The 71,788-nt window shown below is 42.3% G+C and overlaps 2 protein-coding genes and 3 pseudogenes across 2 annotated transcripts in view; 3 read left to right on the top strand and 2 right to left on the bottom strand.

Annotated features, from left to right (window-relative positions):
* LOC115848029 (zinc finger protein 154-like) overlaps window positions 1–1,677 on the top strand; it is a 6,306-nt gene extending 4,629 nt beyond the window's left edge. Inside the window, exons 3-4 of the mRNA XM_030848310.2 lie at window positions 1–1,434; window positions 1,514–1,677. The exon at window positions 1–1,434 is cut by the window's left edge and continues 177 nt beyond it. Of these exons, the coding sequence (XP_030704170.2) occupies window positions 1–1,434; window positions 1,514–1,677 (1,598 nt within the window). The remainder of the gene's footprint in view (window positions 1,435–1,513) is intronic.
* A 13,815-nt stretch (window positions 1,678–15,492) lies between these two features.
* LOC115847983 (fructose-2,6-bisphosphatase TIGAR pseudogene) lies at window positions 15,493–16,359 on the bottom strand (annotated as a pseudogene).
* A 13,623-nt stretch (window positions 16,360–29,982) lies between these two features.
* On the top strand, window positions 29,983–44,878 carry LOC115847987 (zinc finger protein 256-like). The gene is made up of 3 exons (XM_030848260.2): window positions 29,983–31,184; window positions 33,402–33,528; window positions 39,997–44,878. Exons 1-3 carry the CDS (start codon window positions 31,152–31,154, stop codon window positions 41,814–41,816), a joined length of 1,980 nt encoding a protein of 659 aa, XP_030704120.1. The 5' UTR covers window positions 29,983–31,151; the 3' UTR covers window positions 41,817–44,878.
* On the bottom strand, window positions 41,817–42,880 carry LOC115848030 (U6 snRNA-associated Sm-like protein LSm3 pseudogene; annotated as a pseudogene).
* A 2,775-nt stretch (window positions 44,879–47,653) lies between the features above and the next one.
* On the top strand, window positions 47,654–65,303 carry LOC138842438 (zinc finger protein 154-like; annotated as a pseudogene).
* Window positions 65,304–71,788: the final 6,485 nt, after the last annotated feature.

Genomic DNA, 71,788 nt, shown 5'->3' with positions numbered 1-71,788 from the left:
ATTCAAAGCAGAAATTACATAGGTGTGAGACATGTGGGAAACAATTGTGTGTAAGCATAAACCTTCATCAGCATCAGAGGCAGTGCATCAGGGAGAAACCCTTCAGAAGAGATGTGGACAGAGCCTCATTTGTGAAGAACTGCAAGTACCATGTGTCAAGGAAGCCATTAGTCTTCAGGGTGGTTGGGAAGGACTCCTTGGCCAGTTCTCAGTTTCTCCAGCAATGGGCTACTCACACCTGGGAGAGGTCAAACAGCAGAGCCGAGTGTGGGATGGCCTTTCAGAGGGGAAAAACTTACCATAACTGGGAAGAATGCACAAAAGCTTTCAGTCCCAAACACACACTTGTTCAGCAGCAGAGACTCCTCACTAGAGAAAGATGTTTTATGTGTAATCAGTGTGAGAGAAGCTGTAACGTCAGTCAGCATCAGAAAGTTTACAATGGAGAAAGAACTTTTGAACCTGGGGAACATGGGATATTATTTAACAGAAAGTCCAACCTCATTGAACACCAGAGAAGTAACACTAGAGATAGGCCTTATGAATGTACAGAATGTGGGAAATCATTTACTCAGTGCTCCAACCTCTTTACACACAAGAGAGTTCACATGAAACAAAAGCCATATGAATGTGATGAATATGCAAAATCGTTTAGCCAAAGCTCTACCCTCCTTCAACATCGGAGAATTCACACTAGGGAAAGGCCTTATGAGTGCAATGAATGTGGTAGAACTTTTACACAAAACTCTATGCTCCTTCAGCATCAGAGACTTCACACTGGATCAAAGCCTTATGAATGCACTGAATGTGGAAAATCCTTTGCTGTAAACTCCAGACTCATTAAACATAGGAGAGTTCATACTGGAGAAAGGCCTTATAAATGCAGTGAATGTGGAAAAACATTTTGCCAAAGCTCTTCATTCCTCCGACATCAGAGAGTTCACACTGGAGAAAGGACTTATAAGTGTGGGGAGTGTGGAAAATCATTTAGGCAAAAGTCCAACCTTATTCAACATTGGAGAGTCCATACTAGAGAAAGACCTTATAAGTGTGGGAAATATGGGAAATTACTTAGCAACAAGTCCCATCTCATTGAACACCAGAGAGTTCACACTGGTGAAAGGCCATATGAGTGTGGGGAATGTAGGAAATTCTTTAGCAAGAAATCCTACCTCATTATACATCAGAGAGTTCACACCAGGGAAAGGCCATATAAATGCAACAAATGCGGGAAATCATTTAGCCAAAACTCTGCACTCCTTCAACATCAGAGAATTCACACTGGTTCAAGGCCTTATGAGTGCACTGAATGTGGAAAATCCTTTGCTGATAATTCAGCCTTCATTAAACACAGGAGAATTCACACTGGAGAAAGGCCTTATGAGTGCAGTGAGTGTGGGAAAGCATTTGCCCAAAGTTCTTCAGTCCTTCGACATCAGAGAGTTCACTGGAGAAAACTCATAAAAGTAAAGAAAATTTGGGAAGTTGGTTAGCCCAAGCTCTGTTTTTCAACATCAGAGAACTCACACTGGATCAAAGCCATGTAAGTGCTGTGAATGTGGGAAATCCTTTGCTAAAAACTCCAGGTTCATTAAACACAGGAGTGTCCACACTGCAGAAAGTCTGTATGTTGTAGGAAATGTTGGAAATCCTTTACCTAAAACTACAGTCTCATAAAACACCATAATGTTCACATTGGTTAATGGGCTTATGGATGTGATAACTGTGGGAAACCTTTAGCCAAACTGTAGCCTCATTTCACACTGGAGAGTTCACAGGCTTCAGTCTTATTTCATTGGACACCACAAAGTTCACTTCAGAAAAAGAGTAGTTGTGCAGGGATGGATTGTTCAGTATAACACTGGGGAGATCCCTTATGAGGGTGCTATCTGCCAATACACCCAATAAACCACTTAAATTCCAGGTTTATGGGAGCTTCAGTGCATTTCTTAACCTGCCCAGGGCCCTTACCAGGTTTACATCATTACCAGTTCCATAGCAAAAGCCATTTCACCACTACTATGTGGCAGGTTCTCATGATGTGCATCATTGAACCACCCCACCGAGTCCAGGGAAGGAGACCTTGATGTTGTCCTGTTTGTGGGAGTCTTTATAATCCTGAGCACTCATTCCTTTCTAATTTGTTTGATGGGTTACCTCACTGATCTGACCAATTTTTGGCCTAGAGGACTCTGCTGGTGACTTGCAACCAGGACTACTTTTTTCAGGGATGTTGTTGGTCTCACATGACTGCTGTGATGGGATTTTCCTGTGCTTCATGTCTCCAGTCCAAGAATAGCCTTCTTCCCATTGTACTGGTTGGTGTGAAAATGGAGGCCTTACTGTTTAAGCTCCTTTAATCTTGGGATTCTGTACACTGTGGTGATTTGAAAACAACTGAGTTGTGACAACAGGGCTGAAGAGCTTTCTTGTGGGATCCCAAATTCTGTGCGCCTCAGAGGGAACAATATGATGTAGAGTATACTTCTCTCTAGTTTTGTCCTATTTGGCATTGCTGCCCAAGGCCTCCAAGAAAAGACTGCAGGGATGTAATCCTTATCTGTAACCTGGATGCGTTGGTATTTTTTTGGTTCAGAGGTCAGTCTGTAGAGGGGCTGTTGTGATAACCTTTGGTGCTTCCTAAAGCAAGAAGAAATTGTCTTGTTCACAGGGAGTATTGCATTGTGTCCAGGTGGTAAGGGAAATCTGTTTCCCAGGTCTTGCATTGGATCCATGTACCCTCATGTCCAGAATTCCAAATAGTGGCAGCATAGGTTATATGATTTATGGGCAGGGAAATCATTTGTTACAGGAACACTGGTTTTGTAGGGAGGGGAAGAGACTGCCACAAGATTGTTGGAATGTGTCTGTTTTGAACGGACCTCCACAATGTTCCAGTCCCTATAGCTATGAAGGATGAGCAGGTGCAGAAATTCTCATGGCCTCCAGAACTGTGTATTTTGTGTAGGGAGGCTGTTGCGAGAGGAAAAATTTATAAATGTTCTGTGGATTCCTGTAGCATGTGTGCGTGTTCACCTCAAATCTCTTGCTGTGTAGGAAAATGAGGATGGTGAAGATGAGTTGTGCCCTTTGTAACCCAGCCTTCATTCCCATTGAATTTTGTGGAAATTGCCTTGTTGCTTCTGATATTTGCCACCACTAAGGCAAGGTATCCCTCCCAGACATGAGGAAAGAGTTGGTGGAATCAGTAGAGGTTTGCCAAACTAATTTTCCAGAATTGTAGGAAATCTAGCTTTCTGTTTTGAATCATATTTTCAGAGCTTTAGTAAGGTATAAGTGACATACAACAAACTGATTATATTTAAACTTAACATTTTGACAAGTTTTGACATTCATGTAAATCCATAAAAGCACCACCACAATCATAATAATGAGCCTCTCCATCATCCTCTGTTTTACTTCATGCCCTTTAATAATGTCTCCTTCTGTACTATCTCTGCTCTCCAGGCAAGCATTTGTTTACTTTCCATTATAATAGATTAGCTTCCATTTTAGAATTGTATATGATTCTACTCATAAATTGTTTACACTTTTTTTCCTTTGAGTAGCCTCATGTGGCTTACTCATTTTGATAGTCATCAATGATGCTTAAATGAGTAGTTGTTTTTTTTTTTGTATTGCTTAGAAGTATGACAGTTTGTGGGTGTACCACTATTTGTTTATTCTTTTGTCTTTTTATGCATATTTGAGTTCTTTCCAGTTTCTGATTGTTGCAAATAAACCTGCTAAGATATTTGAATCTAGTTCTTCGCATACATGTTTCATTTATCTTGTGTTAATTTGGCAGTGGGGGGTGGGGTGGAGGTGGAGGCGGGTGCAATGCCTGAGTTACAGGGTAAGTGGGTAGCTAACTTTTTAAGAAATTGCAAATTGTGATCTTTTGTATTCCTGCTAGCAGTGTATGAGACATACAGTTTTTCCATATCCTTGCCAGTAGTGGGTATGGTTAGCCATTGAAAATGTTAACCTTTTTTTTTTTTTTTTTTTTTACATCTTTATTGGAGTATAATTGCTTTACAATGGTATGTTCGTTTCAGCTTCACAACAAAATGAATCAGTTATATATATACATATGTTCCCAAATCTCTTCCCGCTTGCGTCTCCCTCCCTCCCACACTCCCTATCCCACCCCTCCAGGCGGTCACAAAGCACCGAGCTGATCTCCCTGTGCTATGCGGCTGCTTCACACTAGCTATCTACCTTACGTTTGGTAGTGTATATATGTCCATGCCTCTCTCTCGCTTTGTCACCGTTTACCCTTCCCCCTCCCCATAGCCTCAAGTCCATTCTCTAGTAAGTCTGTGTCTTTATTCCTGTTTCACCCCTAGGTTTTTCATGACATTTTTTTTCTTAAATTCCATATATATGTGTTAGCATACGGTATTTGTCTCTCTCTTTCTGACTTACTTCACTCTGTATGACAGACTCTAGGTCTATCCACCTCATTACAAATAGCTCAATTTCGTTTCTTTTTATGGCTGAGTAATATTCCATTGTATATATGTGCCACATCTTCTTTATCCATTCATCCGATGATGGACACTTAGGTTGTTTCCATCTCTGGGCTATTGTAAATAGAGCTGCAATGAACATTTTGGTACATGACTCTTTTTGAATTATGGTTTTCTCAGGGTATATGCCCAGTAGTGGGATTGCTGGGTCATATGGTAGTTCTATTTGTAGTTTTTTAAAGAACCTCCATACTGTTCTCCACAGTGGCTGTATCAATTTACATTCCCACCAACAGTGTAAGAGGGTTCCCTTTTCTCCACACCCTCTCCAGCATTTATTGTTTCTAGATTTTTTGATGATGGCCATTCTGACTGGTGTGAGATGATATCTCATTGTAGTTTTGATTTACATTTCTCTAATGATTAGTGATGTTGAGCATTCTTTCATGTGTTTGTTGGCACTCTGTATATCTTCTTTGGAGAAATGTCTATTTAGGTCTTCTCCCCATTTTTGGAATGGGTTGTTTGTTTTTTGTTATTAAGCTGCATGAGCTGCTTATAAATTTTGGAGATTAATCCTTTGTCAGTTGCTTCATTTGCAAATATTTTCTCCCATTCTGAGGGTTGTCTTTTGGTCTTCTTTATGGTTTCCTTTGCTGCGCAAAAGCTTTTAAGTTTCATTAGGTCCCATTTGTTTACTTTTGTTTTTATTTCCATTTCTCTAGGAGGTGGGTCAAAAAGGACCTTGCTGTGATTTATGTCATAGAGTGTCCTGCCTATATTTTCCTCTAAGAGTTTGATAGTTTCTGGCCTTACATTTAGGTCTTTAATCCATTTTGAGCTTATTTTTGTGTATGGTGTTAGGGAGTGATCTAATCTCATACTTTTACATGTACCTGTCCAGTTTTCCCAGCACCACTTATTGAAGAGGCTGTCTTTTCTCCACTGTACATTCCTGCCTCCTTTGTCAAAGATAAGGTGACCATATGTGCGTGGGTTTATCTCTGGGCTTTCTATCCTGTTCCATTGATCTATATTTCTGTTTCTGTGCCAGTACCATACTGTCTTGATTACTGTAGCTTTGTAGTATAGTCTGAAGTCAGGAAGCCTGATTCCTCCAGCTCCATTTTTCGTTCTCAAGATTGCTTTGGCTATTCGGGGTCTTTTGTGTTTCCATACAAATTGTGAAATTTTTTGTTCTAGTTCTCTGAAAAATGCCAGTGGTAGTTTGATAGGGATTGCATTGAATCTGTAGATTGCTTTGGGTAGTAGAGTCATTTTCACAATGTTGATTCTTCCAATCCAAGAACATGGTATATCTCTCCATCTATTTGTATCATCTTTAATTTCTTTCATCAGTGTCTTATAATTTTCTGCATACAGGTCTTTTGTCTCCTTAGGTAGGTTTATTCCTAGATATTTTATTCTTTTTGTTGCAATGGTAAATGGGAGTGTTTTCTTGATTTCACTTTCAGATTTTTCATCCTTAGTGTATAGGAATGCCAGAGATTTCTGTGCATTAATTTTGTATCCTGCTACTTTACCAAATTCATTGATTAGCTCTAGTAGTTTTCTGGTAGCATCTTTAGGATTCTCTATGTATAGTATCATGTCATCTGCAAAGAGTGACAGCTTTACTTCTTCTTTTCCGATTTGGATTCCTTTTATTTCCTTTTCTTCTCTGATTGCTGTGGCTAAAACTTCCAAAACTATGTTGAATAAGAGTGGTGAGAGTGGGCAACCTTGTCTTGCTCCTGATCTTAGTGGAAATGCTTTCAGTTTTTCACCATTGAGGACGATGTTGGCTGTGGGTTTGTCATATATGGCCTTTATTATGTTGAGGAAAGTTCCCTCTATGCCTACTTTCTGCAGGGTTTTTATCATAAATGGGTGTTGAATCTTGTCAAAAGCTTTCTCTGCATCTATTGAGATGATCATATGGTTTTTCTCCTTCAATTTGTTAATATGGTGTATCACGTTGATTGATTTGCTTATATTGAAGAATCCTTGCATTCCTGGAATAAACCCCACTTGATCATGGTGTATGATCCGTTTAATGTGCTGTTGAATTCTGTTTGCTAGTATTTTGTTGAGGATTTTTGCATCTATGTTCATCAGTGATATTGGCCTGTAGTTTTCTTTCTTTGTGACATCCTTGTCTGGTTTTGGTATCAGGGTGATGGTGGCCTCGTAGAATGAGTTGGGGAGTGTTCCTCCCTCTGCTATATTTTGGAAGAGTTTGAGAAGGATAGGTGATAGCTCTTCTCTAAATGTTTGATAGAATTCACCTGTGAAGCCATCTGGTCCTGGGCTTTTGCTTGTTGGAAGATTTTTAATCACAGTTTCAATTTCAGTGCTTGTGATTGGTCTGTTCATATTTTCTATTTCTTCCTGATTCAGTCTTGGCAGGTTGTGCCTTTCTAAGAATTTGTCCATTTCTTCCATGTTGTCCATTTTATTGGCATAGAGTTGCTTGTAGTAATCTCTCATGATCTTTTGTATTTCTGCAGTGTCAGTTGTTACTTCTCCTTTTTCATTTCTAATTCTATTGATTTGAGTCTTCTCCCTTTTTTTTTTTGATGAGTCTGGCTAATGGTTTATCAATTTTGTTTCTCCTTTCAAAGAACCAGCTTTTAGTTTTATTGATCTTTGCTATCGTTTCCTTCATTTCTTTTTCATTTATTTCTGATCTGATTTTTATGATTTCTTTCCTTCTGCTAACTTTGGGGTTTTTTTGTTCTTTCTCTAATTGCTTTAGGTGCAAGGTTAAGTTGTTTATTAGAGATGTTTCCTGTTTCTTAAGGTAGGATTGTATTGCTATAAACTTCCCTCTTAGAACTGCTTTGGCTGCATCCCAAAAATTTTGAGTCGTTGTGTCTCCATTGTCATTTGTTTCTAGGTATTTTTTGATTTCCTCTTTGATTTCTTCAGTGATCACTTCATTATTAAGTAGTGTATTGTTTAGCCTCCATGTGTTTGTATTTTTTACAGATCTTTTCCTGTAATTGATATCTAGTCTCATAGCATTGTGGTCGGAAAAGATACTTGATACAATTTCAATTTTCTTAAATTTACCAAGGCTTGATTTGTGACCCAAGATATGATCTATCCTGAAGAATGTTCCATGAGCACTTGAGAAAAATGTGTATTCTGTTGTTTTTGGATGGAATGTCCTGTAAATATCAATTAAGTCCATCTCGTTTAATGTATCATTTAAAGCTTGTGCTTCCTTATTTATTTTCATTTTGGATGATCTGTCCATTGGTGAAAGTGGGGTGTTAAAGTCCCCTACTATGAATGTGTTACTGTCGATTTCCCCTTTTATGGCTGTCAGTATTTGCCTTATGTATTGAGGTGCTCCTATGTTGGGTGCATAAATATTTACAATTGTTGTATCTTCTTCTTGGATCGATCCCTTGATCATTATGTACTGTCCTTCTTTGTCTCTTCTAATAGTCTTTGTTTTAAAGTCTATTTTGTCTGATATGAGAATTGCTACTCCAGCTTTCCTTTGGTGTCCATTTGCATGAAATACCTTTTTCCATCCCCTTACTTTCAGTCTGTATGTGTCTCTAGGTCTGAAGTGGGTCTCCTGTAGACAGCAAATATATGTATCTTGTTTTTGTATCCATTCAGCCAATCTGTGTCTTTTGGTGGGAGCATTTAGTCCATTTACATTTAAGGTAATTATCGATATGTGTGTTCCCATTCCCATTTTCTTAATTGTTTTGGGTTCGTTATTGTAGGTCTTTTCCTTCTTTTGTGTTTCTTGCCTAGAGAAATTCCTTTAGCAGTTGTTGTAGAGCTGGTTTGGTGGTGCTGAACTCTCTCAGCTTTTGCTTGTCTGTAAAGGTTTTAATTTCTCCATCAAATCTGAATGAGATCCTTGCTGGGTAGAGTAATCTTGGTTGCAGGTTTTTCTCCTTCAATGCTTTCAATATGTCCTGCCACTCCCTTCTGGCTTGCAGAGTTTCTGCTGAAAGATCAGCTGTTAACCTTATGGGGATTCCCTTGTGTGTTATTTGTTGTTTTTCCCTTGCTGCTTTTAATATGTTTTCTTTGTATTTAATTTTTGACAGTTTGATTAATATGTGTCTTGGCGTATTTCTCCTTGGATTTATCCTGTATGGGACTCTCTGTGCTTCCTGGACTTGATTAACTATTTCTTTTCCCATATTACGGAAGTTTTCAACTATAATCTCTTCAAATATTTTCTCAGTCCCTTTCTTTTTCTCTTCTTCTTCTGGAACCCCCATAATTCGAATGTTGGTGCATTTAATGTTGTCCCAGAGGTCTCTGAGACTGTCCTCAGTTCTTTTCATTCTTTTTTCTTTATTCTGCTCTGCAGTAGTTATTTCCACTGTTTTATCTTCCAGGTCACTTATCCATTCTTGTGCCTCAGTTATTCTGCTATTGATCCCATCTAGAGTATTTTTCATTTCATTTATTGTGTTGTTCATCATTGTTTGTTTCATCTTTAGTTCTTCTAGGTCCTTGTTAACTGATTCTTGCATCTTGTCTATTCTATTTCCAAGATTTTGGATCATGTTTACTATCATTATTCTGAATTCTTTTTCAGGTAGACTGCCTATTTACTCTTCATTTGTTAGGTCTGGTGGGTTTTTATCTTGCTCCTTCATCTGCTGTGTGTATTTCTGTCTTTTCATTTTGCTTATCTTACTGTGTTTGGGGTCTCCTTTTTGCAGGCTGAAGGTTCGTAGTTCCTGTTGTTTTTTGTGTCTGTCCCCAGTGGGTTGTGTAGGCTTCCTGGTGGAGGGTACTAGTGCCTGTGTTCTGGTGGATGAGGCTGGATCTTGTCTTTCTGGTGGGCGGGTCCACATCTGGTGGTGTGTTTTGGGGTGTCTGTAGACTTATTATGATTTTGGGCAGCCTCTCTGCTAATGGGTGGGGTTGTGTTCCTGTCTTACTAGTTGTTTGGCATAGGATGTCCAGCACTGTACCTTGCTGGTCGTTGAGTGAAGCTGGGTGCTGGCATTGAGACGGAGATCTCTGGGAGATTTTTGCCATTTGATATTATGTGCAGCTGGGAGGCCTCTTGTGGACCAGTGTCCTGAAGTTGGCTCTCCCACCTCAGAGGCACAGCACTAGCTCCTGGTTGCAGCACCAAGAGCCTTTCATCCACAGGCCTCCTTAATTTGGGATGATTCGTTGTCTATTCATGTATTCCACAGATGCAGGGTACATCAAGTTGATTGTGGAGCTTTAATCCGCTGCTTCTGAGGCTGCTGGGAGAGATTTCCCTTTCTCTTCTTTGTTCTTACAGCTCCCAGGGGCTCAGCTTTGGATTTGGCCCTGCCTGTGCGTGTAGGTTGCCGGAGGGCTTCTGTTCTTTGCTCAGACAGGACGGGGTTAAAGGAGCCGCTGATTCGGAGGCTCTGCCTCACTCAGGTCGGGGGGGGGGTAGGGAGGGTCACGGAGTGCGGGGCAGGCCTGCGGCGGCAGAGGCCGGCGTGACGTTGCTAGCCTGAGGCTCGCCGTGCATTCTCCCGGGGGAGTTGTTCCTGGATCTCGGGACCCTGGCAGTGGCGGGCTGCACAGGATCCCCGGAAGGGGGTGTGGATAGTGACCTGTGTTCGCACACAGGCTTCTTGGTGGCGGCAGCAGCGGCCTTAGCGTCTCATGTCTGTCTCTGGGCTCCGCACTTTTAGCCGCGGCTCGCGCCCTTTTCTGGAGCTCTCTTAAGCAGCGTTCTTAATCCCCTCTCCTCGCTCACCAGGAAATAAAGAGGGAAGAAAAAGTCTCTTGCCTCTTCGGCAGGTCCAGCCTTTTCCCCAGACTCCCTCCCGGCTAGCCGCGGTGCACTAACGCCCTGCAGGCTGTGTTCACGCCCCGGTGCTCCGACATAAGCTGGAGCCTCAGCTCCCAGCCCCGCCCGCCCCGTCGGGCGAGCAGACAAGCCTCTCGGCTGGTGAGTGCCGGTCGACCCCGATCCTCTGCGCTGGAATCTCTCCGCTTTGCCCTCCGCACCCCTGTTGCTGTGCTCTCTTCCGCGGCTCCGAAGCTCCCCCATTCCGCCACCCGCAGTCTCCGCCCGCGAAGGGGCTTCCTAGTGTGTGGACACTTTTCCTCCTTCACAACTCCCTCCCGCTGGTGCAGGACCCGTCCCTATCCTTTTGTCTCTGTTTATTTTTTTCTTTTGCCCTAACCAGGTACGTGGGGGGTTCCTTGCCTTTGGGAGGTCTGAGGTCTTCTGCCAGCGTTCAGTAGGTGCTCCGTAGGAGTTGTTCCATGCGTAGATGTATTTCTGGTGTATCTGTGGGGAGGAAGGTGATCTCCGACTCTTACTCTTCCGCCATCTTCCCGGAAGTGGGAAGCTGAAAATGTTAACCTTTTAAATAAGTCTGTAACTGTATCCCACTATGGTTTAGTTGCCTTTCCCTGATGTTGCATGATGTTGAGCATTTTTTCATTTGTTTACAGGCATACCTCAGAAATATGATGAGTTGAGTTTTAGACCACTGCAATAAAGCCAGTATCACAATAAAGCAAGTCACATGAAGTTTTTGATTTTCTAGTGCATGTAAAAGTAATGTTTATGCTATACTGTAGTCTGTTAGGTGTACAATAGCATTATGTCTAAAAAAAAATACATACCTTAATTTAAAAATACTTTATTGCTAAAAATGTTGACTGTCATCTGAGCCTTTAGCTAGTTGTAAGGTTTTTGCAGTAGTAACATCAGAGATCACAGATCACCATAAGAAATATAATAATGATGATAATGTTTGCAGTATTGCAAGAATTACCAATATGTGACACAGACATGAAGCAAGCAAATGTTGTGGAAACATGGCACCAGTAGACTTGCTCAATATAGAGTTGCCAGAAACCTTCAATTAAAAACAAACAAACATCTGCAAAGTGCAGTAAAGCGGAGTGCAATAAAACAAAGTATGCCTGTATTTGCCAGTTTTATGTTGTTTTTGGTAAAATATCTATGCATATCTATTGCTTGTTTTTTAAAACGAAATTTGGGAGAATTTCCTGGTGGTCCAGTGGTTAGGACTGCACTTTCACTGCTGAGGGCCCAGGTTAGGTCAGGGAACTAAGATCCCACAATTTGCAGCCAAAAATAAATATATAAATCAAAAGAATTAAAAACAAAAAAAAGAATTTTGCCAGTTTCTCTCTCTCTCTCTCTCTCTCTCTTTCTCTCTCTCTCTTTTTTTAAGGAGACAGGCTTATTATTTATTTTTAATTTTTTTATTTTTTTGTGGTACACGGGCCTCTCACTGCTGTGGCCTCTCCCGTTGCGGAGCACAGGCTCCGGACGTGCAGGCTCAGCGGCCATGGCTCACGGGCCCAGCCGCTCCGCGGCATGTGGGATCCTCCCAGACTGGGGCACGAACCCGTGTCCCCTGCATCAGCAGGCGGACTCTCAACCACTGCACCACCAGGGAAGCCCTTATTATTTATTTTTATTTTTTTCACCCAGTCTTAGTTGCAGCAGGTGGGCTTCTTAGTTGCAGCAAGTGGGCTCCTTTGTTGTGGCATGTGAACTCTTAGTTGCAGCATGCATGTGGGATCTAGTTCCCTGATCAGGTATTGAACCTGGGCTCCCCACATTGCGAGCACATAGTCTTATTTACTGAGACACCAGGGAAGTCCTAGCAGTTTCTCTTTTTTTCTAACAATTAAGAAGATAGTGAAACAACAAAAACTTATGTTGGAACTTTATTCATTCTTCAGTAATGTGACTTCTTTGCTATAAAAATTATTGTTTTTGAATACGGGAGTATTTCATAAATATTTTGTGTACTGTACACAACATAGTGGCCACATACAACATCTACTTTTTAAGTTTAATTGTTAACATTCTTGATCACTTCTTAGGTCTAGATATTCAGCGCTGTTAAGCCATGATTTGTAGATCTGAATAAATAGGCTTTGAGTGTTCTCATGTGGTTGGTCTTTATTTCCACAGGTCTTAGGACACATTCCACAAAATACGTGTAGTTAAAATTCTGTGTTATAAATTGATTTGAAATAGTTTTTGACTGTGATTATACAAGTATTTATTTCATACAGCATTTAGTTTGTTGTATTTCATTTTCTATTTTAGGTTATTGACATTTTAGCAACTAATGGATCCACTTAAGAAGATACCCTTGACTAACATCTTTCAAGGAGGCATTGTTATTCTAAATTGCATTTGGAAGCCTCATCACACCGTGTATAGAAAGTGGGCCATTTGTTAATCAGAATTTCCCCCCCTTCCCTCCCCTCTCCTCCTCTCCCCTCCTAGTATCACTTAAGGAGACTTGCTTCAGATAATTTATGAATAAGTTAAAACTTCCTCACTGGTCAATCTGCCTAAACCTTGCTCCTTTTCTTCTTATATCCCACCACCTTTCCTTTCTTTTCTTTTCCTCTTCAGTATTCTCCTAACCTGGCTCAAGTAGCTCAGTGTCCTTTTTTTTTTTTTTTTGCCAGGCAGCACCCTAACCAGGGATCAAACCCGAGCCCCCTGCAGTGGAAGTGCAGAGTCCTAACCACTGGACTGCCAAGGAATTCCTGCTCAATGTCCCTTGAATTTGCAATTTCCACATGGAGGAAGCCCTCCTACATGGACATTCAACTTGGTTGTGTTCTAATCTCTGGCATTGAAGACTTCCTAAATCCCAGGTTGGAAAAGAAAGTTTATTAGAACATTCATTTCTGTGTACACACAGTCCAGAGATCAGTCACTTCTTTTGACTGAGTTGAGAAAAACAGGAATATCGGTTGAAAAATCTCTTAGACGTTTCCTGAAAAGGATTTGAAGATTAATGAAACTTTATAGAGTTTAAGGATTAAAAACAATACAACCGAAAACAAAAGTTTTGAAAAAGACACTGGAAAATGTAAGAAATTATACTAACCTAGTAAAGGAAAGAAATATTAGACTTCTAATGATTTTGATGTAGTCAGCTCTTTACATTGCTAAACACAATCTTGCTCAAAGCTGTTTTCTCAAGGAAAAATTGAAAAAGTATAATTTTTAATAATGGCATTGACTTCTAGGTTACCAGGTAAGAAGAAACAGGAAACTCTCAGAGCTTTTGCATAATTTTAAGTGTCTTTAAACATTTGGTTTATGTATATAGATATTTATAAATTATATTTTTGAAAGTTTCTACAGTATCCCTACCAGGATGACTTTTTTTTTTTTTTTTTTTCTGTACGCGGGCCTCTCACTGTTGTGGCCTCTCCCGTTACGGAGCACAGGCTCCGGATGCGCAGGCTCAGCGGCCATGGCTCACGGGCCCAGCCGCTCCGCGGCATGTGGGATCTTCCCAGATCGGGGCACGAACCCGCATCCCCTGCATCGGCAGGTGGACTCTCAACAACTGCGCCACCAGGGAAGCCCCAGGATGACTTTTTTTTTTAATGTACTACATTCATTTTGTACAATACAGTGGTTACAAGTAACCAGATCTATCTATACATACCAATATAGAGCCCCAAGATATATGTAATAAGTGAAAATACAGAATACAGACAGCTTGATATTTTGTATCAAGACCAGAAACACCAGAATAATACCATTGTTTAAAAACACCAGAACCCTAATGGGTTCCCATAAGGGAACCCATTTTTCCCTCATGACAATAGGTGGCCACGTGAAGGATGGATGGGTATATAGACTCGCGGTGCTGGCTGTCTCTGTAGAGAACAGGAGGGAACAGGACAGCGACAGCTGGTTAAAGGAACTTGGCTTACATCGCAATGTGTTATTTCTTTTTTTAAAAAAGGGGGGGGAATATTACTTCTGGGTGGCAGGGATGTGGACGTTTATTATCTGTCCTTTTTGGTTACTTTCCAACTTTTCTTCTGCAGTGAACTTCCTCTGCGCTCAACCACATGCTCTGCTCCAGCACTGACACGAACACTGGCAGCTCTGGACACACTAAGGACAGCATGATCCTGAACTTGAAATATGACTACACGTGATTTTAGCCTTAACTGACAGCCTCAGTCCTACCCTCTGTGAGCTGAGACTCACAGCATTCATCAACATGATAATTTAAAAGCAAACTGCATGGAAAACACGTTCTCCATTTACATGAGGGCCTCAGAGCGACCCATCTTTTGTACCGAATTAAGGTAACCAAACTCCCTTTTCTCCAGTGCCATCTGGTGGAAAAGAGAGGAAACCTCATCTGTACCTTCCACAAAAAAAACACGGTTCTTTTCAGTGAAGCCCCTCTTTTATTCTGGGGCTACTGTGAAGCAACCGTTTACTTTCTTTAGTGCCATCTTCAAACTAAATTCCTCAGCCTACAGCTTAGATAAGAAAGATCTGCTCTTTCCTTTTCCTCCGCTCAGATTCCTTCTTTAAAAATTTTGTAATCAGATGATGCTTCTTCCTCACGAGACTATTCTGCAACCACAATCCACATTCATCTGCATCTCAAGCCCTCCAGAGTAAACAATTCCAACAGTTGATTTCTGTATTAAACATTTAGTGTCGTTTGCTTTTACATAAACTATGACGGCAAGCATTTCTCCTTTAAAGAACTTTTTGAATATAACATATTTTCACATAAATATGGAGTAGAAATTACAAATAGTTCCCTCTTCCAAGAACTGGATGAGACAGTAAAAAAGAAAACATACAGTATCTTACCAAGAGCCAATAAAATAGGCCAGATTTTTCAGACATTAAAGAAAAATACCAAAAAAACCAGGACATTAAAAAAGCAAAAAAAAAAAATAGTAACAGGATTATTAATCCCCCAGTTTGCAATACTGAGTTTCTTCATCCATTTACAATCAAGAGATGTCACTGAGCAGGGCAGTAAAATTACCCTGGAAAATTCCAACTGTACTCACAAAAAAGAAGTCAATTCTCAATGGTTTTCCATTAGTGTTTCATGTGGCTCTGATTCCATTCGAGCTTTATAACCTGCTATAATGGACAGCTTTTTAACTGTTTCCAAGTATGCATTAGCAGAGAGTGGAAATAAAGTCAAAGGCACTCCCTCAGAGGCTCACATTTGTTAGATTTCGATGCAGATTTAAATTTAGTGAATTTTGGTCACCCCGGTCAGGTGGCCCTGTAGGTTCACACACACACACTGGGTGGTTGGTTTCACTTCTCCTTTCTCAAAGTTTATGATAAAGACACTCATCCCTGTATTGGGGCTGACTGATGTGAGTTCGGACCTGCTCAGTGTCACCGGGAAGGAACACTTAAGGTCAATCAGGAAATAATCCAACAGGCTTCTCATGTAGGCGCCGTGACTCACAACTAAGACACTGGCCACTAACCCTGGAGCGCTGCTGTCCAAATTAAACTTGGAGGCACAGTTTTTCCCTAAAGGAAATATCTCTGCCAAAGAACTCTCCAAACAGTTGCTCGGGGCTTCTTGGGAAAACTGTTCATTCCGACTTGACCTGCTTCTTTCAGGATCAGCTGACAAAGAAATTCAAAGAAGTCTTTTCCACGCATTTTCACCTGGTCCAAGGTCTCTCTTCCGGGCGGTGTGAACACAGGGCACTCCTGCCCAGCTGCTTTGGCCACGGTCCTTAGCTCACTCAGCGGCCAGCCTTCTGCAACCCCGTATTTACTTTCTCGAAGTCTTGAATCATACTTTACTGTCATATCTTTGCAAAATTTACTCTTCTCCAAAATTCCATGCACGGTCTGCTTTGTCCTCATGAGGTCACTGGAGAAAATGTGAGTAAACTTCACGTTATTAAGAAATATGCCAGCAGCAGCTGCTTGTTTAAATCCAGTTTCTGAAAGAGGCTCATCTATTCCTTGTCCTTGAAGGATTTTCTCCTTGTTAAGTCTTGTTTCTCCATGCCGGACCACTGTCAGAGCAAAGCGCGTCATCCCGCCAGCGCCGGGACAGAGCGAAGCAAAGGCCGCGTGCGCCGCCCGAACGTCACCCGCACTCCGCACAAGCCACACGGCACTGCCCAGGATGACTTTTTGAACAAACAACAGTAATTTCATAATTTCAATTTTAAAACAGAACGTACATCTTCTACTACCATGGGAAAAAAATTGTCACAGTATTGTAGTTTATAGAAGACTAAAATTTAATTTCTAAAGATTTGAAATTTACAAATATATTACATTGGGTTTATGGGTCAGCTAAGTTAATATCTCCACAAATAATTGTGTCTGCTCAGTTCAGCATCTTGACACAAAGTGTCCTTCATTCTCTCTCCACCCTCTACCTCAGTTTCCTGAATGCTCACACCCCTTCCCACTACTTGTCCTTCACATGTACTTTTCCCTGTCTTTGGTATATTCTTCTCAACGCTCTACAGTTAGTAAGTCACCAAAGAATAAAAGAAATATATCTTCAGAGGATTTTCCCAGAGATTTTAGACTCGGTCAGGTGCACTGGGGTGGTGGTATGACATCAGGCAGGGCCTGACTTTTCCGTGTCTCCTTGTCCCGAGCTGTATGCAAGGGGAGCAAGGATAATGCTCATCCTCTGGAGCTGTTAAGACATGCCATGGGCCAGAGCGCATCAGATGTTTTGCACCCAGCTTGTGCTCACATGAATGGCATCTGCTGATGGTTTTGTTAGGCAGTTTTGGCGCGGACTCTTTACAAAGTATTAACTTTGGATGAGTGCCTTCAATAACCCAGACCTCCAGTTTTCTCATCATTAAAAAAGAAAAACATGAATTTGACAATAGAGGAATGCTTACCCTGGAGAATGGTGAAGATTGAAAGAGCTAATGTTTAACATGCTTAATACTAGTGTCTTATGAGTCTGTCTCTTCTGTATAGAATTGATGGTTTTCATGCAGGGAGCACCAGGGAAGTGCTCACTTCTGTCCAGGAGGCCCTTGTTAGGTCTAGAAAAGATGAGAGCCCCAGAGAGCAATTCCCAGGATGCTTTTTCATTCTGGTTTGTCACACAGGTGGAGAGGAATCCTAGTTTCTCATTACTGCTTTTATGTCAGAGATCTGCCTTTTCAGGACATGGACCTTCTCAAAGAAGGAGCCTGGAAACAGGACCGTGTTGGCTGTTGGAAATTATCAGGTTGTTTCCCAGTTGAGCTAGTGTTTTCCAAATCTTCCTGAAACACTTTCTTAGTGGATTCAAGTGTCTGCCTTGCTTGTGACAGTTTCCACCTTACATTCCTTTAGGGTCTGAATCTGCAATTCCTTTCAGTATAGTAAAGTGTGGAGGTTACTGAAGGACTTCAAAGTATTGTTCTCTCTCAATGCTCCTCTTTCTATTACAGATTTTAAAAGTTTCTTAGTTTTCGACTAGGAGCCTCTGTATAGCTTTGAGCTCCCCTCCGCAAAAAAAAAAAACACAAAAAACCCAAACCCTAAATTATTTCTTATGCCAGCCTAGGAAACAAGAGTCCGCTTCAAGAGGCAAAAAGCTTATTTGAGATCAAAGAATTGCAGTTTGGGGCACACAGGTTTAGGTAGAAACCCAATTATTGTCTCAATTACAGGAGACGGGTTTTTATGGCAAAAAGAGGAAGATGAGGTAAGTTGTGCAAGATGTAATTGAGGGACTTCCCTGGTGGTCCAATGATTAAGACTCTGCGCTCTCAATGCAGGGGCATGGGTTTGATCCCTGGTCAGGGAACTAGATCCGGCATGCTGCAACTAAAAAAGAAAAGAAAGATCCTGTATGCGGCAAAGAAGATCCCGCGTGCCATAGCTAAGACCTGGCGCAACCAAATATGTTTATTTATTTTATATTTATTTATTTATTTAAAAAATAGATGAGGTAATTGATTGGATGATGTGTTCATTGGTAAACAGATGAACTAAAGCTAGGTTTGTACTTCATTGATTATTCAGGTGAAGTGTTGACCTGAAACGAATAGGTTGCCAGATATTTCTCCAGCAAAGATGGGTTTATTTGGGATCAGCTGAGAATTGCAGAGAATCTGCAACCATCGTGAGCCACTTGAAAGCCTCTACCCAGCTAGGGAAGGAGAATGATTTTACAGTAAAGAAAAGGAAGTTGGGAGGGCTGTAGTAAACAGAGTCTGAGGCTTTTCATTGGCTGAGTCCTTGACAAGAAAGAAGAGCAGTCTTTCTTCTTCCTCTTGGGTTCTGCTATCAGTGCAGGTCATGAGAGCTCCCCCTTCTCGTCTCCCAACTCTATTTAATTGAAGTTTCTGTTTTTATTTTATTTTTTAAAATTTTGGCTGGGTTGGGTCTTCGTTGCTGCGTGCAGGCTTTCTCTAGTTGCGGCGAGCGGGGGCTACTCTTCGTTGCGGTGCGCGGGTTTCGCATTGCGGTGGCTTCTCTTGTTGCGGAGCACAGGCTCTAGGCTCAAGAGCTTCAGTAGTTGCAGCACGTGGGCTCAGTAGTTGTGGCTCTTGGGCTTTAGAGCACAGGCTCAGTAGTTGTGGCGCACGGGCTTAGTTTCTCCGCGGCATGTGGGATCTTCCCGAACCAGGGCTCGAACCCGTGTCCCCTGTATTGGCAGGTGGATTCTTAAGCACTGTGCCACCAGAGAAGTCCAAATATTCTGTTTATTAATTTTTCACATTCTCCTCCTTTCCTCCCCACCCCCGTTGCTGCGCCAGGAGGGTTGTGGGATCCTAGTTCCCAGACCAGAGACCGAACTGGGCCCTTGGGTGTGAAAGAGCCGAGTCCTAACCACTGGACTGCCAGGAAATTCCCACCTCCCATGTTGATCAGGATCTTCCTCTGAATGCATCACTGATCATGAGTCAGGTTTTCTAGTTTCAGTGGCTTTTTGTTCCTCTATGTCAGGAAAGACATTTCCTGGGTGCAGTGTCTCAAGTCCGAGGAAAAGTGCACAGATTAGAAACCTATTAAGGTCACATTCAAGTCTTAGGCACTTTTTATCTGAAGTCCATGTTATCAAGATCATAAACATTGGAGATCTTATGAAGCATTATCCTACCACCAAAGTGTTGGTGGCAAACTTCTAACAGGCCTGGTCCAGATATCTTGGGAAAGCTGTGTCATCAGATGTCCTCTGCTTCAATTCTGGGAAATCTTTCCTCTCAGGTCACCAATGATGTGCAGACCCAGTCAGGGTTCAGCACTTTCTTTAGGTGTCATACGAATCCAAGAGTCTGTTCCTTGTAGTTTGGTGACACAAGGGCTGGGTAGCAGTACTTGATAGGGGCCTTCCCAGCCAGATTGAAGAGAGTTCTTCTGGAGGTGTCTTTTCCAATAGATGAAATTTCCAGGTTGCAAAATGTGATGCTTAAGATATTTGTCTCCTGAGGGCACACTGTGAAAAGATTGCTCGACCAAAACATGGTTATTTTTAATAGAAGCAATCAGGCCTTTGCTAAATTGGAGTATCTCTTATCAGTTGTGGGTCAAAAGAAGCAGGAGCCAAGTGAATTGTGCATCCTGTGACTATCTCAGAGGGTGAGAGTTTACGAGTCCCAAAGTGGGGGATCTGAGATTTAGAAGGACCAATGGCAATGCTTTTGGCCACGATGTTTGCAGGCCTCTACAAATCTTGCCAACTAAGTTTTAATAAAGTTGTTAGAACATTTGACTAAATCAGAGGATTGAGAGCAGTAAGCACAGTGAAATTATTGTAAAACTGACCAAACAGCACAGACATGTTGAAACACCTGACCAGTAAAATTGTTCCTCAATCACTATGAAGTTCGAGAGGAGTTCCCCAGGTAGGGATAATCTTTTCCAAAAAGACATTAGCCACAGAAGAGGCAGTAGCCTGTCTGCAAGGGAAGGATTCAATCCAGTGTAAAAACATACAGATCATAACTAAAACATACTAGTATCTGTTAGATGGAGGAAGTTGTATGAAATTGTTTTTTTTTTTTTTTTTTTCCCCCAGTTGACAGTGTGAAGGAGTTGTTACATTTTGTGGATCAGCATCATCAGCTTCCTGAGGAACCTTTGCTAAAATGGATTATGAGAGTAAATAATTTGGGGGCTATGTGTTTGGTTTCAAGTGTTGCAGAGTGGAAGAGCGTGTTTGGGTTACAGCAGGACTCACAGGTCACTATGAAATAATCACAGATGTCTATATGTGATCCAGACACACAGGAGGTTGTTGCTGAGGGAACAGCCAGCCTGGTGGAAGGATAGAAGCCACTGTAAAGTCTGTTTAGCCTGAGAAGGGGGAAGGTCCATCTCCCCCAGTGTATGCCAGGTGGAGCATCCCAGGCGAAGCAGATGATATGCTTTGTATGCAAGCAGTGTGGAACTGGCTTTATGATGATGGGGATACTCACCGGCTGAATATGCCCATTACCCAGGTCGTGGTAAATGCCGTAGTTCAAGGAGCTCCTTTCGCATGGGCACCCCATATGACCTTGTTGAGAAAACCGAAAACAGTTCAGGGAAACCTTATGGAAATGATTGCTGTCTCAGTTTCCCTTCGTGGGTATTACAAATGCTGATAAAAACATTATATTAGGGCTTCCCTGGTGGAGCAGTGGTTGAGAGTCCGCCTGCCGATGCAGGGGACACGGGTTTGTGCCCCAGTCCGGGAGGATCCCACATGCTGCGGAGCGGCTGGGCCCGTGAGCCATGGCCGCTGAGCCTGCGCGTCCGGAGCCTGTGCTCCGCAACAGGAGAGGCCACAGCAGTGAGAGGCCCGTGTACAGCAAACAAACAAACAAACAAACAAACGAAAAATACATTATATTAATTAATAAGAGATTGAGAAAAGTCCCTTGACTCTCCCCTAGGACTCTCTCCAGTCTCTTATTAATTAACAATGTTTTTTATCAGCATCAAGGGACTCTTGCCAAGAAGGTGAAAATTTTTTTAAAGTTTTTAAGAAATGAGGTGAATAAAGGAAATACTAATATGAGCGAAACAAAGAGGAAATGTAAAGGAACGAGTAATATGACTTGTCCTAGTAGTTTGGAAATCTTTAAATAGGATTTACTTTTTTAAAAAATTAATTATTTATTTATTTTGGGCTGTGTTGGGTCTTCATTTCTGTGCAAGGGCTTTCTCTAGTTGTGGCAAGCGGGGGTCACTCTTAATCACGGTGCGCGGACCTCTCACTATCGCGGCCTCTCGTTGCGGCACACAGGCTCCAGACGCGCAGACTCAGTAGTTGTGGCTCACGGACCTTGTTGCTCCGTGGCATGTGGGATCTTTCCAGACCAGGGCTCGAACCCGTGTCCCCTGCATTAGCAGGCAGATTCTCAACCACTGCGCCACCAGGGAAACCCTGTTTGGAAATCTTTAGTTGCTATTAAGAAATGGGATGAATCTAGGGAATTCCCTGGCGGTCCAGTGGTTAGGACTCCGTGCTCTCACTGCCAAGGTCCCAGGTTCAAACACTGGTCAGGGAACTAAGATCCCACAAGCCAAGCGGCGCGGCCAAAAAGAAATGGGTTGAATCTAGCAGATATTGATGGGGTTGAGACAAAAGTTTTAATCCAGCACTACCAAATATTGAGTGGGCCAAATGGACCCCCTTCTGGGACTCAACATTAAATGGCCCCAAACAAGTCTGCTCTATTTACCCCAGTTTGGAGACATTAAAAAAACCCTGAAAGCCAAGATTACTATAAGTACCCTGACCAGCAGTCACTTGGGGCAGTGGTTAGGCAGATTATTCAAGGTAAAGGTCAGGGTCCCTTGGCTTCACCCTTTACTGTGGACCCGAAGCCTTTTGCATAAGAGCGGGTAAGATGGTCAGAGTGGAAAAGATGAAACAGTAGGGAAGGGGGTAGGGCACAATTTTAAACGAATAACATAACCATTGAGAATATGATAAAAACTTGTTAGAACTGACTAGGTCCAAGATGGTGGAAGACTCCACTTCCAGTAGACCTTGAACCTCATTATACACTCGTTGTAATACATTGCCATGCTAAATCACATACCCACAGGCACCGGGACCGTTCTGAAGCTGACCATAAAAGTCCAAAAGGTGGGTGGTGGCCCAATTCCTGGGAATCCTCCCCTTCCTCAAAATAGTTCAAATAATCCTCCCACTCATTAGCCTATGAAATTACCAAGCCCATGAAAACTAACCACCCCGTATTTTGGGGCCACTCTCAAGACTTTTGAGACGGACCATATTCTGTCTATGGAATATGTATCTCTCTAAATAAATCCGCTTCTTACATATCACTTCGTCTCTCACTAAATTCTTTATGCGATGAGACATAAAGAACCTGAGCTTCATTAAGTCCTGAAACAAAGTGTGCGATTTCAATTAAAAGACAGTGGGTTCGGGCTTCTCTCGTGACGCAGTGGTTGAGAGTCTGCCTGCAGATGCAGGGGACACGGGTTCGTGCCCCGGTCTGGGAAGATCCCACATGCTGCGGAGCAGCTGGGCCCATGAGCCATGGCCGCTGAGCCTGTGCATCCGGAGCCTGTGCTCCGCAACGGGAGAGGCCACAGCAGTGAGAGGCCCGCGTACCGGAAAAAAAAAAAAAAAGACAGTGGGTTCAAGTCCCATCTGGGTTGTGCAGTTTCAAAGAGAAGTTTCTAGGATATAAAGTTTTGTCAACTTTACCTCAGTGTTTAATGGAAATGGATATTATGTCTGGCTGGGAAATACTTCCCTTACCTAGAATTGTAAAAACAAAATCTGGATGAAGTCCTCATAGAGACTACGGTTTGTGAAAGGAAAATCAAAACGGAGTTTCTGTTGCTAAGAGACCTCTCTAAAATGGAGCCAGGAGGCCATTAAGGACTTATGACTTATGCATGTCTCAGCCTGGATGGAATCTGACCTTTTGATCACTCATTGCCCTAATGAAGGCATCCAGAATATTTGCCAGAAACTCAAGTTACTTATCGGACCCTTACCCCAAAACAACTCATGATTCTTGCAGGACAGGTATCTCCTGACTCGGGTCAGAGTCCGACACAATTCTCACCAGGCAACTTTTAACAATCTCATGGCTTTTTGTCTTTATAAGCCCCTGACTCCTTCTATTCCCTACTCTTTTTCTCTTGTTGCTGAATGCAAGTTCCTGTACGCAACGCACAATGAGGCCAAGCAAACCAAAACATTGGAGTTTGGAGCAGAGAAAGGTTTATTGCAGGGCCAAGCAAAGAGAATGGGTGGCTTGAGCTCAAAAACCCCCAAATCCCTGATGTTTTTGGAGGAGAAGTTTTTTCTTTTAAACTTTTTATTTTATATTGGAGTATAGCCGATTAACAATGTGATAAATTCAGGTGCACAGCAAAGGGACTGAGCCATACATATACACGCATCCATTCTCCCCCAAAATCCCCTCCCATGCAGCCTGCCACATAACATTGAGCAGAATTCCCTGTGCTATACAGTAGGTCCTTGTTGGTTATCCATTTTAAATATAGCAGTGTGTACATGTCTATCCCAAACTCCCGGGGGAGAAGTTTTTATAGGCAAAATTGGGGGTGAGAGCTGCAGGGTGTGTGACTTTCTTCTGACTGGTTGGTAGTGAGGTAACAGGGTGGGAATCTCTGCTCAACCTGAAGTTGCCATCTTCCACCTGGGTGAGGGCCTTAGTTGCTGCAGAAGAACTCAAAGATACTGAGTTCTGCAGCATTATGCAGGATTATGTATATCCCTTGAGCAGCAACCAGGACCTTGCTGCATTGCCGCACTCTTGTTTCTTGACTGCTCTTCCTTTGTTTCTGCATCCCCTCACTTCCATGATTAGCAACAGTTTGAATCTGTTCTTTGGAACTCAGGGAATGTCTAGGAGGCTGAAGGAAGCCTATCTCCTACAAATAAGAAACAGGGGGCACAGAGGGTCCTGCTTGGTTTCAGTACCTTGCCCTATGCATTTCTTCCATTTGGCTGTTCATTGATATCCTTTAACCTATCCTTCAGTAAAGTGGTAAACATAAGTAATGTTTCCCTGTGTTCTGTGAGCCGCTCTAGCAAATAATTTGATCCAAATGGGAGGAGGTCATGGGAACCTCCAATTTGTAGCCAGGTTGGAGAGAAGTTGTGGGTAACTTGGGGACCTACTACTTGAGATTGGTATCTGAAGTGAGCTGCAGTCTCTGGACTGATGTGGTCATAGACTTCTTTCATAAAGAATGTCAAAGGCCAGATTCTGCTCACAGAGATTTATACATGGATGTGACTTGCAGTAGTATGAGAACCTGTTGTTTCTAATTTTCTGCCACTCTGAATTGCCAGGGAACCTCCTAGGTAAATGCCCGAATTTCTGGTCCATGTTCCCAAGGAAACAGGCAGCTCCACTTTGCTATTTCTGAAGCTTATCTTCCCATTTCAACAATATCTTTCAATTTTCCCTCTAATCCTTCTTGTGATGGCCTCTCCTCCCAGAGGACTATAGTTTTTCATAGCAGTAATGCAGATGTGACCATCTTACTGGAAGAAGGGAAAGAGGCTTAGATGCTGGTAGAAAAACCTGTCGAAAGGTATGTTTCTGGGTAAGTTGTGGTGAATTAGCCCAAGTAAGTCTTTGTAGAAAAGATCCTTGTAGGAAGCATGAAGACGTTTTAGGATATTGTAGGGATACACTATTCTAGGATCCCAGATGAAAAGGAAGTTGAGGGATCTTCAGCATAGGCTCCAAAAGGACCATTCTTCTATCTCCATTTATTATCTGTCTATATCTGTTATGGTGTCACCAGAAGGGGGACCCCTTTCAGGGTCTGAGAGTGCAGTCTTGTCTAACACCCAGAAATGAATTGTCTGAGGAGACACACGTACTGACAAAGCAAAAGACTTTATTGGGGAGGGGCGCCCGGGAGGAGAGCAGCAGGGTAAGGGATCCCAGGAGAACCGCTCTGCCATGTGGCTCCCAGTCTCAGGTTTTATGGTGATGGGGTTAGCTTTCCAGATTGTCTGTGGCCAGTCATCTTGCTCGTGCCCATATTTGGTCTGGCTCAGGGTCCTTCCTGGTGGGACGTGCATCTCTCAGCCAAGATGGATTCCTGCGTGAGGGTTTCTGTGAAATTGGCAGGACATATGGACTGGCATCTCCTCCCTCCTTTAGGCCCCTTCTGAATTCTTCTGTTTAGTTTTTTTTTTTAACATCTTTATTGGAGTATAATTGCTTTACAATGGTGTGTTAGTTTCTGGTGTATAACAAAGTGAATCAGCTATAGTATATATATATCCCCATATCTCCTCCCCTTTGCATCTCCCTCCCACCCACCCTATCCCACCCCTCTAGGTGGTCAAAGGTTAGTTTTACAAGACATATTCTGGGCTGGCCTCTCCTCTCTCTCCCTCTTTCTTTTTTTTTTTTTTTAAGATCCCATGTATCTTACTTCCCCACCCGAGCCCCCTGCATTGGAAGTGCAGAGTCTCAACCACTGGACCGTCAGGGAAGTCCCCTCTTCCCTCCTTCTGACCTCTCCTGAATTCTCCTGATTTTTGGCAGCAGCACCATGTTCCTTATCAGGACCTCCTGCCGTGAGACAACTCCTGCAAGTAGTTATTATCTATCATGCCTGGCCAAGGCAGGCAGTTTCGGTCAACAGTTCCCTAGCAATGGCATCTTCTCTAAAGTGGAGGTGTTTACCATCATAACAATGTACATAGGTACTTTATTTATTTTGGCGGTATGTGGGCCTCTCTCTGTTGTGGCCTCTCCCGTTGCGGAGCACAGGCTCCGGACGCACAGGCTCAGCGGCCATGGCTCTCCGGCCCAGCCTCTCCGCGGCATGTGGGATCTTCCCAGACCGGGGCACGAACCCGCGTCCCCTGCATCGGCAGGCGGACTCTCATCCACTGCGCCACCAGGGAAGCCCGGTACTTTATTTTTTTAATGGCAAATTATTCTTCTTAAGTTCACTGAAGGTAAATATACTACTGAGTTTTGGCTAAGAAATGCTGTCAATTAGGTTGAAAAACACTTTTCCTCTAAAGCTGGGCTTTAGAGACCACATATGACCATCTGTGTTAGAGGAAATGAAGAGCACACACAGTGGTTTGCGGGGACAGCACTGCCAGTGCTCCATAAATGACTGAATGTATTCACAGACCCTGCATAAAAGCCGATGTCTAAATCTTTGTTTTCCCTAGGGGTATTTACATTATTTTGTTAGCATTCCTATTGTTTTTCCTTAATGCAGCACTATAAATTGCCCATCTTAAGCCGATTAAAATGACAGTAAATTCATGGTAGTTGTAGTTTGGAGAACCAAGGCAGTTAGACAAAGTGTGACCTTTTCACATGAATATAGGCTCAAAATTGTGGCTCTGAATCTAGAATGCCTTCCGCTCTTTCTGAGTCTACCATTTTTCACATTTAACATATTCCCTTATCACTGTCTGTTTATGCCTCTGTGTTTGGACTCTATTCTCTCTGGTGTGTTTAGATATCATTGAAATATCTGAGTGGAAGGGGGCTTTATTTTTGTCCCATTCTCTATCTTCCAGCATAGAAGTTTATTTTCAAGAAATATAGGGGAAAGGGCAATGATTTGCTTTATTGATATATTTCAGGTTGGAGTTCAAGATGGAAAAATCAATGAATATCAGCACAGGAGGGTATTTATCCAAACAATTCATCCCAAAGTTTAGTAACAGAATAAAAATCATAAAGTAGTATCTCAAATGCTCCAAGTGTGACAAGGACTGTGAGTATCTGGTGCAGTTGGATGGGCAGTATGGAAAACAGGTAGAACACTTCTGACCAGTGATCGTCACCTTTGCAGAAAACCCCACTGGGGCTTTATACAGCATGTTTGTAAGCAGCTTCTCTTTAAAATTAATTTATGAATGTGTGAAAATATTTGACCATCCTGATCCATTCCTAGGATGAGACAACTTCTCCAGGAAGTGTGTATGGGCAGCTGAAATACAGTCAACACCATTTAGAGGCCATTCATTATATATCTGAGAGTATTTTATGTTTGTTATATTTTTCCCATTCTCAACAACAAGAGCGTTTTAAAATGTTGATCATAGAGAGAATGAAGTTACCAGAGGCAGGAAATAAGTGAAGCAGTGAGTTCCCTGAGAAAAAATGAAGGTGACATTTAGGTTCAGATGCAGATAATGGCTTCAGCCAGAGTCAGGACCATTTCTGCAGAGGTGAGAAAGGAAGAAGAAAGGAGGATACAGCTCTACATGAGTGTGTAAGGGTTACGGAGCAAAGACAAAAGTACAGACTCCTCATTTTGAACATGAAGTAGGTTATATGAGGAGTGAGCAGCTGTGTGGGAGGTGGTGGCGGTCTGGAGCAAGGTCTGTGTGGATTTGGGAGCTGGTGTAGGAGTCCGAGCTGAACAGTGCACAGCGCAAATGTGGGGAAATCACACTCAGGCAAGATACGATACCTTGGAATAGGATAGTAGTGTCGGAGCTCATTGAGTTTGTTGGCGTGGTGAATCCAGGGGGTGAAAATAATGTCAGATGGACAAGACATGTGGATGGCTATGGCTGCATTTTGGGTTGCATAGAAGAAGGACTGAGGGATCTGAGTTTGTTTCCAGCCTTCTCAACCTCTTGGAAGTCAGGGACCACTAAAATTGGGGAATTTGGAGGACTGGGAAAGATTATGGACCCTTTTTAGGAATAAAGAGTCTGTTAGCTTGTCATATTAAAGTGGAGACATGGTACTGAGGAGAGGGGTGAAGATTGGGAACAGACTTTGAGGAACAGTGGAGAATCTGGCCAGCTGGAGAAGCTACCAGAGGAAAGAGACCATGACTCTGCGTGATAGCTATCAATATGCCGCATGGCTCCAGCTGCCTGCATCAGCCCAGGTATGAAAGAAGAGCAAGTTACCTCTTTATGTTTTACAGGACAGTGAGAACAGGAAGACATGGAGGAAAAGACTTTTTCAGTGTCTCACTAATAAAGAGAAGGATCAACATATACAGTGAAGGTATAGGTGCGGGATGAAGAGTATTCATGGGTGTATACACACACACACACACACACACACATATATATTTTTTTTTGCTGTACGCAGGCCTCTCACTGTTGTGGTCTCTCCCATTGTGAAGCACAGGCTCCGGACGCGCAGGCTCAGTGGCCATGGCTCACGGGCCCAGCCGCTCCGCGGCATGTGGGATCTTCCCGGACCGGGGCACGAACCCGTGTCCCCTGCATCGGCAGGCGGACTCTCAACCACTGAGCCACCAGGGAAGCCCTATTTTATTTATTTTTTGTGTGGGATCTTTAGTTGAGGCATGCGGAATTTTTAGTTGTGGCATGTGGGATCTAGTTCCCTGACCAAGGATCGAATCTGGGCCCCCTGCTTTGGAAGTGCAGAGTCTTAACCACTGAAACCACCAGGGAAGTCCCTTATGGATATAATTAACTAGGAAGTGTGACTTTTCAAGTGAGTCTGCAAATAAATTTGAGCTATTAATATTATTCATTATGACTATCATTGTTACATAACAAATATTAATAAGTAACTTTTGTTGAGCCACACACTGTGACCAAGGTCTTATGTGGATCATTTCCTGCGTTATCTGCTTACACGGCATAGAATCTATTACGGCTGTCATTTTTCAAGAGTATGCGGAGTGCAGCCAACTGCATGTATGTTCACCAGACTCATTTGGTCTTCTCTTGGGCACACAGCTCAACCTCATTTTCCTGCCCATGCACACAGGGGTGGCCAAAAAGACTAGTTCTTGTCAACAGAATGTGATTGGAAGTCAGGTATGTGATAGTGGGTGTGACTTCTCCCTTTCCTCTTGTTTCCTCTTGGTCAGCTGGATGGTGCCAGGAAAGCCTTAAAGCCACATGTTTACAATAGAAAGCATCTTGGTCCCTGAATCACTTTGTGGTGCTGAGTTCACTGCCTATACATAGGAACATATCTATAAATGAGCAAAACTCATCCTGTGCTAAGCCAAGATGAGTTTTGTACATCTGTGAAATCAGCTATATTGAACCTAGGCTAACTTTTATCTTGAGGTACAAAGACATTATACAACTCTTCCAGGGTCCAGAGCTGGTGGGGACAAACCCATATGATAAGCTTCAGCAGTTGGAAAGCAGAGCTGACTCTTACCTGATGCAAACCTTTCCTTCTGCAGTAGTGGCAAAGAGTGGGTGGGGGCAGAAGGATAAATGGACTACAGGCCTCAGAGCTCCATATCCTCTTGGGTCCCTAGGGAGGTTACAACAAATTTCCACTGACTGGTAGATGCAGTGGGCCCATCACAGTCTACAGGCTGCAGTGCCTTCCACCTACTTGGCTCTAGTGTGCCCACACTGAGTGGGTACATATAGGTTAATAGACTAACAAGGCACAATAATTGGCTAAATATATATTTTGTTTCCAGATTGCAATAAATCCTCCCTAAATAACGAATACTACAACAAGAAAATTCAGTACTAACATATTTATAATTTTAAAATATTTATTTATTTATTTGGCTGTACCCGTTCTTAGTTGCTGCACATGGGATCTTTGTTGTGTTATGCTGACTCTTAGTTGCGTCATGCTGACTCTTATTTGCGGCATGCGGACATTTAGTTGCAGCATGCATGTGGGATCTAGTTCCCTGACCAGGGATGGATCCCGTGCCCCCTGCATTGGGAGCGCAAAGTTAACCACTGGACCACCAGGGAAGTCCCTATAATTTTAAATATTATGGTTTTATGTGCTAAATTTATTGGATTTATGAAAGAACCCTTACATTTTAAAAACACATTCTGTAGAGTTTATACATTAAAATACAAGCTTTCTAGGATTACAGGTGAAATAATATACTAAGGTGCATGGGGTAGATGAAACAAGACCAACCACGAAATGATAAATAACGATGGAATACGGCAAAACACTGCAGCCATTGTCCCATGCCAAAATAGCATTTGTTTTGTTTTTCTCTTTTTGAGACTGACCTCAGATTCAGAAAGGAATTGAATACATGTAAGGATATGGAGTAAGATATATTAAGTTGATGAAAGTGTTGCTCAACGAAGTGGACACAGCATTTAACTGTACAGGCAGGAGACATGTTCTCTGTGGGAATCACCGTCAAAGACCCGTCTTTGTACTCCTTCCTCAAGGTGGCGCAACATCCTTCTATCTTTCTTATCGCTACACTTTCTGGGGTGTTTATTTTGTCTTTACCAAACATACTCAGACGGAGAGTACACTATTGTTTATTAGCTTCAGTTTCCATTGGCTCCATTATTTGTCTAAATGACTCTGCAATCGTATGTACATTTGGATTAATGGATTTGAGAGCATCTCGAAAGATACTCTTCGACTCTGGGAACACGCTGAGCTTCACAGAGCCTGAAATAACGTCTCCAAACACTTGGGTGATCAGCTACAGATAGTATTCCTCAAACATCTGAGTGCACTCTCTTTAAGAAGAGGCAATGCCCGTCCTCCGTCTCTGGACTTTGGTTGGTTTTCCTAGCGGTAAGTCCTCGCGATGTAGATTTGGCTTTTCTCCAAGATGTCAGAGTTGTAACATTCTGGACCTACGCTTGTGGATCTGTGGGAAATGCATTACCCAGACGGATGTGCGATGGATGGCTGCGAAGATGAGCCAATTAAGGCAAGAGAAGCCAGGTTTTCCTGGGACGCATTAGCGTCAGGGCGGGACTTCCGGCCGCCTCGTTGTGGACGTCATTTTGAATGTGCTTGAGCGTTTTCACAATTCGAAATCTTCGGTTACCGGTGCTGGGAAGAGGTGACGAGACTGAGAAGGTACCCGCTGCACAGAGGCGGGTCTGAGGCTCGGCGACGCCACCTGGGGGCCCTGCACCAGACCCGGGAGAGTGACCGCCGTGCCAGCGTCTCGTTTCCTCTCCCGCAGCTCCGGTCCCGCTCCGCCCACAGAGTCCGATGGCGGCGGCAGCGCCGAGGGACCCGCGTCAGGTAAACACTCGTCCTCCGGCCACTCACCGCCCTCACCCCACCAGACACTAAAGCCCCCAGTGCGGGGCCCCTGTTCACGTGCCTGCAGCCCAGGCCCCGGTGTCCAGGACGGTGAGGCGGCCGTGGGTGGGGCCTTGTTTCTTCTGACAGTGTGCTGGCACGTGGCAGAGGGTCACAGGCGGAGGGACCGGGACCGTCACGAGCAGAGGTTTGGAGGTCTGACTGACCAGGGACTGAGGCAATTCTCGATTGTTTCTGCTAGGAACAAGATGCTGCTGCCCAGAGTTAAGCTTGCAGCGTTGCTGCATGAAAAGCTGGCCGTTTATGAGACTTCCCTGGCCGTCCAGTGGTTACGACAACGCGCTCTCACTGCTAAGGGCGGGTTTCAATCCCCGGTCGGGGAACTAAGGTCCCACAAGCCGCATGGTGTGGCAAAAAAAAAAAAAAAAAAAGTTGGCCGTTTATTACACAGGTGATATAGGGTTGACTCGCAGGTGGGAAGTGATCTCACCCAGACCAAAATAGGCTTCCTCTGGCTGCAAAGAATAGAACAAATCAGGGGGGTAAGGGAGGAGACAGGAAGCACAGACGGATTAATATCAATAGCCTAGGTGAGTGCTGATGGACCACAGTGACTGTCTTGGATATGCGAGAAGTGGTTGAATTCTGGATCAATTTTTTGAGAAGGGTCAAACCAAATTGTGGGTGTTGCTGGTGCCAAGAGAAAGGAAGTAGTGAGGGATGACCCTAGGGGTGTTTGTCCTAGTAGACGAAGGGATGGAAGGCCCATCAACTGGATGGGGACGTTAGCAGCAGGTTAATTATTCTTGGGAATGTTATAAGTTTGTTTTGGCGCTGTTAAGAGTCTGAGATGTTTCAGAGAAGAGTGAGTGTAGGCAACAAGTGGGCAGCTGGACATGCAGGTCTGGAAAACTGGGGAAGGTGTTCAGGAATGGAAACTTTAAAAAGTGATGGCCATTGTGTGGACCAGGGTGGAGCTGTGGATCACATTTAGGAGGGGAGTACAGGTTATAGGGGCCATGGTATTAGTAGGTCAGAAAGATTGGTGTGTGCTGAGGAGTGGTTTTCTGGCTCAGGGCCTGATTGGGTTGCTGGGCATTGCAAACCCAAGTGAGGTAGAGAAGTGGCAGTGGGAACGGTATGGGAGAGAGGTTGATCTGGCGGGAGGCCGAGGCTTCCATGGGATGAGTGGACGAGTGACAGCTGAGGAGACTTAGGAGTAATTGAGACAAGAAGGCAGTGAGACTGGGTCTGTTGCTTATTTAGTATTACTACTATGTGGCTTCTCCAGAATTTTGTGGTGAGCTTTGACGGGGTGTGGGACGTTTGAGGCTTGCTAGTGGATATGGTCTGCAGCAAATGTCGTCATTTGTGGGTCACTGTGCCTGGCAGGGAGGTTTTTAGGACTGGTTTTTTGTTTTTTTTTTACAGAGGTTGAGTGGAGAGAGAGAGGAGTGTTGTGGCTGCTGAAAGGACAGAACTGGCAGTAAGAAAGTTGAAGAGAGTTGAGGGAATATGAAATTCACATGTGGCTCTGGGTGGCTAATAATGAAGCAAAGATTAGAGGCAGTTGGGGAGATCTTCTAAGCAGCATTTGTGACTTACTCTGGTGTTGGATCCATCAGAGGACTGGGGTTGTACCAAATCCTGTCTGAATTTCTTAAGCCCCCTCTGGATGCCAAGCGCCAAATGTGTGGGTATGTTCAGGGAGAATTCTATGGTGTGGTGCAGGGATGTGGCAGTGCTGTGGAAGCGCAACTCTAGGGTCTGAAATTGTGAGAGAAATATCATCTACAGAATGATGTGCACATGGAAAGGAAGTGTGAGCTGATGGCCCCCAGGCCCTGGTTTTGAGGATTTACAGGTAAAGCATGAGCTTACATTTGGCTGTGTCTCAATTCCCACAATTTGAGAGATTCCAGGGGAATTGCTTGGCTGGAGGGAAGGGATATTACCGGCCAAGCCCAGAGCTTAGATGGCATCTGGGTGCACCCTCACTGCCAGTTACTGCTGAGGGCTGAACACAGTGATAAAACAGGATGATGAAGAGAGAGCAGGCATCAGTGGCACCAGGGCCTGGTATCTCCTCTGAGGTGGGGAGCTCCAGTGGAGGATGGGAATGGCATAGGTGTGTGGGGAGATGTGTTGTGATTTCTCAGAGAATGTGCAAGGTTTCATCTGTCCCCTTTGTGACAGGTTGGTGTGACCTTTGAAGACATTGCCGTGTACTTCTCCTGGGAGGAATGGAGACTCCTTGATGAGGCTCAGATACGCCTGTACCTTGATGTGATGCTGGAGAACTACGCACTTATATCCTCAGTGGGTAAGACCCTCCCCCTCCCCAGTGACCTGGGCTACGGTCTGTATTCTGCCTCACCGCCCCCAGAAAGTGCTCTGTGTTGCATGTGGTGTAGGCATTGCTTGCTTCCCCAGTGTTCTGGGTAGTTGTGGTAGTTAAGGCTGGGGTGTTTGCACTACCCTCTTTTCTCCCCTACAGCCCTAATTCCTGCTGTACCAAACCCTCATAGGGAAGGATTTGAGGTCAGTAGTCTTGCAGTAAGGCTAATGGATGCAGCTTGCTTGCCCTTTCACTTGATGGGTCAGTGTGTCCAGGTCCATGCAGTTTCTGTGGCCACTCCTGTATCTGACAATTTCTTGTGCCTGCCTGTTTATGGAATTGCAGCCATTGTCATGGTGACTACGTACATGGACTACTATTGAACTCTATCCTATATAGTTCTTTTTGTGATGTTTAGACTTCTTCTATCCATTTCATCCTGCCCCAACTTTATCGAGGTATAATTGACAAAATTTCTGTATTTAATATATATAACGTGATGATTTGATATACATATATATTATGAAATAATTACCATTGTGAAGTTAATTAACACACCTATCACCTGACATAATTACTTTTCTGTGTGTGCGTGTGTGAGAACACCTAGGATCTACTCTTTTAGCAAATTTCAAGTGTACAATACAGTGTTAATAAATAACTATAGTGGACTTCCCTGGTGGCACAGTGGTTAAGAATCTGTCTGACAATGCAGGGGACCTGGGTTTGAGCCCTGGTCCAGGAAGATCCCATATGTCGTGGAGAACTAAGCCTGTGTGCCACAACTACTGAGCCTGCGCTCTAGAGCCCACAAGCCATAATTACTGAGTCCACATGCTGCAACTACTGAAGCCCATTCTCCACAACAAGAGAAGCCACTGCAATGAGAAGCCCGTGCACTGCGATGAAGAGTAACCCCTGCTCCCTGTAACTAAATCCCACACACAGCAAGAAGACCCAATGCAGCCAAAAAAAATTAATTAATTAAGAAAAAATTAAAAATAAATAAATAACTATTGTCACTATGCTACACATTCGATCCTTATAACTTACTCATAACTGAAAGTGTTTTTGACCAACATCTCCCCATTTCTTTAACCCTCAATATCTGGCATTCTGCTTTATGTTTCTCTAAGTTTTACTTTTTTTAAGACTCTATATATAAGTAATATACAGTATTTGTCTTTCTCTCTGTGGCTTATTTCACTTAGCATAATGTTCTCTAGGTTCATCCTTGTTGCAAGTTGCAGTTTTTCCTTTTTCATGGCTGAGTATTTCTGCACACATATGCATGGGAAAGTTGGTGCGTGTGTCTATGTGTATATCATATTTTCTGTATCATTTCGTCCCCTGATGAACACCTTATAGTGTTTCCCTATCTTGACTCTTCTGAATAATGCTGCAATATTATATATGTATATGTATATGTATGTATATATATATGTACGTGCATGTATTTCATGGAGATACTGGTTTTGTTCCTGTTAGCCATCTGTATGTCTTTTGGAAAGATGTCTATTCAGCTCCTCTGCCCATTTTTTAATTGGGTTGTTTTGGTTTTGTTATTGTTGTTGAATTGTGTGAGTTCTTTATATATTTTGGATAGTAACCCGTTATTACATATATCACTTGCAGATACCTTCTCCCATTAAATAAGGTGTCTTTTTTTTGGGCGGGGAGTGGGGGGGTAGTTTGCTGCATGGCATGCAGGATCTTAGTTCCCCAACCAAGGATCGAACCCATGCCCCTTGCAGTGGAAAGGCAGTCTTAACCACTGGACTGCCAGGGAAGTCCCAGGATGTCTTTTCATTTTATTGATGGTTTCCTTTGCTGTGCAGAAGCTTTTTGGTTTGATGTAATCCCATTTGTTGATTTTTTCCTTTGTTTCCCTTCCCTGAAGAGACATATCTAGAAAGTTATTGATTAGTAAGACCGATGTCAAAGAGTGTGCTGCCTGTGTTTTCTTCTGGGAGTTTTATGGTTTCAGATATTACATTCAAGTCTTTAATTCTTTTTGAGTTGACTTTTGTGTATGCTGTGAGATAGAGGTCTAGTTTAATTTCTTTGCATGTGACTGTCCAGTTTTCCCAACACCATTTATTGAAGACCTTTCTCCATTGTATGGTTTTTGCTCCTTTTTCAATCTTAATTGTCCACATATCTGTGGGTTTATTTTTGGGTTCCCAGTTCTGTTTCTTTTGACCTATATATATGTTTTTCTGCCAATACCATGCTGTTTTGATTACTATGGCTTTGTAATATAGTTTGAAATCAGGGGTTGTGATACCTATAGCTTTGTTTATGTTGTTTGGGGGGTTTTTTTGTTTGTCTTTTAGTGTTTGTTTATTTCTCTGGGCCATGTAGTGTGTCTTGTTGGATCTTGGTTCCTGGACCAGGGATTGAACCCGGGCCACTGCAGTGAAAATGCTGAGTCCTAACCACTGGATTGCCAGGGAATTCCCCTAGCTTTGTTTTTTTTGTTGTTGTTGTTGTTGTTGTTTTGTGGTACGTGGGCCTCTCACTGTTGTGGCCTCTCCTGTTGCAGAACACAGGCTCCAGACGCACAGGCTCAGTGGCCATGGCTCACGGGCCCAGCCGCTCTGCGGCATGTGGGATCTTCCTGGACCGGGGCATGAATCTGTGTCCCCTGCATCGACAGGTGGACTCTCAACAACTGCGCCACCAGGGAAGCCCTGTTTTTGTTTTTTTTTAAATCTCAGGTTGCTTTGGCTATTTGTGATCTTTTGTGGTTTTATATAAATTGTAGAATTTTTTGTTTTATTTCTGTGAAAAATGTCATTGGGATTTCAATAGGGATTGCATTCAATCTGAGATTTCTTTAGGTAATATAGACATTTTATTTTACTTATTTTTATAAATTTATTTTTTATGGGATTTCAATAGGGATTGCATTCAATTTGTAAATTGCTTTAGGTAATATGGACATTTTAGTTTATTTAGTGTTTTTTTTTTTTATTTTTATTTCATTTTCGCTGTGTTGGGTCTTCACTGCTCACAGGCTTTCTCTAGTTGTGGCAATTGGAGGCTACTCTTCATTTCAGTATGTGGGCTTCTCATTGCAGTGGCTTCTCTTGCTGCAGAGCACAGGCTCTAGGTGTGTGGGCTCAGTAGTTGTGGCTCACAGGCTCTAGAGCACAGGCTCAGTAGTTGTGGTTCACGGGCTTAGTTGCTCCACGGCATGTGAGATCTTCCCAGACCAGGGATCGAACCTCTGTTCCCTGCAGTGGCAGGCAGATTCTCAACCACTGCACCACCAGGGAAGCCCTTATTTAGTTTTTATAAATTTATTTTTTATTTATTATTATTATAATTATTTTGGCTGCGTTGGGTCTTCTTGCTGCATGCAGGCTTTCTCTACTTGCGGCGATTGGGGCTACTCTTCATTGCTGTGCATGGGCTTCTTATTGTGGTGGCTTCTCTTGTTGCGGAGCACAGGCTCTAGGTGTGTGGGCTTCAGTAGTTGTGGCATGTTGGCTCAGTAGTTGTGGCTCATGAGCTCTAGAGCACAGGCTCAGTAGTTGTGGCACACTGGCTTAGTTGCTCCATGGCAAGTGGGATCTTCCTGGACCAGGGCTCAAACCCATGTCCCTTGCATTGGCAGGCAGAGTCTTAACCACTGTGCCACCAGGGAGTCCCAATATGGACTTTTTTTTTAAAGGGTAGATTTATTTATTTATTTAGGCTGCGCCAGGTCTTAGTTTTGGCATGCGGACTCTTAGTTGTGGCATGAATGTGGGATCTAGTTCCCCGACCAGGGATTGAACCCAGGCCCGCTGCATTGAGAGCTCAGAGTCTTACCCACTGGATCCCCAGGGAAGTCCCTAATATGGACCTTTTAACAATGTTAATTCATCCAATCAATGAGTGTTAAATATCTTTCCATTTGTTTGAAAAGATTTCTTTTACAATCTTTCAATAATGTCTTATAGTTTTCATTGTACAGGTCTTTATCCATAGTTAAGTTTATACCTATGTATTTTATTCTTTTTGTTGCCATTTAAGTGAGATTGTTTTCTTAATTCCTTTTTTTTGCTAGCTCATTGCTCGAGGTTAGACATTCAACTGAGTTTTGTATGTTGATTTTGTACTCTGCAACTTTATTTGTTGATTATTTCTAATAGTTTTTTGGTAGAGTCTTTAAAGTTTTCTATGTGTAAAATTATGTTATCTGCAAATAGTGAAAATTTTACATATTCCTTTCCACTTTAGATGCCTTTTGTTTTTCTTGCCTTACTGCTCTGGCTAGGACTTCCAATACTATGTTGAAGAAGAGTGGAGATAGTGGACATCCTTTTTTTGTTCCTGATTTTAGAGGGATAGCTGTTGACTTTTCACCATTGAGTTTGATGTCAGCTGAGGGGTTTTTCATATATGGCCTTTATTATGTTGAGGTATGTTCCTTCTTTATGCAATTCTTTCAGAGTTTTTAATCATAAATGGGTGATGAATCTTGCCAGATACATTTTCTGTATCTATTGAGATGATCATATGGTTTTAATCCTTCATTTTGTTAATGTGATGTATCACATTGATTGATTTGTAGATTTCGAACCATCCTTGCATCCCTGGAATAATCATGCTGTACGATCCTTTTAATGTTGTATTTAGTTTGCTAATACTTTGTTCAGTATTTTTGCATCTGTGTTCATCAGAGATATCCTATAATTTTCTTTTTTTGTGTTGTCTTTGTCTGTTTTTGGTATCAGGTGATGTTAGCCTTGTAAAATGAGTTAGGAAGCATTCCTTTTTCTTCAGTATTTTGGAAGAGTTTGAAAAGGATAGGTATTTAATCTTCTTTGAGTGTTTGGTAGACGTCAACTGTGAAGCCAAGATTTTTATTTTTCTATAAATGCCTACATTAGCTATTTATTTATCTAAATTTCCCTTTTTGAACTGCTTTTGCTGTGTCCCATAAGTTTTGGTACTTTGTGTTTCTGTTTTCATTTGTCTTAAGGTGTTCTTTGGTTTCTTCTGAGACCTATTGTTTTTTCATTATTGTGTTGTTTAATTTACACATATTTGTGAATTTCCCCACTTTCCTCGTGTTACTGATTTCTTGTTTCGTACCATTGTGGTCAGCAAAGATACGTTGTATTATTTCAATCTCCTTAAATTTGTTAGATCTGGTTTTATAACCTATAACATATGATTGCTCTAGGGAATGTTCTTTTGTTGTTGTTGTTTGTTTGGGTTATTTTTAATTTTTAGGGAGTGTTCTGTGTGCACTTGAGAATATGTATTCTGCTGCATTTGGATGATATGTTTTGTATATGTCCATTTGATCTAAAGTATAGTTCCAGTCCAAAGTTTTCTTTTTTTTCTTGTTGTATTTCTGTCTGGATGATCTACCTGTTGTTGAAAGGAGAATATTGAAGTCCCTTATTGTGTTCCTGTCTATTTTTGCCTTCAGATTGGTTAATATTTGATTCATATATTTTTGTGCTCCAATGTTAGCTGCATATACACTTACCATTGTTATATTCTCTTGATGAATTAACTCCTTTATCATTATATCATGAACCTCTTTGTCTGTTGTGGCAGATTTTCACTTAATGTTCATTTTGTCTGACATAAGTATAGCTACTCTTGCTGGCTTCTGGTTTTCCATTTGCATGAAATGTCTTTATGTTGCCTTCACTTTCAGCCTATGTGTGTCCTTAATGCTGAAGTGAGTCTCTTTGGCAATGTATGATTGAGTCTTGTTCTTTTATTGATTTGGCTGCTGGGGTATTTTTGTTTTATTTTTTGTTTTTGGCCACACCACATGGTATGTGGAATCTTAGTTCCCCTACCAGGGATCAAACCTACGCCCCTTGCGGTGGAAGCATGGAGTCTTAACCACTGGACTGCTAGGGAAGTCCTTGCTGTTGTTTTCTTTTTTTTTAAATTTATTTATTTATTTATGGCTGCATTGGGTCTTCATTGCTGCGCATGGGCTTTCTCTAGTTGTGGCGAGTGGGTGCTAGTCTTCGTTGCGGTGCACGGGCTTCTCATTGCGGTTGCTTCTCTTATTGCAGAGCATGGGCTCAAGGTGCATGGGCTTCAGTAGTTGCAGCATGTGGGCTCAGTAGTTGTGGCATGTGGGCTCAGTAGTTGTGGCACATGGGCTCAGTGGTTGTGGCTCATGGGCTCTAGAGCACGGCCTCATTAGTTGTGGTACACGGGCTTAGTTGCTCTGCGGCAAGTGCGATCTTCCTGGACCAGGGCTTGAACCCGTGTCCCCTGCATTGGCAGGCGGATTCTTAACCACTGTACCACCAGGGAAGTCCCCTTGCTGCTGTGTTTGAATTGTAGAATTTTGTAAGGACTTACTGTTGCCATCTTTTTAATTGTTTTCTGGCTGTTTTGTAGTTGAGACAGATGCACATCTGTGATGAGCTTGACCCTTCCCTATCGTCGACATGCACTTGACCAGCATCTCTTTCTGTTCAGGTTGCTGCTGTGGAGCAGAGGATGCAGAGGCACCTTTTGAACAGATCGCTTCTCTAGGAATGTCACAGGCTAGGACTCCCAAGGCAGCTTTGTGTTCCCAGAAGACGCACCCCTGTGAGATGTGTGGTCCAGTCTTGAGAAATGTTTTCCACTTGGCTGAGGATCAGGAAATACAACACAGCCAGAAATTGTTGAGGTGTGGGACATGCGTGAAACTATTTTATTTTAGTGCAAACTTTAAACAGCACCAAAGGCAGCACATGGGAGAGAAAACTCTCAGAAGCAGTGTGGATGAGGCCTTGTTTGTGAAGAGCTGCAGGTTCCATGTGTCACAGAAGCCATTTACCTGTAGGGAGTTTGAAAAGGACTTCCTGACTATTGTGGGACATCTGCAGCAACAGGCCTCTTGTACTGTCGAGAAGCCAAACACAATCACCCAGTGCGAGTCAAGTTCACAAGGCAGGAGAGGTCATCACACCTGGGGAGAATGCAAGAAAGCCCTCAGCCTCAAACACACACTTGTTCAGGACCAGTGGGTCCACACTGGAAGACCTTGTTTTGTGTGCAGTGAGTGTGGGAAAACATTCAGGTACAAATCCTCATTTGTTGTACACCAGAGAGTCCACGCTGGAGAAAGGCTTCATGTGTGTGGTGAATTTGGAAAATCCTTTAGGCAGAGCTCAACCGTCAGTCAACATCAAAGCATTCATTCTGCAGCAAGGCAGTACAAGTGCAGCAAATGTGGGAAATCCTTACCCTACAAATCTATCTTCATTTCTCCCCACACATGGCACAATGGAGAAAACAGTTACGTGTGCAGTGAATGTTCGAAATCTTTTACCTCTAGCTCAGCCCTCACTTATCATCAGAGATCTCACACAGGAGAAAGGCCTTATGAGTGTAGTGACTGTGGGAAATCTTTTATCTCTAGGCCTGCCCTCAGATACCATCAGAGATCTCACACAGGAGAAAGGCCTTATGAGTGCAGTGAATGTGGGAAGTCTTTTACCACTAGCTCTAACCTTCATTATCATCAAAGAGTTCACACTGGAGAAAGGCCTTATGAGTGCAGTGAATGTGGGAAATCTTTTAACAATAGGTGGGTTCTCATTCAACACCAGAGAGTTCACACAGGAGAAAGGCCTTATGAATGTAGTGAGTGTGGGAAGTTGTTTAAATATGGATCCCAATTGAATCAACACCAGAAAGCTCACACTGGTGAAAAGCCTTTTAAGTGCACTGAATGTGGGAAATCTTTTAACAATAGGTGGACACTCATTCAACACTGGAGAGTTCACACAGGAGAAAGGCCTTTCGAGTGCAGTGAATGTGGGAAATCCTTTAATCGGAGAAATAACCTCATTTTACACCAGAGAATTCATACAGGAGAAAGGCCTTATGTGTGCAATGAATGTGGGAAATCTTTTACCTTCAGCTCCAGCCTTCGTTACCATCAGAGAGCTCACACTGGAGAAAGACCTTATGAGTGCAGTGAATGTGGGAAATCTTTTATCTCTAGGTCTGACCTCCATTATCATCAGAGAGTTCATTCTGGAGAAAGACCTTATGAGTGTAGCGAATGTGGGAAATCCTTTATCCAAAGAAATAACCTCATAATACACCAGAGAATTCACACAGGAGAAAGGCCTTATGAGTGCAATGAATGTGGTAAATCTTTTACCTGTAGTTCCACTCTCCATTATCATCAGAGGGTTCACACTGGAGAAAGGCCTTATGTGTGCAGTGCATGTGGGAAGTCTTTTATTACCACTTCCAAACTGCGTTGTCATCAGAGAGGTCACAGTGGAGAAAGGCCTTAAGAGTGCAGTGAATGTGGGAAACCTTTTACAGTATGTCTTATACGAACTAACAAGTTCTGTTCCGCGAGTGAGTTTGTAAGTCCAATTTGTTCTTAAGTTCAACAGAGTTAGCCTAGGTACCCAACTAACACAATGGGCTATATAGTACTGTACTGTGATAGGTTTATAATACTTTTCGCACAAATAGTACATAAAAAACAAACAAAAAATAAAACGTTTTTAATCATACTTTACAGTACCTTGAAAAGTACAATAGTACCAGCTCCATCACCATTGCTTTTTTTTTTTAAATCAAAAAAAGGAAACAATTCAATTTAAAGAAAGAAACCCAGAAATTGTCTGAAAAAAGAGTGGGGCAAATGAACTCCTGAAAAAGTTCTGCATCTTGGTGATCACATTTATTGGAAGGGTTGGAGAAAATTAAACTGCCATTTAGCATAAGAATTTGTGAGCTATCTGAAAATCAACTTATTTCAAGAGTGGAAGAATTCTTGGTTTTTTCTTAATATCAAACTGTACGCCAGTTTCTCTTTTGAATATCTTCTACATTTAAAGAGGCAATTATACAAAATCTCATTTTCCACACAGGATAAATTCTTTGTTTCAGCTAACTCTCAATGGCGGGGCAACTAGGACAACACCATCTCCCCGGAAAAAGAGCATTGGAATATTCCATTTTGTTGATTTCTTCATATGTTTGTTCATCAATTTCTATAGTTGTCACAGTTTCTTCCACATCTCCCAATATCATATTTTAATGTAACCTCCCTCGAAGCTCTGTGTTGTTTCTCATTTTCACTCATCCATGTGAGTGAAATGAGATCCAGGAGCTCTTCTACAGTGTTCGTAGTTTGTTACTGGTCCACATCGTCCAAAATCTTTCACATCACCTCTGCTTTTATGCTTGTTTCTGGACATCCTGGGCTTGAAATAAAGATACTGTACTACTCTATACAGTACTGTACAGTAAGTACGCAAAAGCACCAGCACTTGTAGAGGATACACACGTTAAAATGTACACCAGACACATGAACTAACTCATGTGATTGGACATGAGAATGCATGTTCGCATTTTGAAAGCTCACTACTTGAAGGTTCGTATGTAGGGGACTTACTGTATAGGAAAATGTAACCTCTTTCAATACCAGAGAGTTCACACTGCGCAATGGCATAGATGGGCAGGAAATGTGCAGTTTCAGTGGTCAGTATAAGGGCACTGGAGGAAACTATCTGAGGAGCCATCTGTCTGAATTGACTCTCATACATCTGAGCATGCACAGTGGGGAGAATCCCCGGTTATGTGGGAAGGCCATTTTATCTCTACTGGCCAGCAGGCCTACAAAGTGTGCATCAGTCACCAACCCAGTTTGCTCAGGGATGCTGACTCTGTCCCCCACTGTGTTAGCCAAGTTAGGAGTCTACCTAGGGGATATTTCCCTCCTCTTTGATTACCTTGGGCATGGACCTGACCCAATGTTGTTCCATAGAACATCATTTGAGTTTTCTGGCAGCATTCAAACAAAGACTATAATTTTCAGGGACATGTTGGTGTCACGTGATACTTGTGATGTGTCTTTCCAGCTTGCAAGTCACACACTCTAGAACTCTTGGCCACATATTGCCTTGACTTGAATAATAACTAAAGCCTTTAAGTCCTCATTAATTTGGGGAGTTCTATTCTGGTGTAGGGTAGTTTATAAACTAGTACAAATTTGTGCTCTACAGGCATGAATGGGAGAAGAAGTTTTTATGGGTCTCAACGCTGTGCCTGAGGAGGGATAGGAAGATGGCAGAAAACAACTTGACAATTTTTACCAAATTTGCATTGCTGCATAGAGCCTCCTAGGAAAGACTGCTGGGCTTTCTCTTCCTCATTTGAGGCCTGTATCCTATGTTTTTTATGAGTCTTGGATGACTCTAAGGAGGGGGACATGTGAGAATCTTAACAGTGTTTCTGAGAGCCACATGATTTTTTTCTCTTACTCAAGGTAGATATCACAGGGTATCCCAGCACTGTTGAGGGGATATTTTCCCCAGGTCTACAAAGATCCACATTCCCTGATGGCCACAAGTCACTGGGCTAGTCTCACTGGTTATAAGACTGTTGGTTCCAAGGGAAACCGTAATAGGTACGGAAACTCTACTTTAATAGGTAGTGGAGGAGTCTGCAGCCAGCTAGATGAAATGTTCCTCTCCTAAAAGTGTAGCCAGAAATGTTTCTGTGACCAGAGGATCTGTGTGTACACAAATCTCGGGACCTCTAGGCATGCTTATCTTGTGTAGCTGAGGACATTGTCAGAAATTAATCAGGTTTTGTGGATTGCTGTAGCCTCTCGGTGATGTTCGCCTCAAGGCCCTTACTGCGCAGGGAAGAAAAAAGAGAAAAGGGGATTTATATTCTGAGGATGTGGCTCTCTTGACCGATGCAGCACTCCTCTTGACTTGGGTGGAGACGTTCATTGCTCCCTATATTTGCTGCTACTGAGACAAGACTGGCCTTCCAGAGGGCATGAAGAGAGAGATGCTGGAGTCAATACAGCATTGCCCAACCTATTTCCCATAAAGAGTGGGACATAGATATTTTTCTTCTTTTTTATCTTGAGCTAATTTTTAAAGCTTTATAAAGATATAATTTGCATGTACTCAACAGCTTATATTTAAAGTGTACAGTTTGATAGGTTTTGACATAGGTATGAACCTCTGAAAACATCATCCTATTCCCGATAATGACCACATCTGTCATTTACTTCATGTCTTTTTATAATCTCTTCTTACCTCCTTTCCAGCTTCTCCAGGTAACCATTGGTTTACTTTCCCTTACAATAGATAACCTTTGCATCTTCTTGTATTTATATGCTTGGAAAAATAAGCTGTTTATTTTTTTCTGATTTCCTTCATGCTTTGTAATTACTTTGAGATATGGGTAGCTCATCTCTCTCTTTTTTTTCCTGAGTAATATTCTTATCCTTGGATATATCACTGTTGATTTACTTATCCATCTCTTTGTGGGTGTTTAGGTTATTTCTAGGTTGTGACTATTGGAAATAAACCTGTTACAAACATTTGTGTCAGTTTATATGGATGTGTTTCTCTTTGATCTTGTGTCAGTAACTTAAAGTGGAGTGTCTGAGTCACAGGGTAGATCTAAAGTGACTGTACTTTTTTTTGCATATTAACCAGCAGTATGTTAGAGAGTTCCATTTCTTTCACATCCCTGCCAGTGTTTGGTATGGTTAATTTTTATGCCAGCCCTTTTCATAAGTGTATAGTGTTATCTCAGTGTGGTTTTAATTTCAGTTTTCTAATGATTCATGATTTTGAGCATTTTGCAGGTCTTGGCCACCTCTATGTATGTATGTGTATATATATATATTAACAAATATATATGTATATGTATATGTATATACATATATTTGTGTGTGTGTGTGCTGTTTCAGTTCTTGTTATTTGCTTTTTTTAAAAAAATATGCATTATGGCTGTTTCCCTTTTCATTTACAAATAAGACATCAAAACAACAAAGACATATGTGGAATTTTATTCATTTTTAAATGAAGTGAGTAACATTTGCCATACAGAATAATTGTTTTTAATACAGGTAGGATATACTTGTATTAAGGTAGGATTTTTCCTCAAATTTTCTATGTTGTGCAAAATGTCATGACCACAAATCCCACACATATTTAAGATCAGTATGTATTATTAACATAATCTCCATCACTTAAGTCGAGGCATTCAGTAATACATTAAATGTAGTCCTGCTTTGTAGTATTTCCCAATTTCTGAAGTGTAAATTCTCCCACCACTCATTTGGAATGTGATCAGAGAAGGAACTGAAAAATTCTACTCAAGGTCCCCCAGGTTTTTTGATGGAAAACTAAACTTAGCATGTGCAGGAGGAGACTTTACAAGGCCAGGCAGACAATAGCTGTGGGGGCTGTGGGCTGGTTGGAGGGTCAGACGCCTCAGAGACATAATTCTGACTGGCCAGGGGGGAGGTATGTCCCTGAACACCCTGGGGTGTCAGTGGAAACCCTAGTTGGCCTCACCTTGTTAGTGACAAGGTATCAGAGCACTCACACTATCCTGAGTTGCCTCCTCTGACCCCACCGGTTAACTTGCAAGGGATTCTCACCCTCTGAACTCTCCAAAGTTCTTTTCATCTCTACCTTTCTGTAATTGTTGGCTGTTTATTTCCAACTGTGTTTACCTTCTATGGGTCTCACCACCTACTTGGATACTATTTCAGACACCTGCACCCCAGGACCACATTCTAGATGCAGGGCCACTGCCTACCTTCACGGTTTAGGCAGGGTTTCATAGGTACTGGGGCTAGGAGTGTGCAGAGCAGGGGTCTAGGGCACGCTTTCTCTGCTCTACACCTTAAGAAGGACCTGGTTACATCTTTTCCTCCAAGATGCACATGTGTCAAGTCAGCGGGGACACCTGTGATCTGAGGTTGCATCTCTAAAGAGAGGGAGGAGGAGTACAGGTGTGGTGGTGATGGAGGACCACAGCAGGGAGAGCCGGACCCACAATGCTGGGTGGGAAGGCTGGGACAGTGCAGGGACCAAAGGAGACATCTAATATTTGTCTGCCCATGTGGAGACTCAGGAAGGACCCACTGGGCTTAATCCCTGCTTCTCCCTCTAGAAGCTAATCGCCTAAGGCAGTGTCCTGCCCAGAGTTCTGGTAGATCTTCCCCTGGAGTCCCCTGAGGGATGCAGCAGAGTTCATGGAGATCCACAGGCTCCCCACCCTGCCCAGGAGCACCCCACCGTCCACCGCTCGTGCATCTGGTAGGGACACTTAGCCATCCATGTCCACAGCTTGGGCACACCTTGGTGACAGCATGCAAAAGTTGGGATTCTGACTCTGAGGTGGAAAAGCAGGACTCAGTCTTTGAGTCAAAAATCTCATATTTGGGGACTTCCCTGATGGTGCGGTGGTTAAGAATCCACCTGCCAATGCAGGGGACATGGGTTTGAGCCCTAGTCCGGGAAGATACCACAGCCGTGGAGCAATTAAGCCCGTTGAGAAACTAAGCTCTACTGAGCCTGCGCTCTAGAGCCTGCAAGCCACAACTACTGAGCCTGCATGCCACAACTACTGAAGCCTGCACGCCTAGAGCCCATGCTCCACGAGAAGCCACCGCAATGAGAAGCCCGTGCACCACAACGAAGAGTAGCCCCTGCTCGCTGCAACTAGAGAAAGCCCGTATGCAGCAAAGAAGACTCAACGCAGCCGTAAATAAATAAATTTATTTAAAAATCTCATATTTGGTCTCTGGAGCCAACTAGGGACTCACACTCACACTTGATTGGATTATCCAAGATATATTGTTAGGGGAGAAATTAATCTCAGACAAGGAACCACAGAACCAGGAAGTTCAGAGAACACTAAGGAGGATAAATGCTAAAATTCTACGTGTGATATCATTTTCAAATTATAGAAAATCAAAGATAAATCCTGAAAGAAGTCAGGGCAGGGGGACGAGGGAGATCCCTTACCTATAGCAGAACAAAGAATTAAATTCATCTTCTTAGAAACTGTGCAGGCAAAAAGAGATTGAAGTGAAATAATTGAAGTATTGAAAAAGAAAAAAAACATCAACCTAGAATTTTGTTCCTGGCAAAATTATCCTTTGATAGTGCAGGATAAACAAAGCCTTTCTCAAATAAACAAAAATAGGGAATTTGTTGCCATTAAATCTGCAACATTAGTCCATTCTTGTTGTTATAATGAAATACCACAAACTGGGTAATTTATTTAAAAAATAAATAAACATTTATTTCTCACACTTTTGGAGGCTTGGGAAGTCCAAGATCAAGGTGACAGCATGGACGATTCTGTGGTGAGGTACTGCTTCCTGGTTTATAGCTGACACCTCCTTGCTGTGTGCTCACATGGTAGCAGGAGCTAGGGATCTCTCTGTAGCCTCTTTTTATAAAGGCACCATTCATGAGGATTCCACCTCCAGGGATTATTCCTGGTCCAGTAAGATCCCACATGCTGTGGAGCAACTAAGCCCGTGCACAGCAACGAAGACCCAACGCAGCCAAAAATAAATAAATAAGAATTTAAAAAAAGAAATAACAAATATGGTAAATATTAATCCAACTGCATCAATAATCACTTTGATGGGAAGGGTCTAAATGCACTAATTAAAAGATTTTCAGGGTGGATTAAAAAGCAAGACCAGGGCTTCCCTTGTGGCACAGTGGTTGAGAGTCCGCCTGCGGATGCAGGGGACACGGGTTCATGCCCCGGTCCGGGAAGATCCCACATGCTGCGAAGCGGCTGGGCCTGTGAGCCATGGCCGCTGAGCCTGCGTGTCCGGAGCCTGTGCTCCGCAACGGGAGAGGCCACGGCAGTGAGACGCCTGTGACCCGCAAAAAAAAAAAAAAGCAAGACCAAACTATATGTTGTCTACAGAAACTGTGTAATAATACATCTGTACTGTTTTCAGGTTCTACATTTGTGGTAATTTGTTTCAGGGGCAGTAAGAAATGAATAGAGGGATAGGCATGTGAAGAAATGAAATAACTGAGAAAGACAAAGTTAGAGCAAGTTGGGGAGTGCTCACTTTGTGAAGGTTGTGTGTGTGTGAGGTGGTGGCATCAGTGTGGTTAAACTAAACTGTTTTATCTGTTGTGGCTTCATTGTTTAACAGTATTCATTAGCTATCATTGGGCAAAGGTATACTTTTATATTGGGGGCAAATGTTAGTTGGTGATCCATTTAGCTAATTGGAAAATATTCAAGTCTTTGTGGTTTACTGAAACACACCCTTGACCTGATTATAAAGATTCTGTAAATGGAGGCATGGGAAGGACACAACCTCAATACAGCTTATTGCATGAACTTATTCCCAATAAATATTTACAGAGTGTATGAAATTGTATAAATATGAAGTCATATTCCAAGAATAATATGAGAGTTGGGAGTTAAATAAGCTTTTACATCTCATCATTTTGGCATGCAAATGACTATAAGGTTGTACATTCTCAAGGACTGGAAATCAATCTGAGGGTTTATGGAGATAAAATATAAAGCAGCTGCATAAAATGTCTGACTCTGTCAGGTAAACTAAAAGATCAAATTGAGTGGTTGTCAAAGCTGGGGAGGGTAGTGGAATGTGACTACCCTCAGAATATCCGTCTTCTTTCTTCCCAGTCATGGTTCTGTACGGACTGTTTTGCTCATAGCCAATCATAATACAACTAAATGCACACACACACTTCCAATGGTTAGCTTCAGGCTACATGCATTTGAATGACAAGTATATAATATATCCAGCTATGCACTGAATCATTTTATGTCTGAATAACTCTATAGTAAAATGGCCATTTAGAACAGTAGATCTGAGAGCATCTCAAATGATTTTTTTTTTCCACGTTGCGCGCCTTGCGGAATCTTAATATCCCGATCAGGGATCAAACCAGCGTCCCCTGCAGTGTTGGCGCTGAGTCCTAACCACTGGAGCACCAGGGAATTCCCTTAAATGATATTTTAATCTTTTGGCAGATGAGATTCACGAAGTCTAAAATTATTTCTTTTTGCTGCAGTTAACGAGCAAAGCCCTGCCTTTCTTGAGGCCGGATGACCCCCTCACAGCATCCTTCCTGGATCCGCGTGTGACAGGTTCTTGTTGGTCAGGAATGAGAATACCCTTCGCTGCGGCGTCTAGGGCTCTAGGAACTATATTACCCAGAAGAAATTGCAGCAGGTTAAGCCAGTGATAGTTCAGGATAATGGCATTTCCGGGAAAATTCCTCGGCTCTGGGCGGGACTTCCGGCCTCTTCCTAGCGACGGTCATTTTAATTGTCCGGTTCTGTTTTGGCTCTGGGGCGCTGGGTTGGGACCAGGGTAACGAGGTGAAAAAACGTGACAGGAGGCGCTGTCCCCGCGGCACAGAGGCGGGTCTGAAGTTCGGGGACGCCGCCCGGGGTGCCCCGCGCAGGCCCAGGAGAGGGTCCGAAGTGCCCGCGTCCCGCCTGTCCCCGCCCCGCTGCCTCCACAGAGTCCGATGGCGGCACCGGCGTTGAGGGACCCGCCTCAGGTAAACGCTCGTCCTCCGGGCCCTCACCGCCCTCACCCCATCAGACACTAAAGCCCCGAGTGCGGGGCGCCTTGCTCACGTGCCTGCAGGCCAGGCCGCAGTGTCTAGGACGGTAAGGCGGTCGTCGTTGGGACTCTGTTTCCGACAGTGTGATGCCGCGTGGGAGAGCGTGCCAGGCGGAGGGAACGGCAGGTGCAAAGTCTTGGAGGTCGGACTGAGGCGGGAGGATTCGGGAAACCTAGGATGAGCCTTCCGCTTGCAGGGAACAAAGGGTGTGGTAGAGTGACGTCTGGTTCGGCAGAGAGGTTGTTCCTTTTTCTGAGGGACCTGGAGGCCACGGAGGGTAGTGGATAGAAGAGAGACATATTATGTGTTAGGGTTTTAAAATTTATCACGGACTTTCCTGGTGGTCCAGTGGTTAAGACCGTGCGCTTCCAATGCAGGGGCGTTGGTGTGATTCCTGGTCGGGGCAGGAAGATCCCACATGCTGTGGGGCAAGCCCCCCCCCAAAAAAAGTAGGAACAGACTGGAATGTGGTTGATGAAGACGTTGAGGAAAAGAGAAGTAGAGCCTTTGTCCAAAGTCAGAGATCTGGTAAGAGTCAGCTCTAAGATTGAAACACAGACGTTAGTAAGTTAACCCCAGGTCCAGGTTCCAGGGCCAGGTGTGGATACAGGGGATTCCTGCTCACATGGAGCCCAGTCATGGTTGCTTTCCTCTTCCCACAGGTTCCGAAGGTTGAAAAAGCACTTAGGGGGAGGGTGGGAGGGAGACACAAGAGGAAGGAGATACAGGGTTATATGTATATGTATAGGTGATTGACTTTGTTATAAAGCAGAAACTAACACCATTGTAAAGCAATTATACTCCAATAAAGATATTTTTAAAAAAAAGCACTTAGTGATCCTACACAAGGCAGGAGAGGGTGTCCCAGTCCCTCACTGGTATTGACACCATCTGTAGGTTATCTGGGTATTTTGTCTTGAGACTCTTCCCTAGATACAGTCTCAGCTCTTGGATAGGGGGGCCCTGAGGATATCCCCAAGCCCTGGGTCCTGAGTGCAGGACAAGGATAACATACAGGAGTTCCCATTCCTGACAACCAGTATAAAGTGGTATGGAAGGTTTTCCCAGGAATAGATACCAGCATGTGCAAGTACTTGGAGGTGTGACTGAGCTGGAAACAGGGTACAGCAGGTCTTCATTCTTTTAGTTAAGAACAAAGAGCAAGGGCTTCCCTGGTGGTTCAGTGGTTAAGGATCCGCCTGCCAGTGCAAGGGACTTGGGTTCGAGCCCTGGTCCGGGAAGATCCCACATGCCCAACTAAGCCCATGTGACAAAACTACTGAGCCTGCACTCTACAGCCTGCGTGCCACAACTACTGAAGCCTGCGCGTCTAGAGCCCGTTCTCTGCAACAAGGGAAGCCACTGCAATGAGAAGCCCAGGCACCACAACAGAGAGTAGCCCCCACTCGCTGCAACAAGAGAAAGCCCAAGCCCAGCAACAAAGACCCAACGCAGCCAAAAATAAATAAATTTATTTTTTAAAAAAAGAACAAAGAGCAGGGGATCAATAATCAGGCCTGTGATCTGGCTAAGAACTTCAACATCATTTATGGAAGTAAAGAGAGGTTTGGATAAGAGGAAGTAAGTGGTATTAACCAAGTTTTAATAGGCTGCATCTTGCTGGAGAGAAAAGACTGTGGAGTTAAGGAGGGCGTCAGGGAGCCCAGGAAGAGCCCAGGTCTGTAATCCAGACCAGTGGTGAAGCCCCAGAGTTTTGGCCATGAAGGTGGGAGACAAGTTTGGATTCTAGATACATTCATTCACTCATTCATTTATTTTTGGCTGTGTTGGGTCTTCATTGTTGCACGCGGGCTTTCTCTAGTTGTGGCAAGCGGGGGCTACTCTTCTTTGAGGTTCATGGGCTTCTCATTGCGGTAGCTTCTCTTCTTGCGGAGAACGGGCTCTAGGGGCTTGGGCTTCGGTAGTTGCAGAGTGCGAGCTCAGTAGTTGTGGTGCACGGGCTCAATTTACGTGGCTTGCGGGCTTTAGAGTGCAGATTCAGTATTTGTGGCATATGGGCTTAGTTGCTCTTCCCGGACCTGGGTTCAAATCCATGTCCCCTGCATTGGCAGGCGGATTCTTAACCACTGTGCCACCAGGGAAGCCCCTCTAGGTACATTTTTAAAGAAGAGCCAAGTAGATTTTTAGATGTTGTTAGGTAAGGTAGAGGTTAGAAATGACTCCAAGATTTTTAGTCCTAGCAGCTGAAGGGATGGATCCTTCATCAAATCGGATATGGCAGTTGTCAGTAGGATTATTTTTCTTGGGAAAATCAGAAGTTTTGTTTTGGTCCTGATAAGGGTCTGAGATATTTCAGAGAACAGTGAATGGAGGCATCAAATGGGCAGCTGGACACACATTTCTGAAATTTGGGGAGGGGATCAGGATGGAGATTTCCAAAAGTGGTAGCTATTGTAAGGACCAGAGTGAAGCTGTGGATGACATTTCGAAAGTGGAATGCAGGTTAGAGTGGTAATGCTATCAGTGGGTCAGAAGGACTAGGGTGCATGCCGAGGAGTGGTTCTCTTGCTTAGCACCTGGTTGAGGTTCCTGAGTATAACAAACACAGGTGAGAGAGAGAATGGCTCTGGATGGTCTGGGAGAGAAGATGATCTGGCAGGTGGCCAAGGCTTCCATGGGATGAATGGGTGCAAAATACGTGGTTTGGGAGGCAGAGAAATAATTGAGACAATTTGACACTGAGTCCAGGGCTCCTGCTAATTCACTACTGTCCAGATTCTCCAGAATCGTGTAGTGAGCCTTGTTGGGGTCTAGAGTGTTTTAGTCTTGCTGGTGGATAAGATCCCGGGTAAACGGAGTCATTTGTGAAAGTATTTATGCCTGGCAGGGAGATTGTAAGGGCTGACTTGTGAGGAAATTTGAGAAGAGAGAGGAGGGTTGTGACTTGTTGAGGGGACAGGCAATCAGACAGTGCATCACAGAAGTAGAAGAATGTCATGGGTGTCTGTAATTCACATGTGGTTCTGAGTGGCTAATATTGAAGCAAGGATCAGAAGCAGGTGGAGAGCCCTTCAAAGCACCATGAGGGGCTTTCCCTGGTATTGGGATTCATCAGAGGTCTGGGATTGTACTGAATAGTTTTTGAGTGTCAAGCAGTCTCTGGAAGGAAACTATGGGCCAGGTGTATGGTTAAGTCCAGGGAGATACCTGTATTGTAGAGCAGGAAGGTAGGCAGAACTGTGGGAGTGTAAACCTGGAGAATGATGATGTTAGAGAGTGAGAGTCAACAGAATAATATGCACATACATAGGTAATGTGAGCTTATGGCCCTACAGCCCTGGTATTGGGGACTTAATGGTGAAGCATAAGCCCAGGTTTGACCGTGTCTTGTACGTACAGTCTGGGAGACCTCAGGGGTATTGATTGGCAGGAGGGATGGGGCTCTGCTCGCCAGGCCCAGAGCTTATGTGGCAACTATATGTCCCCCTGTCTGTTAATGCTGAGGGCTGAACAGTGATTAATGGGACCTGAGGAGAGAGTGAGTGGAGTGGCACCGGGTCCTGGTATCTCCTCTGTGGTGGGGAGCTTGGGAAGAGGATGATAGTAGGGTAGATGTGTGTGGTGATGGACTGTGGGTTCTCAGAGTGTTCATTCTTTCATCTGTCCCCATGTTGACAGGACAGTATGACCTTTGAGGACATTGCCCTGTACCTCTCGTGGGAGGAATGGAGGCTCCTTGATGAGGTTCAGGGCACTTGTACCACGATGTGATGCTGGAAAACTTTGCACTCATATCCTCACTGGATAAGACTCTCACAGCCTTCCCAGTGACCTGGAGTGAGCTCTGTATTCTGGCTCAACCCCTTTTCAGCGGGGGTGCTCTGTCCTTGTGACACATGGACATCAGGCACTGCTTGTTTCCCCAGCTTTCTGGGTAGTTGCTGTGGTAGGTATGCCTGGGTTGTTCGCACTCCATTCTTCTCTCCCCTGCAACCCCAATATTTGCTGTACCGGATCCTCACGGGGAAGAATTTGAGGTCTGTAGTCCTGCAGTGTGTTTAATGATCTGTACCATCTTGTAACTGAAGGTTTGTGCTTTTCAAGCAACAACTTTCCATGTCTCCCATCCCACAGCCCCTGGCCTTCTACTCTCTGTTTCTATGAGTTCAATGTTTTTTGTTTGTTTTAAACTCTACATATAAGTGATATCATACATTATTTGGCATAGTATCCATCTGGTTCATCCATGTTGTCCCACATGGCAGGATTCCTTTGTTTTTAAGGCTAAATAATGTTCAAGCGTGCATGTGTATGTGTGAGTATATCACACCTTATCCATTCCTACGTGGATGGACACTTAGGTTGTTTCCACGTCTTGTGTATTATTCATAATGCTGCTGCAAACATGAGAGTGCAGGTTATATTTTCCCCATTGGATTTCATTTCTTTTGGCTATATTCCAAGCAGTGGGATTGCTGGATTGTATGATAGTTCTGTTTTGAATTTTTGAGGAACTTCCATACTGTTTATTCATAACCCCTCTACCAGATTATCTTGCCAACAAGTGTACAAGGGTTCCCTTTTACTGTACCTTTACCAACATTTGTCTTCTTGATGATAGCCATCCTAACAGTTATGTAGTAATATCTCATTGTGGTTTGGATTTACATTTCTGTGATGATTAGTGATGAAGAACAATTTTTCTTATACTTGTTAGCCATTTGTACATCATCTTTGGAATAATGTCTAATCAGATCTTCTGCCCATATTTTAATCAGATTATTCTTTTTCTATGAGTATGCTATGTGTTTAAAATATCATCCCTGGGGTCTTCCCTGGTGGCACAGTGGTTAAGAATCTGCCTGCCAATGCAAGGGACACGGGTTTGATCCCTGATCCGGGAAGATCCCACGTGCCAGGAAGCAACTAAGCCCGTGCCCCACAACTACTGAGCCTGCACTCTAGAACCCACAAGCCACAACTACTGAGCCCACATGCCACAAGTACTGAATCCCACGCGCCTAGAGCCCGTGATTTGCAACAAGAGAAGCCATGACAATGAGAAGCCCCATGCACTGCAACTAGAGAAAGCCCACACACAGCAACAAAGACCCAACACAGCCCAAAAAATAAATACATTAAAAAAAAAAAAGATTGCTTTGGCTCTTTGAGGTCATTTTTGGCTCCATATGAACTTTAGGATTCATTCTCTATTTCTGTGAAAAATCTCATTGTAATTTTGATAAGAATTGCATTGAATCTGTATATTGCATTTGGTGGTGTGGACATTGTAACATTATTAATTCTTCCAGTACAAGGATGTGGGATATCTTTTCATTTACTTGTGTCTGTTTTATCAGTGTCATAGTTTTCAGAGTCCAGAGCTTTTACTTCCTTTGTTAAATTTATTCCTATGTATTTTATTGTTTTTGATTTTGTAAATATGATTGATTTCCTAATTTATTATTCTGATATTTCATTGTTTACAAAACTGCAACTGATTTTTGTGTATTGATTTTGTATCCTGCAACTTTACTGAATTTGTTTAATAGTTGTAAGTTTTCGGGGGGAGTCTTTAGGATCCTCTACATATAAGATCATGCCTTCTGCAGTAGTTTTACTTTTTTTATGATTTTATTATTATTACTTTTTTCTCTTGACCAAGTGTTCTGGGTAGGCCTTCCAGAACAATATTGAATAGTAATGAGGACAGTGGGCATCTTTGTCTTGTTCCTGGTTTTAGAGGAAAAGCTTTTAGGTTTTAAATTCTGAGTATGATGTTAGCATGGGCTTATTGTTTATGGGTTTATCATATTGAATTATATTCCTTGTCACTTAATTTGTTTAGAATTTTTAATAGGAAAGTATGCTCAATTTTGTTAAGTGGTTTTTCTTCATTTATTGAGATGATCGTATGATTTTTATCCTTCATTCTCTTAATATGGTGTGTCATGTTTATTGATTTGCATATGAGGAACTATCCTTGTTTCCTGTGGATAAGCCACACTTGATGATAATGTAAGATTCTTGAATATGATGTTGAGTTTAGTTTGCTAGTTTTCTGTTGGGAATTTTTTCCTTCTATGTTCATCAAGGATGTTGGCCTGTAATTTTTTTTTTCTTATAGTTTCCATAACATGCTTTGGTATCAAGGTATATTTCTAGCCTTAGCCTGAGAAAATGAGTTTGGAAATGTTCTTTCAGCGTTTTGGAAGAGTTGAGGAAGGATTGACATTAATTCTTAAAATCACTGGAAGAAATCACCAGTGAATCTGTCTGGTCCTGTGCTTTTCTTTGTTGAGACAGTTTGTTATTATTAATTAATTAATTTTTAAAAATTGAAGTATAGTTTATTTACAGTATTCGTGTCAGAGTAAGACATAGTGATTCAGTATTTTTATAAATTGGGGAATTCTATGATGGTCCAGTGGTTAGAACTCTGTGCTTCCACTGCAGGGGGATGGGTTTGATCCCTGGTCTGCAAACTAAGATCACATGTGCTGTGCAGCACAACCAAAAAAAATTTTTTTAATAAATTATACTCAATTTTAAGTTATTATAAAAAATTGGCTGTATTTCCCTGTGCCATAAAATACATCCTTGTTGCTTAGCTTTTTGGGAGATTTTTAATTAATGATTCAGTTTCCTTAATTGTTACTGACCTACTCATATTTTTTCCTTCATGATTTAATGTTGGTAATTTGTTTCAAATAATTTATCCATTTCTTCTTGTTTATCCAGTTTGTTGGCATTTAATTGTTCATTGTTTATGATATTTGTGTATCTGTAGTATCAGTTGTACTAGCTGCTCCTTCATTTTTGATTTCATTTTTTTGAATCTTCTCTTTTCTAATTTAGTGTAGCTAAAGTTTTGTCAATTTTGGTTCTTTTCAAAAACCACCTCTTAGCTTTGTTGATGTTCCTATTCCTTTCAGTCTGTATTTTATTTCTTTCTGGTCTGATCTTTGTTATTTCCTTCCTTCTAGAATTGAGCTTAGTTGTTTTTTTCTAGTTCCTTGTGGTGTAATGTTAGGTTGTTTATTTGAGTCTTTTTCCTTAATGTAGGCATTTATTGCTATCAGTTTTACTTTTAGAAATTCTTTTGCTACATCTCATGGCATGTTTTGATTCCATTTTACTTCATCTCAAGATAATTTTATTTTTCCTTCTGATCTTTTTTCTTGAACACATTTGTTGTTCAGGAATGTGTTATTTAATGTCCATATATTTTTGAACTTTCCAGTGTTCACAGATATATTATGTTATTGATTTTTAGTTTCCAACTCTTATGGCTGAATAAGAGTCTTGATATGATTTCAGTCTTCCTAAAGGTGTGAAGACTTGTTTTGTGACCTAACATATGATGTCTTTTAGAGAGTGTTCTGTGTCCACTTGAGAAGAATGTATTGTGCTGTAGTTGAATGGAATGTTCTGTGTATGTTAGGTTGAGGTGGTCTAAAGTTCTATTCAATATTTCGTCAATGTTTGAGCTAAATTGTCATTAAATATTTCCTTATTGATTTTCTGTTTGGTTAATCTACCCATTCTCAAAAGATGGGTATTGGAGTCTGCTAACATTATTTCATTGTTGTCTTTTCTACCTACCAGTTTCTTTTCTTTTTTTCTTAATACTTATTTATTTATTTACTTTTGGCTGTGCTGGGTCTTCGTTGCGGCACACAGGACCTTCGTTGTGGCACGTGGGATCTTTTAGTTGCTGCATGTGGAATTCCTAGTTGCAGCATGTGGGCTCTTAGTTGCTGCGTGCATGCAGGATCTAGGTCCCCAGCCAGGAGTGGAACCAAGGCCTCCTGCATTGGGAGTGTAGAGTCTTACCCAGTGGACCCAGTGGACTACCAGAGAATTCCACCTTCCAGTTTCTTAATATTTGCCTTACACATTTAAGTGCTCTGATGTTCTGTCCTCTTGATGAGTCAACACCTTTATCATTATTCAATGACTTTCTTTGTCTCTTGTGATAGGTTTTGAGTTAAAGTTTATTTTTCTAGCCTAAGTGTAGGCTATTAAAAGTATAAGCTACTGTTTTCTCGTTTCCATTTGTATTGAGTTTTTTTTCACTTCCTTCTCTTTCAGCCTATTTGTGTCCTTAAAGCTGAAGCAAGTCTCTTGAAGACTTTATCCTCAGCCACTGTGTGTCTTTTGAATGGAGAGAATTTTGTAAGGACTTTGTAATTGCCATCTTGTTAATTTTTGTACAGCTGATTTGTAGTTCCTTTGTTCCTTTTTTTTCTTTCTCACTTTCTTCCTTTGTGATTTGATGGTTTTCGGTAGTGGTATGCTTTGATTCCTTTCTTTTTATCTTTGTGTATCTACTGTAGGTTATTGCTTTGTGTTTACTGTCTGTTTTGCATAAAATACAACAGTATTTTAAGCTGATAACAACTTAATGTCAGTTCTATACAAAAAGTCTCCTTTTAGAATCCTCCTACACTGTTGGTGGGAATGTAAGTTGGTATAGCCACTGTGGAAAATAGTATGGAGGTTTCTCAGAAAACTAAAACTAGAATTACCATTTGATCAAGCAATTCCTCTCCTGGGCATATGTCCAGAAAAAATTATAATTCAAAAAGATACACACACCCAAATCTTCATAGCAGCACTATTCACAATAGCCCAGACATGGGAACAACCAAAATGTCCATCAACAGATGAATGGATAGAGAAGACGTGTAGTCCATATATAGAATGGAATACTACTCAGCCATAAAAAAGAATGAAATAGTGCCATTTGCAGCAACATGGATGCATCTAGAAATTATCATACTAAGTGAAATACATCAGAAAGAGAAAGATAAATACCGTATGATATCACTTATATGTGGAATCTAGAATATGACACAGATGAGCCTATCTATGAAACAGCAACAGAATTACAGACATAGAGAACAGACTAGTGGTTGCTAAGAGGGATGGTTTGGGGAAGGGATAGAGTGGGAGGTTAGTGGGTATAAGCTTTTATATATAGGATGGATAAACAAGGTCTTATTGTATAGCACAGAGAATTATATTCAGTATCCTATGATAAACCAGAATGATAAAGAATATTTTTAAAAAAGAATGTATATATATGTATAACTGAATCACTTTTCTATACAACAGTAATTAACACAACGTTGCAAATCAACTATACTTCAATAAAGATAAAAAATAAAAGGGAAAAAACGTCCCATTTTAGTATCTCACCCCTGTTGCATTTATATTTTTGATGTGACAGTTTATATGTTTTTATACTTGTAGTCATTAAAAGTAATTGTTGGTATAGTAATTTTTAATACTTTTGTCTTTTATTCCTTATACTAGAATTAAGTGATTACCACACCACCATATTACAGTGTTAGCATATTCTGAATTTGAGTATATACTTAACCTTTACCACTGTGCTTCATATTTTCATATATTTTCCTGTTGCTAATTAGTGTCTTTTCCTTTCAGGTTGAAAAGCTCCATTTAGCATTTCTGGTAAGGCAGGTTGAATGGTGATGAACTCTCCCAGCTTTTGTTTATGTAGGAGAGTTTTTATCACTCCTTCATTTCTGAAGGACAGCATTGCCAGATAAAGTATTCCTTAGTTGGCAGGTTTTTTTCCTTCTGCATTTTGAATTTAACGTCCCACTCTCTCCTGGTCTGCATGGGTTCTGCTGAGAAATGTGCTTATAGCCTTACAGGGGTTCTCTTGTATGTAATGAGTTTCTTTTCTTTTGCTGCTTTCAAAATTCTTTGTCTTTGACTTTTCAGACTTTCATTTTACTGTCTCAGTGAAGATCTTGTTGGATTGAATCTGGATGGGGACCTATGTGCATCATGTACCTGCATATCCTCACCTCTCTCTCTTGATTTGGTTGATTGTTCCCACCATTTTTTATTTAAATAAGCTTTCTGCTCCTTTCTCCATTACTTCTCCTTCTGGCACTTCTACAATGTGAATATTATTTCCACTGATGGCATCCCATAATTTACATAGGCTTTCTTCAGTCTTTTATCCCTCTAGCTGGATGATTTGAAATCACCTGATTCAAGGTCATAGATTTTTCTCCTGCTTGATCAAGTTGGCTGGTCTCTGTTGTATTTTTCATTTCATTCATTGTGTTCTTCAGCTCCAAAATTTAATTCCTTTTTCTTTTTTCTTTTTTTTTTTTTCTGTGTATTTTGGAACTTCTTGTGTTTTTTGTTTGTTTGTTTGTTTTGGCCGCACCGTATGGCATGTGGCATCTTAGTTCCTTGACCAGGGATGGAACCTGTGCCCCCTGCAGTGGGAGTGTGAAGCCCTAACCACTGGACTGCTAGGGAACTCCCATTCTTGGAACCTGTTGATTTGTTTGTGTATTTTTTTCCTACTTTGATTGAGTTACTGTTTTTGTTCTCTTGGAGCTGGCTGACCTTCCTTAAAACATTTATTTTGAAATCTTCGTCCAGTTGTTTATAGATATGCATTTCTTTGGATTCACTTGCTGGAAACTTACGCTCCTTTGGTGATGTCTTGTTTCCTTGATATTCCATGTTTCTTAGAGCCTTTTGTTCATGTTTATGCATTTGATGGATCAGTCACATCATCCGGATTTTCAGACTGGTTTTGGTAGGGAAAGACCTTAACTTGGGTTGGTTACAAGGTCACTGGCTAGGTGGGGTGTGGCAGTTTGGGCTGTCAGAAGGGACCAGCCATGTAATGACTCTGCAGCTCTGTCAGCTCTAGGGACACCAAAGATTGTAGGGATTCTCAATAGGCAAGGCTGCAAGGTGAACTCACAGGTACCTTGCCCTGGTGAACCTGGAGGGTGTGACATCAGTACTGTGTTCAGATCATACCAGGAATGTTTCTCATTTACCCAGTATTTTTTTGGTTGTACCTCGCGACACAGCCCATGTCTACTTTCCCTTCTCCACTGTTAATCCTGTGCTGACTAGTCAGTTTTACTTCACTGTGATATCTACTCTGACTTCCAGCCCAGGGATAAGCCCCATGTCTCTGGACTTCAAATCTCAGCCATTTCTCTCATACCTCCTCCTCTCTTGCTCTGCAACTTTGGTCTGCATGTGCTATGAGGTGTCCACACATCCTTAAATTGGCCTTGAACAGAAGCTATTCTACTGCAGTTGGTTTCTTCTGGGTTTGGACATATGCTTTCTACACAGCGTCACATCATGAGCAGAATAGGTCCTGCAGGAATCCTCTGGCATATGAACAAGTTCTAGAATATGCCTGTCTACTTGGTGCTGTACCCTATCCTAATGTCCTTCCCCTGGTGAAGTGTACCATTCTTTTGCCTTAGAGGCACAGTCATGCCCAGTAGCTACTTCCCCAGTGGAATTACAAATCTCCTTTCTGGAAAAGCATCCTGTAGAGTCATTCCTAGATATGACATATTACCTTTATGATGATGTTGCTCTCTCCCTATAAAGTCAACATAAAGTTTATAAAGTTTATTTGCATGTATTTTACCACCATTTATTTGCATTTAGGTTGCTGCTGTGGAGCAGAGGCACCGTTTCAACGAAGCATTTCTATAAGCATGTCACTGGCCAGGACTCCTAAGGCACCTTCGTTTTCCCAGAAGAATCACTCCAGTGAGAAGTGTAGTCTGGTCTTGAGAAGTATTTTTCACTTGGCTGAGCATGAAGAAACACAACACAGTCAGAAAGTGTTCCCGTGTAGAATATGTTTGAAGCGATTTCATTTTAGTGCAAACCTCCGAAAACACTAGAAGCAGCACATGGAAGAGAAATCCTTCAGTAATGCTGCAGTCAGGGCCTTGTTTGTGAAAAGCTGCAAATGCCATGTGTGAAGGAAGACCTTTACCTGTGAGGAAGTTGGGAAAGACTTTCTGGCCACCTTGGGACATCTCCAGCAACAGACCACTCACACCAGGGAGAAACCAAAAAAGATTGCCCAGCGTGAGGCAACTTTACAAAGCAGAGAAGTCATTACAGCTGGGGAGAATGCAAGAAAGCCTTCAGCCTGAAACATGCAATTGTTCAGGACCAGGGTGTCCACCCTGGAAGACACTGTTCTGTGTGCAGTGAATGTGGGAAGACATTCAGGTACAAATCCTCATTTGTTGTGCACCAGAGAGTGCATACTGGAGAAAGGCTTCACGTGTGTGGTGAGCCTGGCAAATCTTTCAGGCGAACCTCAACCCTCAATCTGCATTGAAGAATTCACACTGAAACAAGGCAGTACAAGTGCAGCAAATGTGGGAAATCCTTTAACCAAAACTTTGTGTTTATTTATCCCTCGAGAAGACACATTGGAGAAAATTATTACCTGTGCAGTGAATGTGCACATTTTCCTAGCTGTAGATCCATCATAGTTCGAGAACGGACATTTCACACTGGAGAAAGGCGTTATGAGTGTACTCAATGTGGGATATCTTTTAGATGAAAATTTTACCTAATTGTACACTGGAGAGTTCACACAGGAGAAAGGCCTTTTGAGTGCAGTGAGCATTGGAAATCCTTTAGTCATCAATCTTACCTCACTCAACACTGAAATGTTCATAGTGGAAAAAGGCCTTATGAATGCAGTGAATGCGGAAAATCTTATAGTTCTTACCCTGGCCTCTATTATCTTTAGAGAGATCACACAGGAGAAAGGCCTTATAAGTGTAGAGAGTGTGGGAAATCTTTTACCAGTAGGAGGAAACTTCGTTATCATCAGGGAGTTCATACTGAGTGTAGTGAATGTGGGAAATCTTTTCCATCTAGGTCCGGCCTCTGTTATCATCAGAGAGTTCACACAGGATTGAGGCCATATGAGTGTAGTGTGTAGGGGAAGTCTTTTTCCAAGAGCTCTGTGATTACTGAACATCAGAGAGTTCACACTGGACATAGGCCTTATCAGCGCCGTGAATGTGGGAAGTCTTTTTTCTCTGGTTTCAACATCAATAATCATCAGAGAGTTCACACAGCAGAAAGGCCTTATGGGTGCAGTGAATGTGGGAAATGTTTTCCCTGTAATTCCATCCTTCATGAACATCAGAGAATTCACACAAGCAAAAGACCTTGTGTAGGCAGTACACACGGAATGTAGGCAGTCCTTTAGAGCAAATTCTTCTCTCCTTGAACACTGTAGAGGTCACACTGCAGAGAAGTCTTATAAATGCAGTGAATGTGGGAAATCTTTTTCATCTAGGTCTGGCTTTCTGTTATCATCAGAGAGTTCACACAGGATCAGGGCCATATGAGGCTAGTGAATGTGGGAAATCTTTTCCCCAGAGCTCTGCACTTCTTCAACATCCGTGTTCACAGAGCTGAAAGGCCTTAAATGTGTGGTGAATGTTGGAAATCCTTTACCACTAGTTCCCCCCTTTGTTATAATCAGAGATTTCACAAGCAAAGCCTTATTCGTGCAGGGAATTTGAGAAACTTTCCTAAATAATTCAACTTATTATACATGGTAAAATTTGCACTGGAGAAAGGACTTGAATGTGCAAGGAAATGTGTAATTTTCTTGTTCAGGGTAACGACACTGGAAGAAACTGAGGAGCCACCCATCTGAATTCAATCTCATACATCCAGTTGTCCACATGGGGAGATACCCCTTACGTTTAAGTTATGTGGGAAGCATTTGTGGCTGTATTGCACTTTGTAACCTGTCCAGGGCTTTTCCCAGATTTATGTCACTGTCTGTTTCTGTGGCTATTTTACCTGTGTTGCCTGGCAGGTCCACACAGTGTGCATCAGTCACCAGCCCAGTGCACTCAGGGAAACTTACCTCTGTTCTTCCAAATGTTGGAGCAAACTAGGAGTAGGTCAGTCCCTTTGGGGTTGGTGTTCCCCTCTCTCTGACTACGTGCACAAAAGCCTGAAGGAATGTTGGCCCAGAGAACATCATAAGAATTCAGCTGACCATGTGCAGAGAAGGACAACACTTTTCAGGGACATGTTCTCACATGATCAGTTTTTCCAGCTAGCAAGTCACCAACCCAAACTGTGTGCCACACATTGTTTTGGTTTGTATAATACGGGTGCCTTACTGTTTAAGGCCTGTTTTGTTTTGGGAGTTCTGTGCACTGCTAGAGGTTTTTTATAAGGAGATTTGGGCTCCACAGGCATGGGCCTCAGAGAGGATAGTATGATGGCAAAAATTGGCTTGCCGTTTTCTTGGCCAAATTTGCATTGGTGCCAGTGAAGTCGTAGGAGAGAGGGCAGGGCTTTCTGGTCCTCATTTGAAGCCTGGATGCTATGAGTTTTAGAAGACTCAGACATCACCGTGAAGAGGAGTGAGATGTGACAACCTCAAGTTCTTGGAGCAGCATGAATTTTTTCCCGTGTTCACAGGGTGTATCACGAGAGATGTCAGCACTGTTGAGAGGACTCTCCTCCATTAGTTTTGCAAAAAGCATGTGCCCTGATGTCCACAATTCCATGGGTGACAGTCACTGGCTGTAAGACTATAGGGGTCAGGGGAAACTGAAACTGATACAGAAACTGGGTTAGTAGGGAGCAGAGGAGACAGCAGCCAGCTCATTGGAATGTGCCTCTTCTAAAAGTGCATCCACAGATGTCTTTGTGACAGTGACCAATGTGCAGGATCAGCGTGTACACAAATCTCAGGACCTCCAGGCATGTTTATGTTGTGTAGCTGAGGTCATTGTCAGAAGAGATAATTGGAACGTTCTGTGGATTTTTGTAGCTACCTGAAGTGTTTGCCTCAAGGCCATTGTTGCACAGGCAGGAAAAGAAAGGTAGAGAAAAGTAGTCTAGGGATGTGGCTCTTGTAAGCCAGCCAGAATTCCTGTTGACTGAAGTGGAAATGTCCTTTATTACTCGCCAGTGTTTGCTGCCACTGAGGCAAGACTGACACCCATAGGGCATGACTAGAAAGGTGGTGAAGCTAGTATAGGGTTGCCAAATCTGTTTTCCAAAAAAGTGGGACGTACAGATTTTCTTAGCTTGAAGTGTTTTTTAAAGCTTTATTTAGGTGTAATATACATGTAGAAAACTGTACATTTTTAAAGTGAAATATTTGATAAGTTTTGACGTACACATGATACCTGTGAAAACATCATCACAGTCATGGTAATGACCATATGTGTCACCATATATTTGCCTGATTTCCTTTTATAATCTGTCCCTGCCCTTCACAGCCCTCCAAGCAACCATTGATTTATTTTCCCTTGTAATAGATATCTTTACGATTTCTATAATTTACATGATGAAATCCTAAAACGTTTACTTTTGTTTTCTCCTGGTTTTGTGTTTTGTAATTATTTTGAGATTCATCAATGATATTAAATGAGGAGCTGGTTTTTTTTCTGTGTTTTTGAGTAATATTCTTACCATTAGATATAACAGTATTTATCCATTCACCTGTTTATAGCTATTTGGGATAATTCCAAGTTTTGACTGTTGAAAATAAACTAGTGCAAGTGTTTGTGTACAGTTTTTGTTTGTTTGTTTGTTTGTTTGGGGTTTTTTTTGCGGTACACAGGCCTCTCACTGTTGTGACCTCTCCCGTTGCGGAGCACAGGCACCGGACGTGCAGGCTTAGCGGCTGTGGCTCACGGGCCCAGCCGCTCCGCGGCATGTGAGATCTTCCCGGACTGGGGCACGAACCCATGTCCCCTGATCGGCAGGTGGACTCTCAACCACTGCACCACCAGGGAAGCCCTGTGTACAGTTCTTAATATGGAAATTTGTTTCCTTTATCCTTTGGTCCAAAAATTAAATTGCAGTGTTTGAGTTACAAAGTAGGTGTACGTTTAGCTTTTGAACAGACTAACAAATTGCTATCTAAACATTGTACTTTTTCTTTTTATAAAAATTTTTATTGGAGTATAGTTGATTTACCATGTTTTGTTTTGTTTTTTTTCTTTGTATTTGTAACAGTACTTGTATGAGGGTTCCATTTCTTCTACATCCTAGTGAATACTTAGTTGGTCAGTGGTTTTTTATTTTAACTCTTAATGAGGTTGCCGTGCTGTTTCACGGTTTGAATTGAATTTTCCTCAGAATTCATGATTAGCGTCCTTACAGATTTATATTTGCTATCTATGGTAAAATGTCTCCTTTTATCTTCTGCCTATTCTTTTTTTTTTTCCTTTGGCTGTGTTGCACAGCTTGCAAGAACTTAGTTCATCAAACAAGGATTGAACCTGGACCCTTGCAGTGAAAGCTCTGAGTCCTAACCACTGGACTGCCAGGGAATTCCCTCTTAAGCCTATACTTTGATTAGTTTGGGCTATTTTCCTTTTCTTTAACGACTAGGACAGTGAAACAACAGATACCCATTTTACTCGTTCTTGAGTGACTGCTTTATGGAATAATTGGTTTCAGTACTTGAAGAACACGTCTTGAGTTTTTTCAGTGTTTTTGTTACACACAATGTAATGTACACATGTACCATACATTATAAGATTAATCTGCCAGGAGAATTTACTATTAGTTCTAAGTATACTTGATGAATGACACCCTGCCCCCAGCCTCTTTTTTTGAGCATTTATTAAGAAGAGCTCATAATTGTATATATGTTTCTCAAAGACCTGAGAGCTAATCCTTTGAAATGTAAGAATTAGGATCAATTAGGCCTCTGTCTCTCAGTCTCTTTGGAAGGATAGAATCCTAGTTTTCATAATTACCAGCTATCAAACACAGCTGAACTAATCTTGTTTCTATTTCCCAGCCCTTTTTAGTGTTTCAGTTCTATGAATACTGAGTTCCCATCCTCCCTGTTTCCTTATTCTTCCTTTATTTTTAAAAAAAACTTTCTTAACATATTTTTTTTTTAATCTTGAAGGTGTTTTTTTTTTTAGCTGCGCCACATGGCTTGTGGGATCTTAGTTCCCTTATCAGCGATTGAACCTGTGCCCCCTGCAGTGGAAGTGTGGAGTACTAACCACTGGGCTCCCAGGGAATTCCCCTCATTCTCCCTTTAAAACACCTGATCACCTCTGTAAAAATTACGATTGAGTTCAACTCTTTTTCCTGCTGTCAGTATTTATTGAATAAAATACGTTTTTTTCCATTTTTGTTTTTATTGTTCCAGTTAACATCTAGCTGTGTTTTTCTTTGACACCATCAGTCTCAAAAGGGAACAAGAAAACATGCTAATTTGGTACATAGTACAAAGGCTGCATTGTTTAAAGATGGAACATGTATGAGAATGGTCTTCTGAGTCTTGAACTATCTCATTGGGTTACCAAACTCAGGTTTGGCTGCTCACAGCTGAAAACCAATAATGGAGTTGGAAGTGTCAGTAGAAATGAAAGATGTTTTAATCAGAAAAGCCGGCAATCTGGAGAGAAGGTGGACTCATGTCCCGAGACCAACTTTGAAAATTCTGGTCAGCCATTCAGCCATGACAGGTTTCTTTTGTTTGTTTGCTTTTGGTCACGCAGCATGTGGGATTTTAGTTCCCTAACCAGGGATGAACATGTGCCCCCTGAAATGGAAGTGTGGAGTCTTGATCATGGGACCACCAGGAAATTCCCAGACATGACAGGTTTTAAAGGGAAAAAGTGGGGAAGAATCTCAGTGAATCGTAAAGACAGGAGGTTGGTTTCTGCACCATTCTCCATTGCATTCAGACTGGCTGACTCTTCGGATGTCTTGCCTGTGAGGTCTGCCTGCAGGATTGCTTAGGGAGCTGTGGGGTTATTCTTCATTCTTTGTTTTTTTTTAAGATTTTTTTTTTGTTGGTTCGTTGGTTTGTTTATTTATTTTTGACTGTGTTGGGTCTTCATTTCTGTGCGAAGGTTTTCTCCAGTTGCGGCAAGCGGGGACCACTCTTCATCACGGTGCACGGGCCTCTCACTATCGTGGTCTCTCTTGTTGCGGAGCACAGGCTCCAGAGCGCAGGCTCAGTAGTTGTGGCTCACAGGCCTAGTTGCTCCACGGCATGTGGGATCTTCCCAGACCAGGGCTCGAACCTGTGTCCTCTGCATCGGCAGGCAGATTCTCAACCACTGCGCCACCAGGGAATCCCAAGATTCTTTTGATGTTGACCATTTTTGGAAGTCCTTATTGAATTTGTTATAGTATTGCTTCTGTTTTATGTTTTGGTTTCTTGGCTGCAAGGCATGTGGGATATTAGCTACCTGACCAGGTATTGAACCCACACTCCCGGCATTGGAAGGTGAAATCTTATCCACTGGACCTCCAGGGAAGTCACAATTCTTTTTTTAATTGAGGAAAAGAATGAACAGGTTAGACAAAGTGTGGTGTGCATTCAGGAGAGTATAATTCAGGAGTTAGTTTAAATTGTTTAGTGATCTCATTCCTATAATTAGGTTCTTTCAAGGTAGGGGGGACAGAAATGGGCAAACAGGAAATGGAGAAAAGAACCACTTTCAAATGTTGGGAAGTGATTACTTTGTGATTGCAGGGACTTACATAGTTGGGAATTTGTATTATCTGTGTTAGCGTTCTCCGTAAAAACAGAAGCAGTAGGATATATAGATACAGTTCCATATCTGCGAAAAAATATGTTTTATTGGAGAGAAAAAGTCTTGGGAATACTCTGAGTTGGAAAGGTACATGTGGAATTCAAAGAACTGAAGGAAGATCACTGCCTTTTGAGGATAATGTGTAATGGGGACAGCGGGTAGCAAAAAAGCAGAGAAAGTAGGTATCTGAGGTTATCTCGAGGATCAAAATGATCCCAGTTTGTTAGGGAGATGATGACACTGTGAGGGATTAATCAGGTAGATCAAATAATCATACTTGCTTATGGTAAATAGTACTAAGTATTGAATTGAAATACATTTATGAAACTACACTCTAACACCTTTTAATGTTTATTTCAATTGGAAGCTTTCTGTTTTTTTTTTTTTTTTAAGTTCTTAGTAGTAACGTATTTACAGAATTTAGAGTATTCTGTGTGCAGGTTTTGGATGTTATGTTTTTACGAATGTCACTTTTAGAAATTATTGTGAGCCATTTACACCTGCAGGATACTTTCAAATAGTTGAATTCTCTTTGCCTGTTTATCCCACATCTTTTCATAACTTCATTGCATTTTATTACCACTAATATTTATTAAGGTAATGATTTTCATATGTTGAAGTCCTAATGCTTTAGTGACTGTATTTGGAGACAGGACCTTTAGAGAAGTATTTAAGGTTAAATGAGGTCATAAGGGTGGGGCCCTAATTCATTAGGACTGGTTTCCTCATAGGAGGAGAGGTAGACACTAGGTGTATGCCCACAGGGACAAAAGGCCATTTGAAGACATGGTGAGAAGATGGCCATCCCAAGCCAAGGAGAGAGGCCACAGGAGATATCAAACCTGTTGACCTTCCTCTCAGACTTCCAGCCTCCAGAAGGGTGAGAAAATAAGTTTCTATGGTTTAAACCAGCCCATCTATGGTACTTTGTTATGGCAGTTCTAGCAGATTAACACAAACATCATTAATGTGTTCTCTTTGCCAAATAAATAATGAGGCTCAACATTCAAAGAGACAGGAGAGAAAATTGGTATAATTCGAAAAATGGTGGAAAACTATAAATTAGCTTTGAGGGGAAGGGAATTTAATATGGAGTTTCCTAGTTTGTTTCCACTACTGTTGAAAACCAGAAATTAGCTCCAATTTTCAAAGTCTGAAAAGAAGCCCAGTAGAGAAAGTCAGGCTTTTAAACTCAGAATCACTCTTATTTTCTACAGTGTGTTGTGGGTTACAGCTGTTATGGAGTAACAGGATCTGACTTACTCTCCTCTTGTCATGAACTGTAAAACTACAAACTAGAGGAGTGGCTCCCTGCAGGCATTGGAGAAACAGTGCGGGGCTATAACCCTGAAGGAACAGGATAGCACTCCAGGTCAGATCACATCCTCCTATCCTCCAGCCAGGGCATTTTCCAGACCTGCACAGGGAAGCAGAGCCCAGAGAGCAGAAGGTAGAGACAACAGAGCTCAGAGCTAGGCAGTCAGCAGGAAATCCTGTAGCAGAGTCCTCTCAGGGAGAGCCCTCCTTGGATGGGCAGTGGTGGGTGGGAGGGAATCTGAAGCTTTAGGCCAGCCTTTGTCAGTCCCACTCCCCACAGAGATGGAGACCCTCTGTCTCACATCAGTCATCAGGTGTACACTGGTACTTCATAGGCTTGAGCCCCTACTTCTCCCTCCAGAGGCTGATGCCCACATGTTAGCCCCCAAGCATGTAAGGACGTTTTCGGGAACAGATCTGCAGGGCAAGATGCAGCCAGCAGGAAGTGCCCCCTCCCACCTGCACCCTCCCCAACTCTGTACTGGGCATGACAGCCAAACCTGACCTCAACTAGTGAGGCGGTACAGCCTACCTCAAGAAACAAGAAAAATCCCAAATAAACAATCTAAACTTACACCTGAAGGGACAATAAAAAAATAAATGAAACCTCCGGACTCAGCAGGCTCAGCAGCCATGGCTCACGGGCCCAGCCGCTCCGCGGCATGTGGGATCTTCCAGGTGGTCCAGGACCAGGGCACGAACCTGTGTCCCCTGCATCGGCAGGTGGTCTCTCAACCACTGCGCCACAAGGGAAACCCCACTTAGTTTATTTTATCAATATTAACCCTTTGTCTTTCATAGATGTCTGAAAATTTAAAGTTAATATTTCAAATGTCATTATTTCCATAATGAACAAATATTGAAAAACAAATATTTTCCCTCTATTTGCTAAAACTTTATCCTTTTTTTTTTTTTAGGGCACCACTCTTCCTTATATTGCACTACTTAGCCTCAAATTTCAGAGAGTATTACAAATGAAGTCTCTTTGACTCTGTTTCTCATCATTTTACCCAAGCCATGGTCAACAGCTTCCAGAGATGTAAGTCAAAGGAGTAGAGTTAACCACAGGGGTAGAGTTGCAAACTGGAGAAGACAAGATACAACGAAGTTTACTGTTGTTTTGCAGATCTGATTAATTTTTCACTCTGTTAAGAAGGTTATCAAATCCAGATTTTTTAAAATTGGACTTTATTTTTAAGAAGTTTTAAGGGACTTCCTTGGTGGTCCAGTGGTTAAGACTCCATGCTCCCAGTGCAGGGGACCCGGGTTCAATCCCTGGTCGAGGCACTAGATCCTTCATGCAGGCCGCAACTAAGAAGCTCACGTGCTGCAGCTAAGACCCTGCACAGCCATAAATAAATAAATAAATATTAAAAAAACAAAACAAAACAGTTTTAGGTTCCCAGCAAATCCAAGTGGAAGGTACAGGAGAGTTCCCATGTACCCCCTTCCCCCACATAAGCAGAGCCTCCCTGACTGTCAACATCCCACACCAGAGTGGGACATTTGTTACAATCTATGAATCTGTACTGACACATCATTATCACCCAAAATCCACAGTTGACATTAGGGTTCACTCATGGTGGTGTGAATTCTGTGGGTTTTGACAAATGTATAATGACATGTACCCACCTTTACAGTATCATACAGCATAGTTTCTGCCCTAAAAATCTGTGCTCTGCCTATTCATGTCTCCTTCCCACTTAACCTGTGTCAAGCCCTGATCTTTTTACTCTCTCCACAGTTTGTTCTTTTCTAGAATGTCATATATTTGCAGTCATACAGTACGTACCCTTTTCAGGTTGGCTTCTTTCACTTTGTCATATGCATTCAGGTTGTTTTATTTTTGAAGTTTTGAATTTATTTTTTTATACAGCAGGTTCTTATTAGTTATCTATTTTATGCATATTAGTGTATATATATGTCAACCCCAATCTCCCAATTCATCCCATCACCGCCACCACCACCACCACCACCACCACCACTGCTTTCCCCCTTGGTGTCCATACATTTGTTCTTTACATCTGTGTCTCTATTTCTGCCCTGCAAATCAGTTCATCTGTACCATTTTTCTAGATTCCACATGTATGTGTTAATATACGATATTTGTTTTTCTCTTTCTGACTTACTTCACTCTGTATGACAGTCTCTATATCCATCCACGTC

Source organism: Globicephala melas, chromosome 19 (assembly GCF_963455315.2).
Source record: "Globicephala melas chromosome 19, mGloMel1.2, whole genome shotgun sequence".
Taxonomy (NCBI): Eukaryota; Metazoa; Chordata; class Mammalia; order Artiodactyla; family Delphinidae; genus Globicephala; species Globicephala melas.
The sequence above is the reverse complement of the archived record's forward strand: the minus strand, read 5'-3'. Positions and strand labels throughout refer to the sequence as shown.

Coding starts and splice junctions, on each gene's coding strand:
- LOC115847987 (XM_030848260.2), top strand. CDS start 31,152: ATGGCGGCGGCAGCGCCGAGGGACCCGCGTCAG. Junction 31,185..33,401: donor CGCCGAGGGACCCGCGTCAG/GTAAACACTCGT, acceptor CCTTTGTGACAG/GTTGGTGTGACCTTTGAAGA. Junction 33,529..39,996: donor CGCACTTATATCCTCAGTGG/GTAAGACCCTCC, acceptor CTTTCTGTTCAG/GTTGCTGCTGTGGAGCAGAG.